Source organism: Theropithecus gelada, chromosome 3 (genome assembly GCF_003255815.1).
Source record: "Theropithecus gelada isolate Dixy chromosome 3, Tgel_1.0, whole genome shotgun sequence".
In the NCBI taxonomy this organism is placed as follows: Eukaryota; Metazoa; Chordata; class Mammalia; order Primates; family Cercopithecidae; genus Theropithecus; species Theropithecus gelada.
This window is the reverse complement of record NC_037670.1, coordinates 168,626,224-168,698,312: the sequence shown is the minus strand read 5'-3', so window position 1 is coordinate 168,698,312 and position 72,089 is coordinate 168,626,224. Positions and strand designations below refer to the sequence as shown.

Sequence of the window (72,089 nt, the reverse complement as noted above, 5' to 3'; positions counted from 1 at the left end):
CCTCTTCTGGAGGGTTGAGAAATCTGTAATTTGGAGGTAGGAGTGTCATTGAAGGAAAGCTAGAGAATTTCAGATCTGGAGGACAGAGGTGGAAATACCATAGCACAAGATGAAACTGAAGATGTGAGCAGAGACCAGGGATCACGTGGGCCTGGTAGACCATATTAAGGAATTTGATCTTTATTTTGAGGGCAAGGTAATCCATTGAAGGATCTAAGGGAGAGTGACAGGGCCAGATTTGCATCTCAAAAAGATCACTTAAAGGTGCAGCAAGTTGTATCAATTCTTTCCCTTCTTTCTCTTTTTGAGATAGGGTCTCATTCTGTCACCCAGGCTGGAGTGCAGTGACCTGATCACGGCCTACTGCTGCCTCAACCTCCTGGGCTAAAGCTATCCTTCCACCTTGGCCTCCCAAATAGCTGGGACTACGGGCATGCACCACCACACCTGGCTCATTTTAAAATTTTTTGTAGACCTGGAGTCTCACTGTGTTGCACAGACTGCTCTCAAACTCCAGGGCTCAAGTGATCCTCCCACCTCAGCCTCCCAAGGTGCTGGGATGTAGGTATGAGCCACTACACCCAGCCTATTCTCTCCTTTCTTATCTTTTGCTTGTATTTAGAAACCTTTGCTTTTACAGTTGCCCTCAGATTACATTCCCCTTTTCCCTACTTTCTATAAACTCTAACAAGTCCTCCAAGATCCATCTCTGTTGTCACCTTCTTGGTGAAGCCTTTTCTTATTCTCTTCTCCAAACATCCACACCCTTTAGAGCTAAACTAATCTATTTATATGCGTGTGTGTGTGTGTGTGTGTGTATAAATTTATGTGGTATATGTGCTGCTGAAGCGAGCACTAGAGCTAATCTCTATAAAGGCACTTTGTAGGTTTTATTACAACTTACCTATTTTGGTAAATTGGGGGAGGGCAGATGCAGAAAATAGAATTACTTGAAGTCTTCATGCACACTATCGTTTGGTTTCTTTGGTTTGTTCAAGGCCTCTGCCTTATTTTACTTATTCCTTTCTTTTTGTAACAAATTCTGTACTGTTTGTATGTGTTTTTAATTTACATAAATACTGTCTTCTATCGACTTTGCATTTTTTACTTTTTAAAATTAGGATGAGTTTTAAACATCTACTCATTTTCCTTTGTGTATCTATAGTCTTTTACTTCTAACCAGTGCTTGGTGTTCCACAGTCTGAATTCATCATATTTTACCTATCCTCACTTTCAGTGGTGGCCGCCCAAATCCTTTCACCTTCCCTGTATCAGAAGCAATGCTGTGATGAGCAGCCTTGTATACATCCTTTACGGACCTGTGTGAGAATTTCTTTGGGATATGAACATCCAGGATTGGAATTCTGGGGTTGGAAAGCGATGGTGTGCTTATTTAGCCAAATCCTGGCTATTGCTCACTAGACTGGCTGCACGAACTGTGTGTTCATTATGGTGCAAAAGTCTCGGTAGCCCCATGTCCCCACCAACACTGGGCATATTTTGATCAGTTGAGTAGCTTCAAAGCAGTATTTCATTGCTGTTTAATTTTCATGTCTCTAGTTACTAGTGGGTTGAGGATCTCAGTAAATTTGTTGTCATGTTGTTGTTCACATTGCCTATCATGCCTTTGTCTACTTTTGTGTTGAGTTACTCTCATTTTCTTGTTACCTTGCAAAACTTTCTTGTATCCTTGCAAAACTTTCTTTTGCCTTGCAGAAGCTGAGGTGGAAGGATGGCTTGAGCTGAGGAGGTTGAGGCTGCCGTGAGCCATGATCATGTCATGATCAATGCACTCATGTCATGGTGAATTCATGTACTCCAGCCTGGGTGACAGAATGAGACCCTATCTCAAAAAGAAAAAGAAAAAGAAGAGAAAGAGTAGACACAATTTGCTGCACCCTTAGGTGATCTTTTTGAGATGCAGATCTGGCCCTGTCGCTTGTATAATCTCAATCTTGGTTGTCTGGGAGTTTTAGATATTGAAAACACTGTCTCCTAGTAAGCTGAACAGAAACGTGTAACAATTTTGCCACACACTAATTCTTCTATATTATCTTAACAGCTTTATTTTCCATCCTGAGTCTATTTAGTCTAATGATATTGAGTAGATACTTAATTATGTCAGTTTATTATTATGTCAGTTTTTAAACTCCAATTTTCATCTTTTCTTGATTTATGCTACCAACTTTATTACGTATTACATACTTAGAAGTAGATCAGTCTATTTCTGTCGCTTGCTCTCTGTTCTGTTCTACTTGTCCGTTTAAATGTTCTTGCTTGAAATTGTTTCTAGGACAGTGGCTTTGTAGTACATCTATGGATTTGGTTGGGACATTCCCTCCCCTACCTCTACTTTACTTCTCTTTCTTGACATTTATTTAGTTATTTGTGGACCTTTATTGTTCCATGTAGATTATAGAGGTTTTCAGAGATCCTCAGAAAACCCAGCTGAAATCTTACTTGAGGTTAATTTGGGGGAGAATTGAGATTTTATGATAATAAACCATCCTTCCCAAAAGTATAGAGTGTCTCCCCAATTATTCTTCTAATCTTATATGTTCTTTAGACTAATTTAAAACTTTTTATGTTTTTTATTAAATAAGGTTATCAGTACTTTATATTATGCTATTGTGAATTAAATCTTATTTTTCAATTCTGTTTTTCTAGTGAGTTTTCCTTGTCTAGAGAAATGTTCTTGATTTTAATTTATTCACTATGCTGTGTTTCTCAAGAGCAGAGGTGGCCGGGCGCGGTGGCTCAAGCCTGTAATCCCAGCACTTTGGGAGGCCGAGACGGGTGGATCACGAGGTCAGGAGATCGAGACCATCCTGGCTAATACGGTGAAACCCTGTCTCTACTAAAAATACAAAAAACTAGCCGGGCGAGGTGGCGGGCGCCTGTAGTCCCAGCTACTCGGGAGGCTGAGGCAGGAGAATGGCGTAAACCCGGGAGGCGGAGCTTGCAGTGCGCTGAGATCCGGCCACTGCACTCCAGTCTGGGCGACAGAGCGAGACTCCATCTCAAAAAAAAAAAAAAAAAAAAAAAGAGCAGAGGCTGTATCTTTTGTCTCTGTATTCCCAGTGTTTAAAACATCGCATGGTAACTGATCAATGAATGCTTGTTGAATGAATGAATGAATGAGCAGGATACATAAAGCAGAATGGGCTGCTCTGATATTTGGGTCCATACAGACTTCATGGCAACATCCACGACGGTTCCAGTAGACACCCCACCACAAGGACGAAGGGAAGGGGCAGTCTGTTCCTTTACATGACTATCTTCCTGGGTGTGATCCATTAATTCCCCAAAGTGGTTCAATTAGCCTTAGTTGGTACCCTCCCCAGTTTTCCTCATACCACATAGATGTTTTTGAACATAGCTTTTTGCTATTTACTATGGCTTCTTCTGGACACCCACTCTTAGCTCAAATTTACACATCCATTTTGGAAGCCTTCATTGCCAGACTGGTGGTCAGACTAAAAAGCTTGACTTGGCTCTCCTAGCCATAGTTACGAAGTACCATAGGACTGGTTGTCTTCCTGGTACTTTCTTCTCCTCAGAAATGAAGCAAGCACTTAGACCTGCTAACTGCTGATGAGCCCAGCTTGGATCCCTAAAAGCGGAAAAGAGAATTTGAATACCAAGACCCAGCTACCCTTAGGACTGGAGCAAGATGGGACACATAGGTATAGGTGCTCTTGGTAATGTTAGACAAAGGCAAAGGCAACACACAAAGGAAAGTTAGGCTTTTAAAATGAGAGTTCATTTATTTTACAAAAATTGTACTGAGTACAATATAAAGGCCTTTCACAGTCTAACTCCTGCCTTCATTCCCAGGCTCCCCTTTGGTCACTATCTTTTTCTGTCTCTACCGTACATGCTTTGTGCTCAAGCCATACCTGATTGTTTGTCACACCATTATATGCCAATTCTTTTTTTATTCCTGGATCTTGCTAGACAGTATTCTCTGTGTCTAAAATGCTCTTCCTACCTTTCTCTGTCTATTTATCAAACCTCTTAATTCTTTTCAATGATGAATTCATGTTACCTTGTCTCTGAAACCTTTCCTGACTTGTCCAAATAGAATGGTTATCTTTCATTCTGTGGCACCTTAACATATTCAATATAGCCTTCTGTTAGTACATTTTTAATGCTGTGATATTGTAACATTTATTTTTATTTTCTTATCTGCTTATTTTCCATTGCAAGCTTCTTAGGATTTGGTACCGTATATTCTCTATCTTTGTGACTCAAAGCTGAGCATAGCTTCTAGCATGGAGTAGGCGATCAGTTAGCAAATAATTGACTAAGTTGAACAAATAATTGAGTAAGTTCACCATGAAGAGAATGAGATTTTGATCCTATACTGGTCATGTGGTTCTAGAAAAGGAAATAATATTTCTATTCATCTGTAAATTTATATATGTATTTGCTCAGTTGTAAAGTTGTTATATTAGTCATCTTGGGTTGCTGTAACCAAATCCCATAGGCTGGTTGGCTCAAACAACAGACACTTATTTCTCACGGTTCTGGAGGCTAGTAAGTCCAAGATCAAGATACCAATAGATTTGACTCATGATGGGAGCTCTCTTCCTGGCTTGCAGATGGCTGCCTTCTCATATTCTGCAGAGAGGAAGGTCTAGTGTCTCTTCCTCTAATTATAAGGGCACTAATCTATCAAGGGAGATCTACCCTTCTGACCTCATCTAAGCACAGTTATTTTCCAAAGGCCCCACCTCCCAATACCATTGCATTGAGGTTAGAGCTTCCTATATGAATGGGAGGGTGGAGGAAAGGACACAAACATTCAGTTTATAACATGTCTTATAAAATATTATGAATCTGGTTAAAGTATTTTCAAAGAAGTGTTGTAACTATGGAGACCAGATGAGTGAACAATGAATCTTGCCATAAATATGAGAGCAGAGAAACAATGACTGTCCCTGATATGATTTGGCTGTGTCCTCACCCAAATCTCAACTTGAATTGTATCTCCCAGAATTCCCATGTGTCATAGGAGGGACCCACAGGGAGGTAATTGAATCTGATATGCTCTCCCTATCTTTCTCTGCTTATTTACCAAACCTCTACCAAATCATTCTTTTCAATGATTGATTCAATGATGAATTCCCATGTTATTCTCATGATAGTGAATTAAGCTCACAAGATCTGATGGGTTTATCAGCAGTTTCTGCTTTTGCTTCTCTTTCATTTTCTCTTGCCGTCACCATGTAAGAAGTGCCTTTTGCCTCCCACCATGATTCTGAGGCCTCCCCAGCCATGTGCAACTGTAAGTCCAATTAAACCTCTTTTTCTTCCCAGTGTCGGATATGTCATTATCAGCAGTATGAAAACGGACTAATACAGTAAATTGGTACACGTAGAGTGGGACACTGCTAAAAAGATACCTGAAAATGTGGAAGCAACTTTGGAACTGGCTAACAAGTAGAGGTTGAAACAGTTTGGAGGGCTCAGAAGAAGACAAGAAAGTGTGGAAAAGTTTGGAACTTCCTAAAGACTTGTTGAATGGCTTTGACAAAAATGCTGATAATGATAAGGACAGTAAGGTCCAGGCTGATGTAGTCTCAGATGGAGATGAGGAACTTGTAGGGAACTAGAGCAAAGATGACTGTTGTTATGTTTTAGCAAAGAGACTGGTGGCATTTTGCCCCACCATAGAAATTTGTGGAACTTCGAACTTGAGAGAGATGATTTAGTGTATCTGGCGGAAGAAATTTCTAAGCAGCAAAGCATTCAAGAGGTGACTTCGGTGCTGTTAAAAGCATTTTGTTTTAAAAGGGAAACAGCATAAAAGTTTGGAAAATTTGCAGCCAGTTAATGCAGCAGAAGAGACAAACCTATTTTTTTGAGGAGAAATTCAAGCTGGCTGCAGAAATTTGCATAAGTAACTGGGAGCTGAATGTTAATCTCCAAGACATTGGGGAAAATGTCTCCAGGGCATGTCATAGGTCTTCATGGCAGCCCCTCCCATCACAGACCCTGAAGACCAGGAGGTAAAAATGGCTTTGTGGGCCAGGCCCAGAGTCCCCATGCTGTGTGCAGCCTAGGGACTTGGTGCCCTGCATCCCAGCTGCTCCAGCCATTGCTAAAAGGGGCCAAGGTACAGCTCTGCCCATGGTTTCAGAAGGTGCAAGCACCAAACCTTGGCAGCTTCCGTGTGGTGTTGAGCCTGCAGGTGCATGGAAGTCAAGAATTGAGGTTTGGGAACCTCCATCTAGAGTTCAGAAGATATATGGAATCACCTGGATGCCCAGGCAAAAGTTTGCTTCAGGGGCAGGGCCCTCATGGAGAATCTCTGCTAGGGTACTGTGAAGGGAAATGTGGGCTCAGAGCCCCCACACAGAATCCCTACTAGGGCACCGCCTAGTGGAGCTGTGCGAAGAGGGCCACCATTCTCTAGACCCCAGAATGGTAGATCCACCGACAGCTTGTGCCGTGCACCTGGAAAAGCCACAGATCCTCAACAGCAGCCTGTGAGAGCAGCCAGGACAGGGGGCTGTACCCTGTGAAGCCACAGGGGCAGAGCTGCCCAAGATTATGGGAACCTACCTCTTGCATCAGTGTGACCTGGATGTGAGACATGGAGTCGGAGGAGATCATCTTGGAACGTTATAATTTGACGGCCCTGCTGGATTTTGGATTGGCATGGGGCCTCTAACCCCTTTGTTTTGGCCAGCTTCTCCCATTTGCAACGGCTGTATTTACCCAATACCTGTACCCCCATTGTATGTAGGAAGTAACTAGCTTGCTTTTGATTTTACAGGATCATGGGTAGAAGGGACTTGCCTTGTCTCAGATGAGACTTTGGACTATGGACTTTTGGGTTAATGCTGAGATGAGTTAAGACTTTGGGGGACTGTTTGGAAGGCATGGTTGGTTTTGAAATGTGAGAACATGAGATTTGGAGGGGCCAGGGACAGAATGATATGATTTGGCTGTGCCCCCACCCACATCTCAACTTGAATCGTTATCTCCCAGAATTCCCAGGTGTTGTGGGAGGGACCCAGGGGGAGATAATTGAATCATGGGGGCCGGCCTTTCCCATGCTATTCTTGTGATAGTGAATAAGTCTTAGGAGATCTGATGGGTTTATCAGGGGTTTCTGCTTTTGCTTCTCTCTCATTTTCTCTTGCCGCTGCCATGTAAGAAGTGCCTTTTGCCTCCCACCGTGATTCTGAGTCCTCCCCAGCCACATGCAACTGTAAGTCCAATCAAACCTCTTTTTCTCTCCAGTCTCGGGTATGTCTTTTTCAGCAGTGCGAAAATGGACTAATACAATCACCCTCGTCTTTGTTCTCCTTTCTATTTCATCTCTAACTTTTTATGGCATTTGGGGGGTGCTATTCATTGCAAAAGTTAGGGACTCACTAATTCCACTACTCACTGCATATCAAGGTAATCTGTCAAGGTTTGGTTTTATATAAGAAACAAATGAGTCCCCAGAATATCCAAGTTAAGATTATTCAATAAAGGGAGGCAGTCATTACCCTTTAACCTCTGAAAGAAAAGTGCAGGTAGGCATCAAACTAACCCTGAGATAGGAGAGAGTAGAAATTCCCACACCCAGTGAATTGTAGGACATTAGGTAATTATTGGTGGGAAGTATATTTGAGTGGGAAACTGAATTTCAACTGACTTTTATCCTTGAAGATGGTGCTTCTGTTTTCTCAAGTTAGAAGGTTATGAAAATTGCATCTGAACAACAAGTTGTATTAGCATAAGTTCTAGAATAAACTGAGAAAGCAAGGCTAGTCTGAGGAAAATTTATACCGCTCACACTTCCCTTCTGAATTGGAGAATAGAATTGAATAGCAAAATTGTAACCTACCTTTCAAAGATGTATTGTAAAGTATATTTTGTGAACTTTTATACCTTCTGTTCTTATTTTTCTATTGCCCTATTTTAAAATCTGTCTTGAATTTATTTTATTAAATGTATGTGTCTCTGTGTATATATTTATGAGTAATATTGTACTCTTTTTGGTATCAGATGAGAACCCAAAACACACAAATACATACTGACACATATGAAGATGTTTATACTGCCTCTTACATTGGTCGGAAGAGAGAAAGTTCCAAGAATTCCTGTGATGAGGGCTTAAAGCCAAATATTTTTAAAAAATCATTTTATACATATATATTTTATTTTTTTTCTATTTGGGAGAAGCTAGAAAATACACGTTGCTTTTTTTTGTATCTTATCTATTTTAGACTAAAATCTGCTGCTATTCAAAGAATAAATTGTATCTTTGTGTATTCTTTTGATAGACATAGTAGGTAAGTTGTATAAGTAAGTTATAAGTATGTATAAGTAAGTAAGTTGTATCTTTGTGTATTCTTCTTCTGATAGACATAATAATATAAGACAAACCCAATAACAGCATGCTATTTATTTTGAACACAGAAATGTCCTTAGTTCGGCCTAATTCTGTCCTTCCTTTTTGCTGATAGAAAGTCTTTGGCCTCATCCCTCATCTCACATCCTTGACGCCTATTTCTTGAGGTGTTCCATCCACTGTAAAAGTCCCCAGTCAGTGATTGTTCTTAGGTATGAGTATTCTCTTCCATCCTAATCCATGTTATCCACTCATCTTCCAAAAGGCAGCCTCTACTCCTAGAGCAGCTCAACAGGTTTCCTCCTCTACTCTTGATGGTGAGCCCAGAGTACCCTGTTGTCTCCGTGGCCCTAGGCTTCCACTTACCCTGCCCTTACCTCTGTGACAGTGGAGAGGATATGGTAGCAAAAGAGAGCAGGAGTGATCCCCCATGTCCAGTCATCCTAGGAGATTGATTCCAAGGACCCTTCCCACCCCCCACAGATACCAAAATCCCCAGATGCTCAAGTCTCTGACATAAAATGGCTTAGTCTTTGCCTATAACCTATGCACATCCTCCTGTATACTTTAAGACATCTCTAGATTAATACCTACTACAATGTAAATCCTATGAAAATAGTCATTATACTGTGTTGTTTCGGGAACAATAACAAGAAAAAAAGCCTGTACATTTTCAGTACAGACACAACCATCCATTTTTTTTTCCTGAATATTTTTGATCCATTGTTGGTTGAAGCTATGATGTGGATCCTGTGGATGAGGAGGACTGACTGTATAGCTATGTCACATTTTTGACCGCCAAGGCACAGAGACACAGAATAGAATAGAGAAAAATGGAGACAAGAATAAAGATGAGGCCAGCGTAGTGGCTCACGCCTGTAATCCCAGCACTTTGGGAGGTGGAGGCCGGAAGGATTGCTTGAACCCAGGAATTCAAGACCAGCTTGGGAAACATAGTGAGACCCCATCTCTATTTAAAAAAAAATTTTTTTTTCTTTTTTTGAGGAGTCTCGCTCTGTCACCCAGGCTGGAGTGCAGTGGTGTGATCTCAGCTCACTGCAACCTCCACCTCCCAGGTTCAAGCAATTCTCCTGTCTCAGCCTCCTGAGTAGCTGGGACTATAGGTGCCCGCCACCACTCCCGGCTAATTTTTGTGATTTTAGTAGAGGTGGTGTTTCACCATGTTGGTCAGACTGATCTCCAACTCCTGATCTCAAATGATCCACCCACCTTGGCCTCCCAAAGTGTTGGGATTACAGGCGTAAGCCACCATGCCCGGCCAAATTTTTTTTTTTTTTTTTAAGAATAAAGATGAATAGGAAGGGAGGTGCCATTCACTTTAGCAGGAACATCCTTCTATTTCCCTTGTGATACAAATGTTCCCACTTCTATGACTCTGTCAGGAGAGGGATACTGAAGCTGTTAAAGTCATTAAAATAAGACATTAAGAAAAATCAGGACAGTTTAATCCTATCCTGTTAGAGATGATCAAACAACTCCAAAGAGGTGATGACTTAGCATATTTCTAGGTCCAAGTAGTGGCCAACTGGGGCCAGCATCCTCCCAGTCACCCGGGCTGCCAACCAAGGTGACTGAATACTTACTCGAGATTGCCAGTGTTTGTGACAGCATCACTGGATAAATTCAAGGTAGGATCCTCATTGCTGTGGGCTGTAAAATGGACTCTGCCCCCCTGCCAAAACTTGGCACACTTAGATGGAAACGGAAAAATGGTATTCTAAAACATTCTGTTGCATTATTACTTGTATCCCTAGGCAGGTGTGATTCACATGGGACAGAGTGGCAAGGAAAGGCTCTATTGAAGGGGCGAGGCTTGATCTCCCCTGGGTGGAAGTGTGGGTGGCCATGGGAGCTGCATTTCTATGGTGGTGGGAGCTCTGGGCCACTCCTCAATCCCATGTCTGACACACACACACACACACACACACACACACACACACACACACACACACCTGATAGTAGGAGGAGCAGCATTTTGGACAAAGAGGAAGCTGAAGGCTGCATGAAGCCTTGAGACATCAACTCAGGTATGTGTGGAGGTGGTGGAAGGTATTATTACCTGGAACCATCTTCACCCTTTAGGCCCAAATCAACCTCCACCTCCACCGGGACGTTTTTGCACAATGTGTTTCTTTAACAGACTTGCCAGAGCGCATGCAGATTTGGTTCTCAATTAGAAATGTATTTTGTATTTCTAGTTCCTAAAGGAAATGTGAGTTTTGTACTTAGCAGAAGCTATAGCACCATCTTGTGGAAATAAGTGCATCAGATCACAAGCTTGCTCTGAAAATTTTAGTCATCTTAAAAAAAAGTAAATCTTGATATGCCTTCGTAGCTCTAAATCACTCTTGGAATGCACAATCTATTAGTAGCAAAAGACTTCTCATATATTCTAATTGTATGAGGGTGGAGTTAGCATTCTCCACCAGCTGCAGCTTTCTTTCTGTTTGGCTTTTGAGGTAGGGTCTTACTCTGTCACCCAGGCTGGAGTGCAGTGGTGTGATCATAGCTCACTACAGTCTCGAAGTCCCAGGCTTAAGTAATTCTCCTGCATCAGCCTCCCAAGTAGCATAGTGTGCCACTATACCCAGCTAATTTTTTGTAGAGGTGGGGTCTCTCTATGTTGCCCAGGCTGGCAGTGGCAACTTTCTTCTTTTTAGAATAATTACCATACTTAGGATCCAATATTCTTCCCATCTCAGACTCATTTCTTTTAGAATGTGTGTCCTCAGGTTTGGATTTTAACCATGTCCCAAGGGATCTTGCCTTCTAAATAAAGGAACACTCACTGGGTACCAATGTTCTTTTCTGTCTCCTCTGGCGAATCAGACACCTCTCTTCTTGATAGAGTTCATTGATACAGGGCTTGGGAAAAGGAGGTCCCTTCATTATTGAGAATCTAAGAATCTAAAGCATTGGATAGGGAGCTCACAGAAGAACTGGAACAGAGGCTAAGGCAGGAGGATCACTTTAGCCCAGGCGTTTGAGGTTGTAATGAACTATAATCGCACCACTACACTCCAGACTGGGTGACAGAGTGAGACCCCATCTCAAAAAAAAAAAAAAAAAAAAAAAGTCCCTGGAAAAGGTTTTATTTAGAATCATGAAATCATTGAATCATTTAATAAATAATCCGTCTTTTTAATGTAAGTAGTATACCCTCCAGTGGAGGGGAAAAAATGCCCAATGTTCTCAACCTTTCTTATCCCTAGTTTGATCTGCATCAAACGTGGAATTGATGTGAAGGTTTAGGGCTTCACTAGGCACCCCTCTGAACAGTCTCAGGCTTGATTAGAATTTAGGGCTGGTGTGAATTTTGCAAATATTAAAGATCTGTGTTTATCTTCAAAACATATTTTGAAAAAGTTACATATTGACATCCTTCAAAAGCTAAAAGCACAGAAGTAAATGTCTCCCTCCACACGTTTCCCAGCTATCCGATTATCTTCTCTCAAGGCCCCAGTATTATGAATTGTTTGTGAAATGCTTCCAAAAATATTTTGCACTTGCTGGAAATATATTACATCAACGATAGTCCACAGAATATTTCAAAACTTGCATTTTTCACTTAAAAATATAGGTTGAAGATTGTTCTATATGAGCACATGAAGAGCTTCCTTATTTATTTTTCAGCTGTACAAGATTTTATTGAGTGGGTGTAGTCTCCTATTGACATTTTTTCCCAGTAGTTTGGCAGTACAAACAATGCTGCAGTGAATAACCTTTACATCTGTTGCGTAGCACACATGCTAGTCTACCTGTGGAATGTATTCCTGGAGGTAGAATTGCTGTGTCAAATGGTGCATTTGTAATTGTGGGAGACTTTGGCAAACTGTTCTCCATGGAGGTCATTTATACCAAATTACAGCAATGTATGACACTCCATGCCCTCACTAACTGTGCGTTTTTAAAACTTTTTTTTTTTTTTTTTCCTGAGACGGAGTCTCACTTTGTTGCCCAGGGTGGAGGGCAATGGCGTGATTACAGCTCACTGCAGCCTCGACTTCCCAGGCTCAAGTAATCCTCCCGTCTCAGCCTCCCACAGGAATTCACCACTATGCATGGCTGATTTTTTACTTTTTGTAGACGGTTTCCTCATGTTGCCCAAGGTAGTCTTGAACTCCTGGGCTCAGGTGATCCTCCCACCTCAGCCTCCCAAAGTGCTGAGATTACAGGCATGAGCCACCACACCCAGCCTTTAAAACTTTTTAACTTTCCTAATGCAATTGGTGAAATGTTATATTTCAGTGGTTACTGTTGTCATTTTTGCAATGTTCCTTTTATGAATTTGGTTATAGGAACCCACATTTTTCATGAGGCCTGGTCACCTAGTCAGTTCTCTTTCTCCAGAGCTATTTTGGCAAATACATTGATTTTTTTAAAATTAAGTTTTATGAATAGATATAAATGACTCAGATTTCAATCAGCTTTCAAAATTTTTTTTTTAATATTCTCCCTTTCCTACTTGTCCCCAGTAGTGGATTTACCATGAAGCTAGCAAACCTTAAGCTTAGAACCCCTTCCAAGAGTCCCTTCCAAAGCTCTGAACTAATATTGTACTCATACCTTCACATTCTTTTTCTTAAAGAAGCTGCCCTAAATTGTATAAGCTTCAGGGCTAGATATGTCCCTGCTTGTCACCATCTTCTCTGTTTTCAACCTCTCTCTTCTTAGTTTCTTCTGTATTCCTCTTAATGCATACGTAAGCACCTCCAGATAGAGTTTATCCACCCCCTTCCTTTTTTCTTGCTTTTCTGAATGGGTCTTGGAGATTTTTCGATGTAAGATCTAGAGACCATCCATACTATGTACTGTTTGTTGATAATTTTATGGTATTCCATTGTATGAAGATACTGGTCTTTACTTAAGTCAGTCCTGTATTGGTGGAACTTAGTGGATATTTATTTATTTATTTATTTATTTGCATTAAGAAAAGCTCCTGTCAGGTTTCAGAGACTTAAATGACAACTAAAAATCTGGTATGATTACAGGTTTCAGAAGCGATAAGGCTTAAAATAGATGAAATTGTTGGGGGAGCCCTAGCCTCCCTTCCTCCACACCCTCTTTAGGTATCTAGGACTCGAAGTCTTATCAAAACAGGACCCTTATTACCTGCTAGTCACAACCTATCCATATGAACATATACATCGGCATGGGAAGTTTATCTGATTGTGAAACAAGATTGTTTTGCTAAAGACATTCTGAGTATCTGAAGGCAGGAGGGAGAGATAATTGTAAGACTTTGAGTGCCTCCAAAATCCTGCTAGACAGTTGTTGGCTTCAGAAAAGGGCACATAGCTTCTGAGGTCATATTATTCTATCAGTGGCATTGCTACAGCCTGCTAACTGATTTCACTGCCCACACGCTAACGTTTTGTTCTGCCATATCTGATGGGGATGGGTTGAGCCACCCAGGCATGGAGTGCTAGATGTCTTCTGCATGCCAGAAGAGTTCATTACTTAGTATTTTAACCCTTCATTTACCTAATTTGATTTATTTATTTATTTTTGAGACCGGGTCTCCTCTGCCACCCAGGCTGGAGTGCAGTGGTGCTATCTTGGCTCACTGCAACCTCTGCCTCCCGGGTTCAAGCGATTCTTCTGCCTCAGCCTCCCGAGTAGCTGGTATTACAGGCATGCACCATGATGCCCGCTAATTTTTGTATTTTTAGTAGAGATGGGGTTTCACCATGTTGGCAAGGCTGGTCTCAAAGTCCTGCCCTCAAGTGATCCACCCGCCTCAGCCTCCCAAAGTGCTGGGATTGCAGGCATGAGCCACAGCACCTGGCCTTTCATCCACCTTAGTCATCACTTCCTTTCTTCTCTTCCAGTTCAATGCAAGCACCATGGGAACCACATTTTGGATAGCTGGAAATTCAGCCTTTTTGTTCTCTCTACCCCGTTAAAGCATGGAATGGCTGATCTATCACAACCTACTTTTTGAGACGAAAGGATCATACACCTGTCTGATTTGGTTACCTCAAATCTAATCCTGTTGCCCAGTATTACCTTTTGTTCATATGTCCTTGTTTGGCTCTTCCCTAGAACTCTCTTCCCTGGGACTAAGTTGTAGTGGGTTTTAGTTTAAGATACCACATTAAAAATTTTAAAATATTTTAAGTATTTGTGAGTGCATAGTAGGTGTATATTATTTACCTCTTTTATAAGAGATCAGGTAAATAATACATAGAGGAAGTAAGGAAGGAGAAAACAAAGATGAGAGAAGAGAATAGATGGATCTCAATGCTTTATGATTAAGAATAACTTTTAGTACTCCTTTTCAGTTTACAAAGTGCTGTGTATATTACCTTTTGTGAAGCTCACATTTCCTTGAAATAGATGAGGTGGTGTCTTATCACCATTTTATAGACAGGGAGGCAAAATAAGGATAAGGCTGATCATGGCACACCTGAATCCAGGTTTACAGGATTTCCCGACATCTTGAGACTTGATGGTTCACGGTTGACTTTGTCTGGGTCCCTCAGAAGGTAATCAGGGCAGTAACAGTTTCAGAATTTTTGTACTGAAATGGGGGCTAGGGATTTGTCTTGAAGCTCTATTTGGATTGTATTTCAGATAAAATTGAAAAAAGAAATCTATTGTCTGATAAAATTTTAAAAAATTCAGACAAAATTGAATTCAGATAAAATGGAAATATTCAGAGAAAAATGAAAAAAAATTCTATGGAGGTGCTGATGTTGGAGATCTGTGGAGAAGGCTCAAGTCTCTTGGTCCCTCCACTTCTTTTGAGTTTTACTATTGTCCTGAAGAGGCAGAGAGCTAGAAACTCAGAACCTCTGATTCCCTGTGGCACAGGTTGCTAGATGTTTATCAGAATTGTTCCTCCTATGTCTGGGTACATGGACCACATTTCTCAGAATCACTTGCATTTTTTATGGCCATGGTGACCAAGTGTTAGCCAATGGGAAGTGAGCAGAAATGAAGAGTCCACTTTTGGGCCAGGTCACTGAAACTTTAATGCTTTTTCTTCCAACACACATGACGATCATGGGAACCATGTGGAAATGATGGTAGATCCATGAGGTGTAAGGACCCTGGGTCCTGGAATCACCAATTAATGGCATGATGTCTGCTGGTCAGGAAAACCTCCTCTGAACAAGAATGAGCATTGGTTTACTGTAAAATTTTCAAATAATGCAATATTCTTTCCCATGGTTCAGTCTACATTTTGAGAGGTCTCTTCTTTAACTCTTTAATGTGTATTATTTTAAACATTTTCCCATGCTTTAGTATATTTCTCTCTTTGTATACATTCTCGTACATACACGTATCTATAGGTTTTTAAGTGAATGAGAAAGCACAGTATCGATATACTATTTCCTCACTTCACATTTTATGAAAATTTTGCTTATGGTAATATTAGTTTATATGTTAACTGTACATTAATATCTAATTGGATGTTAATATACTAATAAAACTTATATTAAGAGTTGCGGCCGGGCGCGGTGGCTCAAGCCTGTAATCCCGGCGCTTTGGGAGGCCGAGGCGGGTGGATCACAAGGTCAGGAGATCGAGACTATCCTGGCTAACATGGTGAAACCCCGTCTCTACTAAAAATACAAAAAACTAGCCGGGCGCGGTAGCGGGCGCCTGTAGTCCCAGCTACTTGGGAGGCTGAGGCGGGAGAATGGCGTGAACCCGGGGGGCGGAGCTTGCAGTGAGCCGAGATCGCGCCACTGCACTCCAGCCTGGGAGCACAGTGAGACTCCGTCTCAAAAAAAAAAAAAAAAAAAAAAAAGAGTTGCATAATATTTCATTGTATATATTTGCAATGTTTTATTTAATAACCTCACTACTGATATTAGGTTATTTATCAATATTACAAATATTGCTTCTGCGTAAAATATATTTACATGTATATATTTATGCATATGGGAATATTTCTGTAGGATATGTTCTTAGAATTGGAATTGCTGCATCAAAAGACATGCACATTTTATTTTTTGAGGCCAGACACAGTGGCTCATGCCTGTAATCCCAGTACTTTGGGAGACTGAGGAGGGAGGATCGCTTTAGCCCAGGAATTCAACACCAGCCTGAGCAATATAGTGAGACCCCATCTTTACTAAACAACCACAACAAAATTAGCCAGGCATGATGGCTTGCAGCTGTAGTTCCAGCTACTCGGGAGGCTGAGGTCGGAGGATACTTTGAGCTCACTGTACTCCAGCCTGGGCAACAGAGTGAAACCCTGTCTCTGAAAAATCAAAACAAACAATTCAGTTTTTGAAGAGACATGACCACATTTCCCCCAAATCTATTAAGACTGTGGGGAAATATCCCCTTGCCTGCATGCTTAGTGATGCTAGAAAATATCCGTCTTTTAATTTTTGTCCATCTAGTGGGCGAAAAATGGTATCTTGTGCTTTAAAATTTATTACTTACTAGAGGAGCTATACATCTTTCATTATATTTATTATTGTCTGTCACTTGTTCTACTGTAAATAGTTTGTCTCTACTTGCATCTATGTATTTTTTCCAATAAAAAACTAGTTTGTATATTACTATTTTGCTTATCATATACATTGGGGACTACATTAACTATGTTTTTATCATTTTCTTAAAGCTGATTTTCTTTTCTTTGTGTGTGGTAAAGATGGTGGACTTTTTAAACATTTTATTTTTTTTTGGCCGGGTGCAGTGGCTCATGCCTATAATCCCAGCACTTTGGGAGGCTGAGGCGGGTAGATCACCTGAGGTCAGGCATTCAAGACCAGCCTGGCCAACATGGTGAAACCCTGACTCTATTAAAAATGCAAAAAATTAGCCGGGCGTAGCGGTGGCCACCCGTAATTCCAGCTGCTCAGGAGCCTGAGGCAGGAGAATCGCTTGAATCGGGAGGTGGATGTTGCAGTGAGCCGAGATTGTGCCATTGCACTCCAGCCTGGGCGACAAGAGCAAAACTCCATCTCAAAAATAACTAAATAAATAAAATTAAGTAAAATGAAAGTTTTATTTTTTTAATTGACAAAATGGTATAGATTTACCATGTATAAAATGATGTTTCGAAAGGTATGTACATTGTGAAATGGCTAAATTGGGCAAATTACCATATGAATTATCTAACATACTTGTCATTTTTGTGGTGAGAACACTTAAAATCTACTCTCTCAACATTTTTCACAATACAATATATGTTATTTACTATCCTCACCAAGTTGTACGATAGGTCTCAAGGCTGATTTTCTTGATCCTTACTTAACTGTTCACAGATATACATTCTCTAAGTCCAGGATAGAGGGAGGCCTATGGCCCAGTGGTTATGGAGTCAGGCTGACCTGGATTAGGGTCCAGGTTATGTCAGATACTTGCCGTGTGACCGTAGAAAAGTTTCTTACCATCTCTGTACCTCTATCTCTTCTTTTGTAAAAATAATAATAATAAAAGTACTAACTCACAGAATTGTTATGAAGTTGAGACAGGATAATGATGCATGTACCTTAGCACAATGCCTGGCATTTAATAAGCTCTCAACAAATACTAGCTCTTAAAAGTATATCTACAATGTGGGTAATATGGGTACAACACTAGACATTTATGTTTTAGTCTAGTTCCTAGAACCATTCCCAATAAAAGTTACTCTTAGTAATATTCTTTCCTTAAGGTGGGCATTTCATTAACTTTTAGCCAGTCTTACGAAATTTCTATTTCCCAGTGCACTAAAATCATCAACTAATTAATTAATTCCGTATATACTATCTTTTTTTTTTTCCTTTTTTGAGACTGAGTCTCCCTCTGTCGCCCAGGCTGGAGTGCAGTGGCATGGTCTCGGCTCACTGCAACCTCTTCCTTCCAGGATCAAGCGATTCTCATGCCCCAGCCTCCCAAGTAGCTGGAATTACAAGCACATGCCACCATGCCTGGCTGATTTTTGTATTTTTAGTAGAGAAAAGGTTCATCATATTCACCATGCTGGTCTCAAACTCCTGGCCTCAAGTGATCCTCCCACCTCGGCCTCCCAAAATGCTGGGATTACAGGCACAAGCCATTGTGCCTGGCCAGTACGTATTTTTGGGGTTCTATTATATTTAAGGTCTGAGAGATTCAGTTAGCCTCAGAAGTGCATTTCATTTTCTGTGTATGGAATTTGTTTTATACTCCTTTGACAAAAATGAAAATCCAAATCAATATGAAATGTGAAGAAACTAATAAAGACAGGGAATTAGAAAGCAAAAGGGGACCTTAAAGTTTGTCTAGTTCAGTTCTTTATTTTATAGGTGTGGAAATTGAAGCCCAGAGGAGTTAAGGTCACACAGTAAGTGGGGGAATTGCCGTGAGAGCCCAGACATTCTCATGCCTAGCCAGTATTCTGTTGACCAAATCATACTGTGTTCAAGGGCTCACTTCTTCTTTTGGCACAACATGATTTCAAAAATTAAAAACATAGAAACACAGGTTTGAAAAACACAGATAAAAATGAGCCAACGCTATTTAAAATTTATGAAGAAAGCAAGGGATGTAAGACACTTCTCTGCTGGTTGTGAAAACATCAGAACTGTGAAGTCCAGTGAGACAGGATTCCAAATGTCTTTCCTTTTTGTCTATTCTCACGAACCTGTGTTTAACAATGATACTCCACACTCACAGCAGACAGCAAACACCAGTCCTACAGGTCGGCAGTTGGCAATCCCTGGTCCACATGCCAAAGATGCCGCAGGTGCCAATTTCAGGAGGCAAGGAAACTGACTACAACACACAAATTCCCATCCCTATCATTCCCAGTAGTTATTGCCTACAGTTGTCTCCACCCTCTTGCTAGAGTTTTCAAGAGCAGCACTCTAACATGACTTCCTGTGTAGCACCAGTACCATCCTGGCCTTCTGGAATCACAGGTTCAGTCATTTGGCACACTTGTGATAAGACAATGGCCATGGACTCCTATGATAAAACATAAATAGAATTCCCATCATTTTTAATAGTAAGTGCTAAATTTCAACCCTAAATTGTTTCTTCTCTGTGATCCTAGAGCAATAGGACGTTCTCGATTATTAATATCTACTGCATAAGAATATGCTAAAAGGATGAATTGGACAAATCAAATGCACAAGAGATTCAACTTTAAAAAAATAGGCCGGGCGCAGTGGCTCACGCCTGTAATCCCAGCACTTTGGGAGGCCGAGGTGGGTGGATCACCTGAGGTCAGGAGTTTGAGACCAGCCTGACCAACATGGTGAAATGCCCTCTCCACTAAAAATACAAAATTGGCTGGTGTGGTGGCGCATGCCTGTAGTCCCAACTACTCGGGAGGCTGAGGCAGGAGAACCACTTAAACCTGGGAGACAGAAATTGCAGTGAGCCGAGATCGTGCCACTGCACTCCAGACTGGGCGACAGAGCAAGACTCCATCTCAAATAAATAAATAAATAAAAAGAATAAAAGGTAACTCATCCCTAGGCCTATATGATGTGAGTAGAAATTTGAACACAATGACCACTCATTTGTTCATTTAGTCAGTTTATTGAGTGTCTACTATGAACAGGCCTGTTGCCAACCATTCAGCAGATGAGTATCAGGAGGTCCTCTACAAGAGAGTGGTTCACAGTTTATTTGCAGCCAGACTGCCTGGTCTTGAGTCATGTTTCTACCACTGAATGATTTGGCAACCTTGCATACATTAATTAATTTCACTAAACTTTATTTTCCCCATGTAATGTTAGGATAGTATTAGTACCTACTCCACAGATTTGATGTAAGAATTATACTAAAGCATTTTATGCGGTGCTGACCACATAGTAAGTGCTCAGTAATCATCAGGTACAATTAAATTTCTACTGTACTATAACCTAAAATGAGAGGGATTTAAAGAAGGTTAGAAATCAGAAGATGGCTCAACACTGAAAATTTGGAAATGGGGTCAACGGACATAGTCAACAGATAGCTAAAGTGTCCTCTATGTATTCCTTATGCTTTTTGTGAGTACTCACTCTGTGCTAGGAATGTACAGATGTAAAGAGATGAACCAATGCTTGTCCTTCCCTTTGTGAAGAGATGAATGAAACATAATCAAGACATATACTGTAAATCCCAGGTTGAGGATTACAAAAAGTTGGAAACCAAAACCAAAATCTGAATTCCTTGACTTTGGGAGAAGTCTCCTGTTTTTTCCAAGTGAATGGGCTGGGACCAGATTCAAAGAGAGAGAGGCTCCCCGGGAGTCTTTGCCAGCTGACTCACAGAGGTTCCCTGAGTCTGGGCCGCAGCTCCTGCTCCTGGTCTGGCTGTGCCCTCCAAGACCAAGTGGCCTTCTGTGCCTCTAGGGGAGACATGGGGAAGCCAGGCATAGGTGACCTACCAGCACCAATGCTCTTCCTGTTTAAAGAGAAATTTTGGTTCCAGATCAGAAAGTTTAGCAACCCTGACAGGATTAAAATAACTTCTGACAGCATGGTAATAATAACAGTTTATCTTATGTTCACATAGCACTTTTAAGACTTCAAAAAAAAAAATGTGTCCATTTGCATCTTGCTTTTGGTTTTCAGTGGCACTCTGGGGTGTCCTAAACAGCTTCCATATGCATAATTTTCAGATGAAGGACTGAAGCTCAGGCAGTTTAAGGGAGTTCTCTGCAAAAAAACACAGCTAGCAAATGATACACCTGGAACTAGAACCAGGGCCTCTGGTACGCACTTTGTGTATTTAAGGGGTAGGCAGTATTGTGGGCTTCCTGGATGCCTGGGCCAATCCTAAGAGAGGACTGCACACACAGAATTTAGGGTCCGCACAGGCAACTGCCTGAGCATGGTTTCTGCACATCGTGATTTCCTGCCGTTCCTCTGTTACCAGGGGAGCATTCATCCCTTGAAACCTATCCCTGGTATTAGAGCTCTTCATCTTCGTCCTGCCACTTGAATGTATCCCTTCCCAGTATTGGTTCCATCACAATACGCAACATCTGCCATGAAACTAAACAACTGTTTAAAAACTGTTCGGCAGCAGTGGAATTACAAATGGTATATCCAGTTTGGGTAATTTTTAAAAAATTAATTATTTTATTATTATTATTATTATTATTATTATTATTGGAGACAAGGTCTCACTCTGTCACCCAGGTTGGAATGCAGTGGTGCGATTGTGACTCACTGAAGCCTCAAAATCCTGGGCTCAAGTGATCCTCTTACCTCAGCCTCCCAAATAGCTGGGGCTACAGGCACATGTTGCCATGCCCGGCTAGATAATTTACAAAAACACTTTCTAATGTTCTTCAATTGATGAGCTGTCAACTTAAAACTGCAATGTCAGCCTCATTTATCCATTGTTTTTGGTTTCACCATCCTGACCGTCAACAGGCTCCTCCTCCATCTCTGACCCTTGGAGTCACAGTCCCTTCTTGCTACCTCATCTCGTTTCATGCACCAGTATAAAAAAAGCTGGTGTGTTTGTTTGTTTGTTTGTTTGTTTTTTCCAGCTTTAAGTACTTTCCTGTCTGGAACCTAATGCCTATCTTTGGCTAGAGATTGAAAATTGCTTTTCATCTCTCCTCCTCTTCATCTTTGGAAATTTCATGATCTCTTTGATTTGTGCGGTGGTACTTACTAACTTCCTCTAAGTGAAGAGCATTTGCTTATTCAGAGAGAATCATAGACAGTCCCCTGGAGGAGGTGAGAAGTGTAGAAACAAATGACCATCACAATCTCAGGGCAGGTTGGAAAGTGGATTTTGTTGTGTAATTGCTTATATAATGGTTATGATTATGGGTTCAGCAGTCATATTGCCTAAGTTTGATTCTGGACTAGGTACTTATTAGCTGGGAGCATTGGTTAGATTATATAATCTCTCTGTAGCTCTGTTTTCTCACCTAAAAACAGTAGTAATAGTCTCTACCTCAGGGTTTTTATGAGGACGTAAAGAGCTCTTACTTGTAAGGTTCTTGGAATAGTGCTTCACCAAGCACTCAGTGTGTGTGTGTGTGTATGTGTGTGTGTGTGTGTGTATGTGTGTGTGCGTGTGCATTTGCGTGAGCATGTGAGTGTTGTATGTGAACTAGAGATGTCTTTGTTCTGGATCTCACCACCCAGAACCAAGTACAGTTCTAAACTAACTCTAATCTCATTGAGAACAGCCTCCACTCCCAACCACTCTGTGTTCTGTGTTCCTCTGAATCTCTTAACCTCTTTTGCAGCCATGGCCATAGGACTCGTCAAACAGGATAAGAAGACTTCCATAAATAATCTCTGACTCTCCTGGCCTCATCATGGCACATTCTAGACGGAGAAGAAACCCACATTCACCTAACATATCCTACATTAGGTATGTTGCTAATAAAGTCCTACATTGTCCTGGTTAAGTAGAGAAGGCTTGGGAGCCAGATTGTTTGGGTTTGAGTCTAACATTTTCCATCTGCTTAAAGTTTGCATCTATAAAATGGGACAATAATGGGAAATGGATTGACTATAATGATAAACTGAGGTTATCTCTATAAAGTACCTATCAAATGTGCAGTGGAAGGCACAGAGTAGTTTATAATAATGCTAAATATTAATGTTATTATTAAAACCCTTTTTTCCATTGAATTGTCTCTGTGTGGGGCTTTCCATTCATCCCCAGCAGTGAAAAGTTGTGTGGTGGTACTTACTAACTTCCTCTAAGTGAAGAGCATTTGCTTATTCAGAGAGAATCATAGACAGTCCCCTGGAGGAGGTGAGAAGAGTAGAAACAAATGACCATCACAATCTCAGGGCAGGTTGGAAAGTGGATTTTGTTGTGTAATTGCTTCATATTGCCAGCTGAATGTTTATGGATTCACTCTCTCTGACAACAAAAATTGTCAGACACTTTGTAGGATTTTATAAAAATCAATTTCCTTCCAAGCTGAAGTAGGCTTTTAGGTACATTTACTACTTAGAGAGGAAGTACAATTGAGGGGAAACATCCAAATAAAGATGAAAATGGACAGAGGTATCAGTGGGTTCTGGAGTCTCTGCCTGTGGCTGTATTTTAAAAAACTTTTTATAGGTATGACTCTGTCTGGTAATAACTGCTATTCCACTACTACGGAGCGTACCTGACTAAGTCATGGGTGGGGTGTCTGTTTTAAACTTCTGGACTCATAGCAGTGTACAAAATAAATCTTTCCCCAACATTCTCAACTCAATAAGCAGTTAAATTAAAAAATGTTAAGTATAACAAATGCATCAAAAACTAAATACTTCCCAGGCAGGAAAAAGGAATGCTTTGTAGAGTCGCTTGGTTCATTCAGTTTCAGATATAAAGAGTAGTGAACTTAGGTGGTATTTGGTACCAATATTCCAGGAGATGACTGAGGCTGGAGATTCAAATGTCACACCAGTTGGGAATGACTTTCCTTGCACAATGCTCTCCTCAGGGCGCCCTTGACCTCTGCGTTCCTCAGGCTGTAAATCAGGGGATTCAGTGTTGGGTTGAAAAAACTGTAAAATAGAAAAAGTACCTTCTGCAGCTCCTCAGGGTGGCGGGACTTGGGGGCCATGTACATGATGATGGCGCTGCCAAAGAAGAGCCCCACCACGCAGAGGTGGGAGGAGCAGGTAGAGAAGGCCTTTCTGCGGCCCTCCCCAGACTGGATCCTCAGGATGGCCGTCAGGATGCGCAAGTAGGAGACCAGCACCAGGCAGAGTGGCCCCACCAGGAAGAACACACAGGCTGCAAAGATGACCACCTGATTGAGCCAGGTGTCAGCACAGGCCAGCCTGAGGACAGACAGGATTTCACAGAAGAAGTGGTTGATTTCATAAGGCCCACAGAAGGGCAGTCTTAGGATGAGAACCACATGGACCAGAGCCAGAAGGGAGCCACATGTCCAAGAAGTGATGGCCAGGGTGATGCAGACTCTCCAGGTCACGATGATGGAATATCGGAGAGGGTGGCAGATGGCCACATAACGATCGTAGGACATCACCACCAGCAGGAGACATTCGCTATGTCCACAAGTCAAACAGAGAAAGGTCTGCATCATGCAGCCCGCAAAGGAGATGGGCTTGGCTGGATGCAGGAGGTTCACCAGCATCTGGGGCACCATGTTGCAAGCATAAGCGATGTCGACAACAGCCAGGTGTGAGAGGAAGAAGTACATGGGGGTGTGGAGTCTGGAGTCCAGTGAGATGAGCCCCAGGATGGCCCCGTTCCCCAGCAGGGTGAAGACATGGAACAGGGACAAGAGGCCAAAGAGGAGCATCTGAATCCTTGGGCCCAGGAGAAATCCCAGTAGGAGGAACTCTGTGACCATTGTCTGATTTTCCCCCATTTCCCTGTGAAAAAGAAAAAGATCGCTTAGGACCAGATTGTCAAAAACACCTAGAGATTATTTTATGAATTTAGTCATTTTTAAAAGATAAACTTTTAACATGAGTGATTTAGCTACACGTTAAGTTAATTACCGATTGTAAATATCCAGCGTTATGGAAGGCATTGTGTCACAAATGATAGGATACATAGAGCCATTGACACATCATGGGAAGAAAGAGTGTCGTCGCAAAAGTGGAAGTAAAATGACCATGTAATAAGGATTGTCTTGAAGCTGCACATATAAAAATTACTAAGAGAATTCCTGAAGTGTAGAAATAATCAGTAATGGAAGAACTCCAAATATGGAAATTAGAGTGGTCCTAGAAAAAAAGATGATGTAATCCCAATTTCTCAGTAGAAATATCAACTGTTTTGCTTTCAACATCTGAAATCCACCTTTGTACTCTGGAGCAGTTTATATAATAACAGAAGAAGCAGAAAGATAAAAAGCAACTTTAATGACATTGTGATTGTTTGGGTTCCTGAGAAGGAACTAATGGATGTGCTACAAATGTGTTCTAATTGCAATCTTTATTTTACAATGAGTCATAAATAGGAACCGATAATTGGCGATTTGGCAGTTAATCTACTGATTGATGCACAGTTACTGATTTACCGAAAACTGGTTTTGAATAACAACTCATACAATTTGTAGATATTAGATTTTTCAGGGCTAGTTTGTACAAACATATCATTTAAAACATTCACAATGCCTGAATGTTATGTTTGCCACTGGGTTATATATCATTTCTTTTTTGGTCTCTCCTTTCAGTTTTGCCAACCCTTTGGTACATTTAATCCATTTGAGTTTAAGTAAGATGTTCTTTTTACCATGTAGAATAAAAGAAACTATGGAGAAAAAATTAAAATGAAGTGTCTTTCAAAAACACCAGAAATGACCATTCATAAAAAATTAGCTGTGTTTCAGCAACGTAAGAATTGCTAAATACTTTACAGGTGTCTGATTAAAACTACTTTTTTGCAAAGAGCTAATTTAGTGACTTCATTATTTTGCAGATTATTATAGCAATAAAATTGTCAGTCAGGTAATTGGTATTTGTGAATTGGTGATGTGCCAAATAACATTTGGGGTTTTATCCTTAAGTCCTAGATAACATTTTCCTCAGTATACCTTGTAGAAATCTAGTATTTTGTGGGTGCAAATTTTTTTTTAGTGCCTTTGCTAGGCAAAAGTAACCTGAGGCTGAGCCATTGAACCTGTACCTGCTTATCTCCGAAGAAAAAACTTCTCCGGATTAATGTAAGGAAATGTGCTGCTTTGGATGAGACCCTGGTCCAGCTGTCATTGGAGCAAAGACATGGAATCAACCTACATGTCCACCAACGATGGACTGGATAAAGAAAATGTGGTACATATACACCATGGCATACTATGCAGCCATAAAAAGGAATGAGCTTTTGTCCTTTGATGGACATAGATGGACCTGGAGACCATTATCCTTAGCAAACTAATGCAGGAACAGAAAACCAAATACCTAATGTTCTCACATATAAGCAGGAGCTAAATGATGAGAACACATGGACACATAGAGGGGAACAACACACACTGCGGCCTATCGGAGGGCAAAGGGTGGCAGGAGGAAGAAGACCAGGAAAAATAACTAATGGGTACTAGGCTTAATATCTGGGTGATGAGATAATTTGTACAACAAGCCCCCCAAGACACAAATTTACCTATGTAACAAACTGCATTTGTACCCCTGAACTTAAAAGTTAAAGAAAGTTTAAAAAATCATCTAATTGGAACACTGCAGAACGTCCCCACTGGATTCTTTTCCAGTGGTAACAAATGATTGTATACTTATAAGCATTATCAATAAATCATTGATTATTATCAGCAAGGCACAAATAAATTCTAGTGAATATTGTAATTTCATAGCACATGACCAAGGCTTATATATTTTTTTCAGGATTCTATTAAAAAAAAATACTCCGCTAGGCCAACCTTCTACATTTAATTGGAAAATATGCAAAGCATATGAAAATATTTGGTTGTGAAATGCATTTGAATTTACACCTCATAAAAATCTTTATTTATTTATTTATTTATAAATAAATGTCACCTGCCCTGGAATGCAGTGGTCTGATTACGGCTCACTGGAGTTTTGACATCTCAGGCTCAAGCAATCCTCCCACCTCAGCCTCCCAAGTAGCTGAGATTACGGGTGCATGCCACCATACCTAGCTCATTTTTTTAAATAAATATTTTTTTAGAGACAATGTATTATTATGTTGCCCAGGCTGGTCTCAAACTGTTGGGTTCAAGTGCTACTCCCATCTTGGCCTCCCAAAGTGCTGGGATTGTAGGCATGAACCATGTACCCAGTCTACATCTTATAAAAATCTTAATTTCTGTATTAAGTCTTTCATTATTTCCTTTTGTAACTTCCCAAATGATTATACAAAGAAAAAAGTCCGCTATGCACAAGTATGAATTTCTTTGAAAGCTGGATGGAGAGTCAAGAAGAAAGGAGAGCTTAGTGAAGACCCTCAGCTTCTTTAAGGATAGTTGCCACGTGGGTTGAAACCCTGATTTCTTTTACAGGGACTGGGTTGTTAACACACTCCTCGTGAACAAGGACAAGGTGCTCTCACTTTTGTAATCTGACAGTAAATACTTATTGTGTGAACAAATTAATCAATAAATACAAATGAATAAATGAATGAATGCATAAATAGCTTTTTTAACCATCCTTAGACTGAATCTGGAATGTCTACTATAATCTGAATACTTGAAAGACACTTATTTTCTTTTCCTCCCCCATAGTTTCTTTCATTCTGCATGATACAAAGAACATCTTACTTAAACTCAAATGGATTAAATTTACCAAAGGGTTGGCAAAAGTGAAAGGAGAGGCTAAAAAAAATAAACAAATATAACCCAGTTGCAAACATAACATTCAGGCATTGTGTATACTTTCAGCGGTGTCCAATCTTTTGGCTTCCCTGGGCCACGTTGAAAGAAGAATTGTCTTGAGTCACACATAAAATACACTGACACTAATGATGGCTGGCGAACTTAAATTATATAATGTTTTAAGAAAATTTATGAATTTGTGTTGGGCCACATTCAAAGCTGCCTATGGGCCACAGGTTGGAAAAGCTTGCTTTAAATGATATATGTACAAGTTAGCCATTTAAAAGCTTGGCAAATTATTTGATGACTAATAAATTAACCAATGTCTCCATGGTTTCTAAATGTAAGACTGAAATCATTTCTTTACACATGACCAAACCTGTCTACTTCAAAAGGTAAAACTTAAGATCTGATGAGCTGACAAACTCCTTTCTAATGAGTCACACAACATTCTTAAAATGAAAACTACTTTTAAATCTTCAGGTCAGGCAAAGTATCAGATGGTTTATTTCCAAGCATCAGAAATATTTGAGGCCAGGTGCGGTGGCTTATGCCTGTAATCCCAGCACTTTGGGAGGCTGAGGCAGGAGGATTGCTTGAAGCCAGTGGTTTAATACCAGCCTGGGCAACGTAGTGAAACTCTGTCTCTAAAAACAAAAAAAAAGTAAAACAGAAACAAAAAAAGTAGCTGGGTATTGTGGCAAAAGCCTGTAGTTCTAGCTGCTTGGGAGACTGAGGCGGGAGGTTGCTTGAGCTCAGGAGTTTGAGGTTGCAGTGAGCTATGTTAGAGCCATTGCTCTTCAGCCTGGGCAATAGAGTGAGACCCTGTCTCAAAAAAAAGAAAAAGAAAAAGAAAAAAAAAAATATTTGTTACAACTAATACACTCATAACCCCCCTTTGTCATTGTCATTTTTTTTTGCGACAGGGTCTCGTCCTGTCACTTAGGCTGGAGTGCAGTGGCGCAATCATGGTTCATTGCAACCTCAACGTCCCTAGGCTCAGGTGATCCTCCCACCTAGCCTCCCCAGTAGCTGGGATTACAGGTGTGCTGTACCATGTCTGGCTACCTTTTTTAAAAAAACATTTTTTTTAGAGATAGGGTCTCACTGTGTTGTCCAGGCTGGTCTCAAACTACTGGCCTCAAGCAGTCCTCCTGCCTTAGCCTCCCAAAGTGCTGGGATTACAGACATGAGCCACCGCACCTGGCCTCAAATATTCTTATTACTTGGAAGTAAACCATCTAATACTTTGTTTGACCTGAGGATTTAAAAATAGCTTTCATTTAAAGAATATGATGTGACTCATTAGGAGCGTGTCGGCTCATCAGATCTTAAGTTTTACTTTTTGAAGTAGACAGGTTTGGTCATGTGCAAAGAAATGATTTCAGTCTTACATATTTACATAGAAATCATGGCGATGTTGGATAATTTGTTAGTCATAAAATAATTTGCCAAATGTTTAAATGGCTAACTTGTACATATATATCATTTAAAACATATACAATGCCTGAATGTTATGTTTGCAACTGGGTTATATTTAATTTTATTTTTAGTATATTCTTTCACTTTTTCCACAAATGAGATTTTCTTTGTATCACATAGAATGAAAGAAACGATGGGATGGGGGAAGGGGTGGAGAAATAGAAGTGTCTTTCAAGTATGCCAATTATAGTAGGCAAGATTTAAGCAAGCCAGAAATTCCAGATTCAGTCCAAGGATGGTAACAAACAAACAACAAAAAAACCCAAAAAATGATATTTAGGCATTCATTCATTCATTTGATTTATTGATCTAGTAAGTAACTAAAAAGGTGAAATACATTTGACTCTATATTGTGCCTGGAATATGGTAGGTGTTCAATAATTATTTATTGACTAACTAGATATCAATTTGATTAAATATGAGAAAGCAAAACATTAATGAGCTCTCCACATTCTGCTGTGAATCAGGTTCTCAGGCAGAGTAAACACTGAAAGAAACAAACAAACAAAAAAAGCAATTAAAGAGCCATGGGCTTAGATGCACATTTATTAGTTATATGACCTTGAGTGTATATCTTAGCCTCTCCAAGCTTGTTTCCTTTTTTTAAAAAAGGAGAAAAGTGATAGTAACGATTTTATGAGGTGGTTGTGAGGATTAATTGAGATGATATGAGTTATACATTGAACACATTCCTGGTGTGCAGTGAACACTCAATAGCTGAGATCAATTATCATCAGTCTTTAACAATTTCTTGAGTAGCCTGAAGATTGTATGAACCTGACAAGCATTGCCTCTTCAAGGTTCACAATAGTCCCTTAAAACCATGATCCTCTAAAGCTTTCATAGTCTTGATTATAGCAGTGGAAATCAACATGTTAATTTTATGAGTGATGTATTCTTTTTTTATTTAAATCTGGCATCAATGTTTATAGCTTTGTTGCTTTCATGCAGTTACTTCTCCATCATATAAAACAAAATTAGCTTAATTCTCTATATACTTACATTATTTGTGATAATATGTTCAAAGAAGTTAGCATGAACTTTCCCTCAAACTATCCCCATTACAGAAAAATAATCAGCACATATTTAGAGAGGAGTGAATTTCCTTACCAATGTTTGTAGTGGATGTGAGAGTTAACCAAGAGTAGGAGTTAGACAACATGTCTAGGAGGAATTCATGGTAAAGTAAAGAAAGGCAGCCTGGTTAGCTCCCACATTTGGACTCAAGGATCTCAGAAGAGTGAAGCACCTGAAGGTTTCTGTGGGAGCTGCAGAATCTTTGCTTCTGTTTCTGATTGAAAATATATGAGAATCCTCAGAAAAGGAGGTGTTATTCTCTGATGGGTTCAGCCTGGTTGACAGCTGAGGGATCACTGGAGGAGCTGGGCCATGAAATCTTGTGCATGCTCACCTCCTTGGGGAAGGAGAGATAAGACAATTGTCTTTTTCTATTTCTGTTCTTAACCCCAGCAGGATGCACAATTAAGAAACACAGACAGCCACAGAGCACACCTCTGAGACAACATCTCTCATTACAGTCCCGGAATGCTTGGATTTCATGAATCCTAGCACTGCCCTTGTTCCCCAATCTCCAGATGGTTCAAGTGAACCTGTCAGGAAGCAGGAACAGTGTGACAATGAATAAGCTCCTGGCGGGAACCTCTGGAGCTCAGCCTCTCCCTGATGTAATCTGGGTTCCTTGTGTTGCAGCAGAACTGGGAAGAAAGGAGCCTGAAAAGTTAGCTGATTCCAAGTGACCCTCTGAGGTGTGGAGATGCTTTGGGGAGCTGGTGAGGGAGACACGGAGCAGATTGGGGAGTCCACGGAGGGGCCAAGGTGTCCCAGTGGGGCTTATTAGAACCTTCTTGAAGGGAGGGTCTCCTAAAACACAAACCACCACTGTAGGTCATATATTAGAATTATTCTCTAATCTTTATTCTGAAGGGGGAAGAGTGCTGGATTCAGAGCCCATCTCAGGGGAAGACGGGACCCTCTCCACGGTGGCTTGCCTAGAAACTACTACCTCTCCCTGGAGGGTGGAGATATTTGCTGGTCAAAGGTATTCTCATGTTTATTTCTGTTTCTTTATTCTACTGGACATAGGAGGATTATGAATTTTACATTAAGCAATTATGCAATTTACAAACTAATGACTTTATTACAATGTGGTCTTTGACCTGCTGGGGTTATGGAATAAACTCAAGGAAAATCTTGCACAGGTAATCACGGTGTGAGAACATGCTCACCTGTGTTCCAGCTGTATATGTCCACAGTGAATTGCTTTGGGGACACACAAAAATGCTCCTGATCATATGAAAAGTCTAGTGCCTAGTGGGCCATCCATAAACATTAGTCTTTTCTTCTTTAGTTTTGTTTCCATACCCTGGTGAAATGCAACTGATATAAATGACAGCAAGCCTATGAAAACAATAATTTTAGAACTTTTTGCTGTATTCCTCATCATGTGAACATCAGTTAGAAAAAGTCATTTTAAGGTAGAAAACAGAAAATGTGAACTAAAACAAGTTAAATATAAGGTTTTTATGATGCCAAACAAATTTAGGAAACGCATCACCTCAAATTACATGTTTTATCACATATCAAGTTGAAGCAGCTTTAACTTCTAAAAATGGTCAGAGTAAACATATACAAAATAAAAGTATACAAATGAAAATAACACAGACAGAACAGTCCCATCTTAGTAGAAATGGATATGCTTACAGATGTTTGCATGATACACCAGTATGCAGAAATCAGGAAACTGCCTTTTGGGAGCAAGTAGTCAACTGAAAGTTTTGTGAATAATAGCTTTAGAGAATTCATTTCTATATAACCAAAACCTTAGGAACATTGGTTATGAACACACATTTGAGGGTATAAAAATTAAAAAGATAGAAAATAATTAGTAAGTATAACATTTGGGAATGTCACACAAACAAAAACTTAGCAAAACCCTTTAGGAACATGAATATCAATCGCTATAACTCAAAATTGTCCATATTCTGTTAAAATTGAACTGAAATAGCTTATCTTGAAGAGAGTAAAAATGACACAAAAGTGTATGAAAGAACTCAGCACACGAATGGAAACATTTACGTGATCTGCCAGCATTGGGCATTTGATTTCACTGGACATTTATAACTTCTATGCTTAAAGTACTTGCAGAATTTGACCACAGAGTTCATTTGAGACTAATGCAGACAAAAGCTAACATAAGATGGGTGAATTTAGCCACCTTGCAGAGTAAATTATCATAAGAGATATTTTATAAAAGAGCAGCTAATAATGTTGGGAGAAACAGCCAAGACATAGGTAAATATGTCTTCAGGATGGCATGACAGAAATGGAATGAGGAGAGAGTGAAAATGCTAATGTTCTCAATTATATGTCATGAATAATTGTGAGTTAAAAGGGCAGAAGTTCATTTGAAATCCTTAGAAACAGGGAACAAAAGAGAAATAATTGTAAGGACTTACTTTTAGGGTTTATTTGTTTCAGCTGCTAGTGTTACCTTAACTAAGACAAATTCCTTAAAAGATGTGGGGTCTTCTTCCCTTGCACGATTGTCTCTGGACTTAACTGCCAGTATGGGACTGCATTTCCCAACCCTTTTACATTTAGGTGGGGTCATGTTCTTATCAAAGGTATACAAACAGAAGAGACCTGTGCAGCTTCCCGGGCTGCAGTGGGAGGAGGGCATGCATGGAGGAAGAGGGTATGCCTCCTCCATGTTTGACCTTCCCATCACTGGCTGGAAGTGAAGACCCACAAGGCCCTAGGATGGTGGTACCATGCGATAGAAGGTGCCTGGGTCCCTGCATCACTACGTGGAAGGCTGTCTCTCATACCTGCCTAGCACTTGTTAAATCACTGTGATTTGGGAGTTTACCTGTTACTGTTTATCCTACCTAATACATATTTAACATTATTATGACAATGAGAGGAATGAGGAAGGGCCGGTAACTCTGAAGCTAAAGTATTAGGAGCTCTCGAGATCAATTCATATTATAAAAAGCATCCACATATGGCATGAAATATTGACTTTTTGCTTATGTCATGCAGTTATCTTAGAGTCTGAGGAATCATGGTTTATTTTGTGTGCTATTTGGTTTCTCATGCAAATTATTTTAATTAATAATATATGTTAACTTACTTAAACATAGCCTAATATTGAATAATAATATAAGTGATAAAAAATGACATTTTTGAGGAAACACTTTGATACAATTTAGCACAATCCAGCAAAATTCTAAACTGCTTTTAATAATGGCTTAATTTTGGCTTTTTCTAAAATATATGAGAAATGTGCACTGTTTTGAGCACTTAAGGGCCAGAAGTTTTTTGAGAAAAGGCTTTTTAAAAATTCTAACAGTAATACATGTTTCGTGTAATATTATTGAAAAAACATAGAAGTGTTTATTTCTCATAGCTCATTCCTCTTCCTAAAGCAACTTCTGCTGACTGCTTAACGTGCATCATTCCTGATCATGAAATTAAATACAGATATGTGTAAACACACGTGCGTACATGTGCACTCACATGCACATATACAGGTGTATGAATTTATGTATAGCTAGGAGACTTCCCTGCACAAATCAGACAGTGTGATAAACATGTTACTTGCTTTCTTCATTTAGCTATATTTGATGAACTATTTTCATTGCAGCTCATTTTAGATAATACTTGTTCTACTTAATAGCTGTGTAACATATTTTTCATAATTTAGTAATTTCAAAATTAATTAACACTTGATCTTTTGAATTTTTGAAATCAGTTTAATACCAAATCCATGTACACATTTCTTTGTGCAGTTACATATGTAAGTATTTTGGTAGAATGGATTCTTAGAATTAGTATGCGTGTTTTAAATGTTGGGTAAATAATTTCAGTTTTTTAAATCCAAAATGTGTGCCAATTTATACCTCTACCAACAATGTGTTTAGTGTCGTCAACATCACATGTAACACCTTTTTCCCCTCACAATCTGTTGGGTAAAAAAATGATATCTCATTTTAAAGTAGACTTCCTGATTGAGGTAGATGACATTGTCATATTTATTGGTATGTTGTGTTTATTCTGTTGTCTGTATCTACATATTTTTGTCCATTTTTCTCATGGATTTGTGTATTACCCTTTTGGCTTTTTCATATATGTTAAAATATATTAGCTGCATTACTATCCTCTTTCTTAGGATGAAATTTCAGGCCAGTCAAAAATTCAGGCTCATTTTACTCAAGCATTAGTTAATCATGGGTAGAAAAGACTCCATAGGTCCAGGCTGGAGGAGACTGGTATAACTTAGTATAATAGTTACAGACATAGTCTCTGGCCTTTGGAACACCTAGAGAAAAGTCCTCCTGTGCTACCTACTAGCTGTGTGAGGTGTACTTAACATCTATGTGCCTTGATTTTTTTCATGTAAAAATTGCATATGGTAGTAATACTTCCCTCTGGCAATTGTTATGAAGATTATATTAGACATGAATGCATATGTGTAAAACACTGTTTGTTATGAAACAAGTACTCAATAAATGCCAGGAATTAATCTTATTATATCATTTGTGCAGTGCCACCACAAATGTACAGATCTGGGAAACTTTGTAAGTAAAAGTTATTCTTAATCTTTTTCAAATAGGGTAATGAAACTGTTTTTACTTCCTTAGAGAGGACAGTTAATGTGAAACTTCTTTTGCCTTATTCTCCAAGTCTTATGCCATTCACAGTTCTTACAGCATAAGTATATTGAAATCATTAATTAATTTTGTGGTTACTCTTGAATTCCTACTATTTGTGAGGCTCAGGAGTTCGTTATATTCAATTATTCTCAAAAATTCCATTGAACTTTGTCTCCTATGTAAAAGAAAAACAACATACATTCTAGGAAGTTAATAAAAAGACATAGCATTTGAGAACTAAAAGAAACTTAACAATCGTCTAGTCCAACATTTCATTTTATATGTGGGGAAACCAATGTGCAGAGGAATTAAGTGACTTCTCTGAGGTCATGCAGTGAGTAAGTTGTAAATTGGGAGAGAAACCCATAATTTTGTGAAGTATATATTTGGTCTTTGTCCCCATTTCCTGGCATACAGTTTCTAAAACTCGAGGAATCCCCAGAGTGATAAGAGTATCTTTTGTATGTCCTGTGGTTTGAATGTGTTCCCCAAAGTTCATGAGCTGGAAACTTAATCCCAAGTGTGACAGTGTTGAAAGGTGGGATCTCTAAGAGGTGATTAGGTCATGAAAGCTCTGACTTAACGAATGGGTTAATGGTGTTGTCTCAGGAGTGGATTTGTTATGTGGAGATTGGGTTAGTTACAAAAGCAAGTTTGTCCCTCTCTCCTCCTCTCACCTTTCACCATGCAGCAAGAAAGCCCTCTGCAGATGCTGACACCTTGATATTGGACTTCCCAGATTCCATAACTCTGAGAAATAGATTTCGATTTTAAATAAATTACCCAGTCTGTGACATTCTGTTATAGCAACGCAAAATGGACTTAGACGGTATGCTAATGAGATGACTGCTGGCAGGGAGCTCCGAAATAACTTGAGGATAGGGGCTGGTTACCACAAAAACAAAGGCGTGTTTAGTGGGTTGGGACTTTCAGCCTATACCCCAACCTCTAGGGAGGGGAGAGGGCCTGAAGTTTGAGTTGATCACTAATGGCCAATGATGTAATCAATCATGCCTGTGTGATGGAGGCTTTACAGAAAACCAAACAGGGTTTGCAGACTTTCTGGACTGCTGAACACATGGAGGTTCCTGGAGGGTGGTGTGCCCAGAGAGGACACAGAGCCCCATGCCCCCCTCCCATACCTCACCAGATGCATCTCTCTCGTCTGGATGTTCATCTCTATCCTTTTTAATATCTTTGTAGTAAACGGTCAAACATAAGTAAAGTGTTTCCCTGAGTTCTATAAGCCACCTTAGCAAATTCATTGAACCTAAGGAGGCGGGGGCACGAGAATCCCATTGTATAGCCAGTTGATCAGAAGCACAGGTCGCAACCTGAGGCTTGCAATTGCCGTCTGAAGTGTTGGGTAGGGGAACAGGCTTGTGGGATCTGACACTGTCTTCCAGTAGATAGTGTCAGAATTGAACTGATTTTTAGGGCATGCAGTCGGTGTCCACTGCAGATTGCTAGGTGTGTGGGGAAAGACCTCAACACATCTGTTGTTAGAAGTAAATTGTTGAGTGACTATGTGAGTATAAGCAAAAGAGTAGGAAAAACACCTTTGGTTTTTTTCAATATTTTAGAGAATCCAGATGTCCTGGCTCTGAGCCAGTCATCTGAGGACCAAACCAGGCTGTGCCTAGTAGTGAACCGCTTCTCTTGACCCAACAGGATTACAAAACTTAAAAACAAAGAAATAAACAGAGACAGGTAAAAAAGGAAACAAAAACCAAAACAGCAAATCAAATGGAAGCAGGGCTCTTAATCAAAGTTCATCGAGAAGGCAAGAAAAATAGATATGGTCCGGGAAAACATCAGAACTCTGAGACAGCATTCCAAGTCTTGTTTTTCTCCAACTTTTTTCTTTTTTCTTTTCTTTCTTCCTTTTTTTTCCCCCCTGTTGAGACAGGGTCTTACTCTGTCACCTAGGGTGGAGTACAGTGGCGCAACCATGGCTCACTGCAAACTCAACCTCCTAGGCTCAAGCAATTTTCCCATCTCAGCTTTTGAAAAGCAACTGGAACCACAGGCGTGTGCCACCTCACCTGGCTAATTTTTTTTTATGTTTGAAGTTTTTTGTAGAGACAGAGTTTCACTATGTTGCCCAGGCTGGTCTCAAACTCCTGGGCTCAAGCAGTCCTCCTGCCTCAGCCTCCCGAAGTGCTGGACTACAGATGTAAGCCATTGTGCCTGACCTTCACTTTTTCTTAGGAACCATAGATTTAACAATGAGTCTCTATATGATTAATATTCAAAGTGTGGTCTGTGGATCCGCAGCATCAGCAAGGTATGAGAGATGATAAGAAATGCAAATCTCCGCCTATTTCATTTGGACCTATTGAATCAGAACCTGTACTTTTGCAAGATCCCTGAATGATTAACATATACATTGACATGTGAGAAACACTGGTCTACATTTTCTAGCAAAGAGTAAAGAATAGTCCTACAGGTCAGTGATGGCAGTGCTCACTCTGCATACCAAGGACTCCATGAGGGCCAATTTAAGGTGGCGCATGAACTGACTTCCACTCCCAGAGTGTCATCTGTATCATTTTCAGTAATTACAGCATCTAATACTTACTCTTTTGCAAGAGAGAGAGGAGGGGAACACTCTCTCCATGGCTACTGTGTCAGCATAATCACGTTGTGTCATACTGTAACCATAGGGTTTGGCAATTTGGGACACTCTTTTTGAAAGACCTATAACCTTTGTTCTATATAATAGGAACAAATATTTATCATCCTAGTTTTATATTAGCCTCAAAATATCCTCTCTGAATGTGTTTACAGTTTCTCTGTGGCCACTGACAGATGAGATGTAGTTTAAATATTCATCTCAGAAGAAACTTTTGCAAAAGCTGAATATATCTGGAGCTAAAAGTGATTACATTGACTGCCACTGTATTTAATTACATATTTTATGGAGATCTTTTTTTAAAAATATAGAAGTGTGGACTATATGATTACTCATTTATTTATTTAGTCAACATTTATTGAGTAACTACTATGAAACTGGCCTGGTCTAGCCACTGAAGATACAAATATCAATAGGCCCTTTCCAAAAGAATGATTATCAGTTAATGTAGAGTAGATTGACTGGACTACAGTTCTGTTTCTACCACTTGATATTTCTGTGACATTGAGTAAATTAATTAATTCTCTAAACCTGAATTTCCCCTCTATAAATTATAGAGAATATCATTAGTACTGAATTCACAGTGTTGATGTGAGGATTATATAAAAAATATGTAACATATTGTCTCATATGCAACTGCTAAATAATTTTTAAGCTACAATTACTTTCTACAATTCTGTGTTCTTCAAATAAAATTATTTTTATTTCTATTTCTATTTTATTTAATTTTATTTTATTCTTTTCCGAAATGGAATCTTGCTCTGTTGCCCAGGCTGGAGTGCAGTGGTGTGATCTCGGCTCACTGCAACCTTCGCCTCCTGGGTTCAAGCAATTCTTCTGCCTCAGGCTCCTGAGTAGCTGGGATTACAGGTACATGCTACCATGCCTGGCTAATTTTTGTATTCCTAGTAGAGATGGGGTTTCTCCATGTTGGTCAGGCTGGTCTCGAACTCTTGACCTCATGATCCGCCTGCCTCGGCCTTCCAAAGTGCTGGGATTACAGGCGTGAGCCACCGCACCCTGCCTAAGAATTTTTAAAATATAGAAATCAGAAGACAGTTTAACACTGATGATTGTATCTAAGTACTCAGCAGATAGTTAAAGGTGCATGAATTGGTACAACTAGTGCTTAGTGAGTGTCTACTAGTGCTAGGCAAAATGCTTGTGTTACTGATAAATGAATGAACAGATTCCATTTCCTACTGTTACAGAGCTCCCCATCTTAGGTGTGAAATTTGATACCTACCTGAGCAATGTTGTCAGGTAAACTTTCAGGTAAATACTACCCAAAAGATTATAACCATTTTAATATCAATAATGAAACTGAATTCCTTTGTCTTGGGGCTGTTTTTAGATAAAATACTATAAAACATCCATTTTAATTCTCATCAGTTGGTAAGGCACTGTTGTAACACTGCAGTGTCCATCTTCTCTTTCAGTGTTGTCTGTTTCACTCTCCAGCTCAACCCCAGAGTCCTCCCGCCATGCATCCCTGACCCTTGGAGTCACAGTTCTTTCTTGTGACCACTCTCCCACTTTTTTCACATCTCTGTTTAGAGTCAAGCTGCTTCCTTTAGAAGATGTATACCCCTTTCTATCCAAAGCTGAATATCCATAGTTTAGTCTTAATTATGTGTTTTGTTTCACCGTCACAAGTTCTCTGATCTTTATCCTCAGATATGCTCTATAGAGTCCATGCTGTATAGTGGTTATGGCTGTAGGGTCAGGGATCAGATTGTCTTAGTTCAATCCTGGACTGGGTACTTGTTAGCTGTGAGGTACTGGGTAAGTTGCTTAATCTCTCTGTGCCTCAGTTTCTTTATATGTAAGGTGGTGTATTGATTATCTTCTGACTCAAAGTGTTATTTTGAGGATTAATTGAGGTAATACATGTAAAATTCTTAGAGCAGTGACTGGCACAAAGTAAATAAGCTCTCAGTGTGTGTGTGTGTGTGTGAGAGAGAGAGAGAGAGAGAGAGAGAGACTGACTATGGGTGTCTTGATTCTGGGTTTTAGCTGAACTAAATAGTCAGTCTCAGTGAGACCAACCTTTAATCTCATCTTCTTCATGTTCTGCATTTGTCTAGAAGTCCAATGCTTTCATGTGACTCAGCACATAGGAGTCACCATCCAGGACAAGCAGCCTCTCCTGCATGATCTCTGGTCCTCCATGCCTTAGAGAGAACAGATCAGCTCCCTGTGGCATACATCAGATTGTACAGAAACCTTCCTTCTTTTAACACTTCTGCCTTGGGATACATTTACCTTATCCTTTATTTGATAACATAGATATTAAAATTCTACATTGATGTGCTATGTACAGAGGCTGGGAGCCAGACTGTCTCGGGAAAAGTCTGACACTTGCTGCTTTCTGGTTTGTGCAGACATAAAATAGTGACAATAGGACCTTCTTCCTGGATTTGTTATGACTAAATGAAGTGACCCATGTAAGTGCTCTTAATATGTAGCATATGCCATTGAGTGGTGAGTCAAAATGTTAGCTATTATTATGAAAACTCATTTTGTTTTTTCGTTTAATAAGTTCTACCTGGGTATCTTCAGTCACAGGGAATAATGAAGAGTTGGGTGGAGTACTTGTTAACCCCTAAGTGAAAGGCATACACTTATTTTTCTGAAAAATTTTACAGACTGTCATATAGTAAAATTGAGAAAGACCCTGGACGCAAGTGGCATCCTAATCTTAGGGAAGGTTAGAAAGTAGAATTTACAGGTGACACTTTGGGAAGCCACCTAAAATGCATGGGGACCCATCTCTAACCATTAGATTTGTAGTGAAGATTTGTTAAAGAAAATTAAAATGGAAACCAGACATGGAGAATCACTTAGATGATTCAGGCTGGGTTAGGTCACTTATGGAATCACTTTTCCTGGAGCAGGGAAAGCCAGTTAGGCCTCATAAGTGACCTAACCCAGATTGATTTGCAAACACAAGTGAAAATTAACTTGAACTATTTCTTATAAATACTTGTATTAAAGCAAAATGAAATTTAAGATTAACCTATCAGAAGCTGCCAACTAAATTACATAACTAGAGACTTTCCAGCAGTATAGGCCAATTAAGGCAATTGTATAAAGGTAACCAATCGAATATTTGCTTTAGTTCTGTGGTTGCCCTGTGAAAGCCCTCCCCTTGTATTCCCTTGGTGGAGCCCACGGACCACTTACAGTTTGGAGCTGTCTGATTCATGAATTGCTATTTGCTCAAGTAAACGCTTTAAAATTTTATTGTACCTCAGTTTACCTTTTAACAGGACAATAGATTGGATCAGCAAAAATAACTTTACCACCATGGTTGAAGAGCTAGCTAGATACCTACACTGTCTGGTGAAATTTCCTTTTTCAGGGGTAAGACATTCTAATGAGGGAAATGATCCGCAACTGGACTAACCAAGGTGGAAGAGCTGATGAAAAGACACTGGAGAATCATACTTAGAGATAGATGTGCATATGTACAATACACAGCTGAACACTCAGTATTTTCTGAAGAAGCCATAAACAACCTAAATAGTTTTCTTGGTTGCTCATTTTCAGCCTTTTCAACAGGAATGCCCAGTTTTGCCTCTTTGCCAGCTATTAGCTACTGAGTTTACCCTGAACTTTGTAAACACTGTTCACTGTTCCCACACGATCTGTAGGGTTCTTTTGCTTCTCTTCTCTCTTTTACCCTATATAGCTTCTTTTTCTTTTCCTTTTTTGTTTTCTTTTTTGAGACAGTGTCTCCCCCAGTCCCCCAGGCTGGAGTGCAGTGGCGCAGTCTTGGCGCACTGCAACCTCTGCCTCCCAGGTTCAAGCAATTCTCATTCTTCAGCCACCAGAATAGTTGGGATTATAGGCATGCACCACCGTGCCCAGCTAATTTTTGTATTTTTAGTAGAGATCCAGTTTTGCCATGTAGGCCAGGCTGGTCTCAAACTCCTGGCCTCAAGTGATCTAACCACCTCAGCCTCCCAAAGTGCTGGGGTTATAGACATGAGCCACCGTGCCTGACTTATCTCTTCTTTTACGTTTGTTACTTCACTCGGCCTACTAGTTAACTCCTGTACGTGAGTTAATAATTTTTACACAAAATTTCTCGGTGCATGCGTCACAACTAACTAAGTACCTCTGAATTGTTATTTAACAGGGAAAGTGCAATTGTGTGAGAATGGACAAGTGTGCTGCTGGGTTTTGGGAATCACTTCTTTAGCTGAACCTTTTTATTTTCTTTTAAATCTTATGACATATGCTATTAGTAAGTTTATATAGTTCGGTGTATTAGTCCACTTTCACACTGCCATAAAGAACTACCCGAGACTGGATAATTTATAAAGAAAAGAGGTGTGATTGACTCACAGTTCCACATGGCTGGAGAGGCCTCAGGAAACTTACAATCATGGTGGAAGCCAAAGGGGAAGCAAGGCACGTCTTACCATGGCAGCAGGAGAGAGAGAGAGAGAGCAAAGAGGGGAGTGCTGCACTTTTAAACCATCAGATTTTGTGAGAACTCATTCACTATAAGGACAACAGCAAGGGGGAAATCCCTCCCCATGATCCAATCACCTCTCACCAGGCCCCTCCCCTGACATGTGGGGATTACAGGGATTACAATTTGACATGAGATTTGGGTGGGGACACAGAGCCAAACTGTATCATTTGGTTAAAGAAGTAAGTGGCCTGCATTTAACTTTTGGGACTGGGATAATGAATTAAAATAATTTTTTAGTTTACAGATATTAAAGTAATTGTGAAATAAAAGAAAAAATCATCTGATAAAACCACGTCTCATAGAAACCCAATGAATGCAACATATCTAAAATTTTATCTGCAAAAAAAGAGAAAAGGCTTGCCCTTTTGTCAGTAAAGCACAGATAAAAAGAAAGTAATAAACTTTTCTGGATCGATGCAATAATTGGGCATCAAGAGTGCAGGTGACAACGGAGGCTGGCAGTTCAAATGTCACACCCTGTTAGGAATGACTTTCCTTGCACAGTGCTCTTCTCAGGGCACCCTTGACCTCTATGTTCCTCAGGCTGTAAATCAGGGGATTCAGCATTGGGTTGAAAAAACTGTAAAATAGAAAAAGTACCTTCTGCAGCTCCTCAGGATGGCGGGACTTGGGGGCCATGTACATGACGATGGCACTGCCAAAGAAGAGTCTCACCACACAGAGGTGGGAAGAGCAGGTGGAGAAGGCCTTTCTGCGGCCTTCCCCAGACTGGATCCTCAGGATGGCCACCAGAGTGCACGAGTAGGAGACCAGCACCAGGCAGAGCGGCCCCACCAGGATGAACACACAGGCTGCAAAGATGACCACTTGGTTGAGCCAGGTGTCAGCACAGGCCAGCCTGAGGACAGACAGGATTTCACAGAAGAAGTGGTTGATTTCATAAGGCCCACAGAAGGGCAGTCTTAGGATGAGAACCACATGGACCAGAGCCAGGAGGGAGCCACATGTCCAAGAAGTGATGGCCAGGGTGATGCAGACTCTCCAGGTCATGATGACGGAATATTGGAGAGGGTGGCAAATGGCCACATAACGATCGTAGGACATCACCACCAGCAGGAGACATTCGCTATGTCCAAAACTCAAAAAGAGAAAGGTCTGCATCATGCAGCCAGCAAAAGAGATGGGCTTGGCTGGATGCAGGAGGTTCACCAGCATCTGAGGCACCGTGTTGCAGGCATAGGTGATGTTGACGACAGCCAGGTGTGAGAGGAAGAAGTACATGGGGGTGTGGAGTCTGGAGTCCAGTGAGATGAGCCCCAGGATAGTCCCATTCCCCAGAAGGGTGAAGACATAAAACAGGGAGAAGAGCCCAAAGAGGAGCATCTGAATCCTTGGGTCCAGGGGAAATCCCAGCAGGAGGAGCTCTGTGACCATTGTCTGATTTTTCACCATTTCACTAGTGAAAAAACCAAACAAACACACAAACAAACAAACAAAAAAACAAGCAACTATGTGACACACTTTTTAAAAAGTCTATTTTATTTATTGTTTTATAAATTTTTAGTTTGTGGAAAATTGTTAGTAAATGTCTTCAATAACTCATTCAGTTATACATAAGTAAAGTTTTACTTGAAAACTTGCTGTTAATTCAGTCCTTCATATTTGTAACAATCGCTATACCTGAAATCCCAAATGCAAGAAATTATTTTTCGAATAGAAAAAGGGTAGCTAACTTCAGCAACAAGAATTGCAATATACTGTGTAAGTAACCAACAGAAAGAAATTATTGACAAATCAGTAATTCAGTTTGGCACTTGACAAATGGCAGCATCAACGAATTCACAGTAAGATGCTTAGCCTGTGAATTGGTGGTGTGCTGAATTGATGAATTTGTCTTCTTCACCTTGAATCTTGGATCAGTTTCCTTAATGAACTTCAATATGGTTTTTGGTGCAAACATTTGTCAGTGCCATTGCAATAACAAAATAACTCGAGGCTTATCTACTTTACTGAGATTAAAGTGAGGAAAGGCACTGTTTTTGGCCAGTGCCTAGTTTAATTGTTGTCAATACCAGTTGGGATATTAAGCAGTGTTTCCCAAGGATGTAAGAGACAGACCTGCACTCTGAGAAATAAATTTGTGAAACTCACATGTAACTGATGAGAATAACAATCTAGAGGTGAGAAACACTACACTTGCAGGAAACATGTGAGTGGAGAGTTTGAGGAGCTTCCAGAAGGCCACTGCCGGTGCTTTGATGAAATCTCTGGGAGGCAGAGCGGAAGAATGTGATTCATTCAGTGAGCCCAAGTGTAGTCAGTTGTATGGTGTGCCTGTCTGGAGAAAGACTGTAGGAAAAAGAAGGCAGGTAACCAATACGGAGTGTAGTCATCAGGCCAGAGGGGCAGCATTTGGCAATGCATCCTTAATGACATTCAGGGTAAGGAAAAAGGGGAACCAGCTGCCCCAGGATCCTAGTCACCTGGTGATTCTATGTCTACAGTCTGGATAGATGGTTTGGGTAAATAGCCCTAGCTAGTAAAATCTCTAATTAGCCCCTCTTGCTCTGATTTCATATTCATCAATTAACTGTTAGGTAATAATTTATCTTCTTGAGCAGTTATTTCTACAAAGAAGAAATGTGTTGAGTAGTAAAGTTCTTGGCTCCTTTTGCAGTCACATTTTGAAGTTTAAATAAACGAATGTTTAGGTATTCTGGCTTATGCATTTTCCTCTTTTGATTTTGGGTAGTGTGATGCAGTTCCTGAACAAAATTCCTAAAGCTGAATCTAAAATGTGAGGACCAGACTCTGGGTCAAGGAAACCTCATTGAAGCAAGAATTGCAGAAAGAGACAGATCCTTTCTGACAGCAACAGATGAGATATCTATTTTCTTATAAGCATTATTGATAGTTGATAAAGTTACCTTGACACAAAAATAATCTAAATAATATATTAAACATTCCTCACATGTGACCAGAACTTACTAAATTTTAGGTTGATAGTAAAAATTTCTCAGTAGGCGCCGTCACATGCACCTGTAGTTCCAGCTACTTGGGAGGCTGAAGCAGGAGGATAGCTTGAGCCCAGGAGTTCCAGGACAGCCTGGATAACATAGCAAGCCCTTGTCTCATAAAATAACATAAAATAAAAAATTCACGTGTTTATCAAACTTTCTAAATTTATTTTTTAAACTCATAAGGCATAGAAAAATATTTGACTGTGAAAGATGTATACAAACCTACCCACTTATAAAATAATAATTTCCTTTCTCAATTTTTCATTTCCCTCAAAAGAAAGACATAAAGGGAAAAAGAAACACAGTAAAAACCATGATTTTTTGAAGCCAACTGAAAGACAGGTGTAAAAGAAGGAAAATAAGGTACCTGATAGTCTGCGTATTCTTTCAGAACAGCAGTCCTGTTTGATTCAGTCTTGATTTCTTTTAAAGAAATGGAGGGGGCATGTTCATTTTTATATCCCTTTAATTGTGTATATTAATACACATTTGTCAAATGACATATACATAAATATAAGCAAATGAATTAATAACTAAGTATTGATGTCCTTATATTAGATCTGGTTTCTTTTATAGTATAGTCTCATATAATTATGCCAAGTTTAGCCCCTTCCTCCCAAAAGAAATAAAATGCTACAGTTCAGAAGAATTTCATCCCTAATGATCTGAATTAAAATGAAATTTTAAAAATATGTCAAGAACAACGGGAGGATTCATAAAGTGTTTAAACACTTGAATTTTGAATCACCTCTCTTTTATCTTTTTTAAATTTGATTTGATACCTATGTGATATACTTAATGTTAATTAAAGACCATCAAGAGGAAACCAAACAGAGTAGATTTCTAGGGAGTTGGAAGGAAGGGACTGGGTGATTTTGCTCTACCTTGACACACCTTCTAATTCCAAATGTAGCTTTCAGGCACAGAGATGTACATTATATATGTACAATTTCAGAATTTAAAAAATGACAGATTATCTGGTTAATACATGGTAAGGAAACTAGAATTTTAAAGTAAGTATCTAAGAAGGCATTTGCTTCTTTATATATAAGCAAAACAACATAACTTTATGGAACCTGCATTTTAAAAAGCAAATCTCAAAATTTAATGATCTGTCAGGTTCTTTTCTAACATTTTGGGCATGGGTAAAGCAGAATCGCTAAAGTGATTACCTATAGTTAATCTGTAGCTCATCTGAGCTGCAGGGCTATTTACTTGTAAGTAACAAGCGAGAAATGAAAACTGACTTATCTTATTGCTTACATAGTTATGAGCCAAGACTTCGCAAAGTTGTCTTATGGAGTCATAGTTGATAATCTAAGTAAGTTTTCTGGATATAAGAACTATCGTGGGCCATGAAGAACTGAGTGTCAGTTTCATGTAACTACTGTCTATTCAATAATCTGGTAAAGGCTGATAACAATTGATCCTGCTCTTGAGTGCTTCCTGTGAACTGGGCACTGGAGGAGCACAGTGTAGCAAGTTGATGGTTCTGAGCTTGTGAAGATTTCATTGTGAAGATGTGCCTTGGGAGGAAAAGCAGAAATACATAAAAAAGTATACATTAAACAAAAATCCTATAAAAAGAAAACTTAAGGTATTATTAATTATTACATCATTTTCCTACTTTATTACACCACCCTTCTCACCTCAGTTCTTTTTCTGTACTCTTTCCGTGTGCACCACAAAAACTTATCCTCCAGTCTATGGAAAATCTAATATTTATACATATTTATTTAGTACATTCCAGGTGCCTTATGCCCTCTTTAGTGCCATGCTCAATTTAAGATAAGACACTGATTTAGCATCATTTGGGTTTATATTCATTGCACTAAATACATTCTCATAGATTAGCATGTATTGTGACTGTACTGACAATAATTAAATGCATAAAACAGCTGACATGTATTAATTTTCCTGAGATGTAACATCCCTCCATAATATACTATGCTATACTTTCCTTTGGCTGGGAAAATTATTTCGTACATTTTAGCGAAATGTAGGAAACAGCAATTTCTGACTTCTTTTGTGAGTGTCATCTTTCCCAAATAAATCTCTATCACATAGATATTTCTTCACCAAAGAAACATATATAGCCAAGTCCTAAACACTTTTACATAATTTGCACATCAAATGTGCATCTATTTTTTCCCTGGAACCATTAATATATAATATGAATGATGACCATATATGTTTAGCCGTAAAAGAAATAATTTACTTCCCTTCTCAATACTTAATAAAAAGTGAGAGTTAACCAAAGCCTAGGAGCTACAACATGTCTAAGAGGAATTCATGGTAAAGCAAAGAAAGGCAATCTGATTAGCTCCCACATTTGGACTCAAGGATCTCAGAAGGGTGAAGCACCTGAAGGTTTCTGGGAGTTTCAGTGGGAGCTGCAGAATCTTTGCTTCTGTTTCTGATTGAAAATGTATGAGAATCCTCAGCACAGGAGGTGTTATTCTCTGATGGGCTCAGTCTGGTTGGCAGTTCAGGGCTCTCTGTAGGGACTGGCCTATGAAACCTCCTGCATGCTCACCTCCTGAGGGAAGGAGAGGCAAGACAATTGTCATTTTCTATTTCTGTTCTTAACCCCAGCAGGATGCACAATTAAGAAACCCAGACAGCCACAGAGCACACCTCTGAGACAACATCTCTCATTACCATCCCGGAATGCTTGGCATTATTTGAATTTCATGAATACCCAGATTGCCCTTGTTCCCCAATCTCCAGATGGTTCAAGTGAACCTGTCAGGAAGCAGGAACAGCGTGGCAATGAGTAAGCTCCTGGTGTGAACCTCTGGAGCTCAGCTTCTCTCTGATGTAATCTGGGTTCCTTGTGTGGCAGCAGAAATGGGAAGAGAGGACCTGAAATATGAGTTGATTCCAAGTGACCCTCTAAGGTTAGAGAGGCAGAGAGCAGACAAGGAAATCCAAAGTGTCCCAATGGGGCTTATTAGAACCTACCCGAAGGAAACGTTTTTCTAGGGGACAAAACACCAGTGCAAATCCACTGCTGGAAATGTTTCCTGTAATGTCTATTATGAAATGGAGAGATTTTGAGTTTAGCTTCTCTCGGGAGGGGAGGAAAGAATCCTCTCCAAGGTAGCTTCCTCTAGCAGTTTCCTGCCTCTTGTGGGATGAGAAGATTTCCTGTCTAAGATATTGTCATATTTATTTGTATTTTGCTGAGTTCTTTTCCTGGATGTGAGGCAGTCAAAATGTTATTTGGAAATCTCCTATCAGTCAGTCATGCAATTTAGAAAGAAGTTAGTTCCATAGTGTGGTCTCTGACTTCCTAAGGTTTAGAATAAACTCAGAGGACAATCTGGCACAGTTATTAAGGTTTGGGAGTATGCCCATCTGTGCTCTGACTACACATCCACCGCGAGAAGAAACATACATGTAAGGACACCAAAAATACTATATGGAAATCTTGTTGCACAGTAGGCCACCCATCATTATTACAACTTTTCTTTTTCTTTTTATGTTGGAGGTGACCTGCAGAAAATATAGAAATCAGGAAACTCACATACAAAAGAAAAAGTTAGTAGCAAATGGAAACAACAGTTATAAAAATATAATATGGTATATAGTATAAAAATTATACTATAGTCTACTTTTAACCTATTTTATGAAAAGTATGCCATAGTATAGTTTTTAAACTATTTTTATACTATATAAATAGTATAAAAAGTATAAAATAGGCCAGACAGGATGGCTCATGTCTGTAATCCCAGCATTTTGGGAAGCCGAGGCGGGTGAATCAGCTGAGGTCAGGAGTTTGAGACCAGCCTGGCCAACATGGTGAAACCCTGTCTCTATTAAAAATACAAAAATTAGCTATGCATGGTTTCACGCCCCTGTAGTCCCAGCTTCTCAGGAGGCTGATGCAGGAGAATTGCTTGAACCTGGGAGACAGAGGTTGCAGTGAGCCGAGATCGTACCACTGCACTCCAGCCTGGGCGATAGAGCAAGACTCCGTCTCAAACAAAACCAAACAAAACCAAACAAACAAACAAACAAAAAAACCAGTATACAATAGTTTTGGGACATAGTTTTATATCTAACATGATATGACACTCACTTATTGTGTAAAAATCGATTTTACGATATAAAAGTAAATTCATCGAACTAAGACAATAAGAAATTAAATATAAATGTTTAAGACCAAACTTAAACCTAGAAAAAACATCATCTCAAAATGACATGTTTCCCATGGCACAGGAAGCTGCTACGACTTTTAAGTGTGTAGGTGGTGGATTTTGAAATCTTTCTACATTTTTCTTTTTTGAGAAATTTGGGTTTATCTTGAAAACCCTGAGTTAGAAAAATTAGATTGATTTCATTCAGTGGCAAATACAGGAAGATGTATACTGACTTATATTTTTTAAAAATTTCAAACTTAGAAGATTGTGAGGTTGAATGAGGTCACCTCCTGAAGCTTCTATACTAGGAACGCTGATCCATGATGGACAGGGTTCGATTTATTTTTTTTAGATGATCCACCGTTGAACAGTAGAGACAGGGTCCCTCACGGTCTGTATCCAAACAGAGCCCAGATTTTTACAGACTGATCGAGGCATAATGCTCAGACCTACATCTCTTTAGAGGCTCACTTTGCAAGGAAAAAAAAATCATTCTGCACTGGAAGGCGGCTGTAGGAAGTATTCACAACGAGTCCATGAATATCAGCATCTCCTGTTCCAGGAAACTCTTACTAAGTATTACAAAGGAAATTTTGTGTGCTCACATAAGTTTAGAAAACACTGGCTTAAAGCTGGAATAGAATTAGTCTTTCCTAGAGAAGTTTTTACAGCGTTCACTGTGCTAATATGAATTGTGATCCCTAGACAGAGGCATCTGTTGGGAAGTAAGTCTCAAACTTCTTTGACCACAGAACTTATTTTTAAAGTTCTCTGAAGGGACCAGTGTTTTGAGGAAAACATTCTGGGGGCTATGGGACTGGATCAAAAGCTAATGAGGATATTGTAAGGGGTATTGTCCTGGTGTGGAGAAGCTGCAGCACGATCTGAAGAGATAAATTTCTAGAATTCATCCCACATCTGCTGAATCAGTCATTCAAAGATAGGGCAGGAGATAGCTCTGTTTTAAATGAATGTCTCAGATAATTCTCATGTCCACTGAGGGCAGAGGTCACACCAGTACAGAGTTGGGTCAAGAACTGCCCAACGATGTAACTAACTTCCTAGGTCACTGTCAATCACAATGCCATAATCCTCTTCATAAAGCCCTTTCTACTCCCAGCAGTCTCTTCAAAGTATTCTTCACTTCTGAGTTCCTAAGACTATAGATAAGGGGATTGAGCATGGGATTGAAGAGGCTGTGAAACAGCAGGAGATATTTCTTCTGCTCCTTGGGGTTCCCATATCTGGGTCCAACATACATGATAATGGCTGTGCCATAAAAGAGTCCAACTACACAGAGGTGGGAGAAGCAGGTGGAGAAGGCTTTCCTCTGACCTTCCCTTGATTGGATCTGAAGGATAGCACAGAGGATGCACATATATGAAACTACAATTGTGGACAAGGGTCCCACCAGCCCAGAAATTGCTCCGGCCAAGACCATGTTCTCATTGATGTGGGTATCGGCACAGGCAAGTTTGAGAACAGCCAAGATTTCACAAAAAAAGTGATTAATTTTCTGGGGCCTACAGAAGGGTAAAGGTAGAAGTAACACAAGATGAATCAAGGATAAAACGACTCCAGTGGCCCAGGAAGTGGCCGCTAGGGTGATACAGACTCTCCAGGTCATGATGGCCAAATATCGGAGGGGGTGGCAGATGGCCACGTACCGATCATAGGACATAACCACCAGGAGGAGACATTCTGTGACAGCAAAAGTGGAAAAGAGAAAGGTCTGCGTCATGCAGCCCACAAAGGAGATGGGCTTGGCTGGATGCAGCAGGTTCACCAGCATCTGGGGCACTGTGTTGCAGGCGTAGGCGATGTCGACGACCGCCAGGTGTGAGAGGAAGAAGTACATGGGGGTGTGCAGTCTGGAGTCCAGTGAGATGAGCCCCAGAATGGTCCCGTTCCCCAGCAGGGTGAAGACATAGAACGGGGAGAAGAGCCCAAAGAGGAGCATCTGAATCCTTGGGCCAACGGGAAATCCCAGCAGGAGGAACTCTGTGATGGATGTTAGATTGTCTCCCATATCCCTGTGACAGAGGAAATCAAGTTGATGCTCATGGTTTAGGAGAAGTGTTTAAAAACAGATTCATTTTAACTTGTTTGGCACTCTTTGGTGAATTAGAAAAGGGTTCACAGGCAGCCGCAGTGAGTTTTTGTGTTTTTAAATGAATGCTTAAAGACCATTTGGTAATGCTAATAGAAATGTTTAAAAAATATATGCAGGCCGGGTGCAGTGGCTCACACTTGTAATCCCAGCACTTTGGGAGGCCCAGGCGGGCGTATTGCCTGAGCTCAGGAATTCAAGACCACCATTGACAAGACGGTGAAACCCCATTTCTACTAAAAATACAAAAAATTAGCTGGGCGCGGCGGTTGCACCTGTAGTCCCAGCTACTCGGGAGGCTGAGGCAGGAGAATTGCTTTATCCCGGGAGGTGGGGCTTGCAGTGAGCCAAGATCGCACCACTGCATTCCAGCCTGGGCGACAGAGCGAGACTCCGGCTCCAAAAAAAAAAAAAAAAGAAAAGAAAAACAAATGCACGCACACACATACATAGGTTTCTTTTTTATTATTTTAACTTTTTAATAAAGTCTAAAATTTCAAAATAAACATGTCACATATTAATATATTCTTTTGTTCTTATTATTATTTTTTTTAATGGCTCAGTCCTCTCAGGGATGAATATCACATGTTAATCTAATACACAGTTTTTGTTGGATCTAGTGAACTATCTCATATCCTTCAAATAAATTCTTCTTTTCCTTGGTCCTATTATTCAGAGTTTTTCTCTACTGTGTTTCAGAAACAATGAACACTGACTGATACACATGTCAAAGTCTTCAAACCGCATTAAGTTTAATCTTAAATTGGAAGGTTTAATTAAGGGCAGGCTGTACTAAGGTTAGACAACCATCAGCCAAATACACCAGTGGTCATTCACCTCTTACACTTTCCACTCTTGCACTGATCGTCACCTCCACAGCAAATATCTCACAAAATCTTTTCATATCCAAGTGTTAAGACTTATTTTTTAGCCCAGAATCTAATTTTTTGTTATTTGGTTTTCCACAATATTTAGATGAGCTTTTATGTGAATGACTGAATAGATTTGCACTGTGTCATTATCTAAACACGAAAACAGAATCACTACGTTTTGTTGGATTTGGGCTTACTATTGATAAACCCTCTGGCATACATAGTTTTAAGCATTGTCTATGCAGGCGATAGGCAATAGTTAGATGAATTTATGAGGAATACTGCAGAAACAGTCTCTGAATTCTCTGATTGAACTTAGGCTTCCTTGATCCCACAATTAAAATGTTAGCATAAGCATGCTATTGTCATTTTTGCTTAAATTTTATTCTCATTTTTAATGTAAAATTATATCGTCTTGGAGATAGCAAGGATGAACAATAATCCTCCATTTAAGTGTCCATAAGATTATAAATTTAATCCTGCAAAACCAACTAAAAAGTATTTCATTTGCATTGGACTTTTCCTACCACCATTCCAAGGATAAGTGTCATGCTTATGCTGAAGAAAATAAAATAATTTGCAGTTATTTATTGATTTCTTCTCATTTATTTCATGTTATCCTGAGATTGGATCTAAACTTTGAGCTCCTAATCATTGCTCAGATTGTGCGGCCTCATAAGATTATGTATAATAAGTAAACAAGCATCTGTACACTTGTTAACCTGATGAGCTTCTGTATGTGACACTTTAAGCCTTTTTAAAAATAAATTGCTGGGCTATGCTTGGTGGCTCATGCCTGTAATCTAAGCACTTTGGGAGGCTGAGGCAGGAGGTTTGCTGAAACCCAGAAGGTCGAAATCAGCCTGGGAAACATAGAGACCTCATCTCTTTCAAAAAATTGAAGAAATAGTAATTATACGAAAAAACAATTTTTAAAGAAAGAAAGTGCTCGTCTTTTTTGTTAATGTGAAACATTTACCAGAGTCACTTGCACACAGATATTTCTTCAACTTTAAAAAAAGCTACCAGTCAAAATACTGTGAACATATTGGTTGCTTTAATGTATTAATATACTGATGGATAATATGCTGATATCTATTAACATATTTTACTCATAGTATCCTATTATCTAAAACTGTTGGTGAGCAAAATTTGAGCACTAAGAGAGTAGAAATGTACTTTTGCATGATATTAAAGTGTGACGGTAAAAGCAAACAAACAATGTAAATGACATTAAATTATATTTGACCAGAACTCACAAAGGCAGTTAGGAAATCCAGGTGTCTAGAGATGATTGCTGTGTAAGAACGTAGATAATCTTCATACAGAAAAGGCAACCATTTCTACAATGTGGCTGAGTTTACTGATGGTGCTGGGAACTTTGCTGCCCATCTGAGAACTGCCAAGGAAGGCTCCTGCCTCTTCAAGTGCTTTTGAGAAGGGAAGGTTTTATTAATCATCACCTCCACAGAGTACCTTCCAATTGTCATGAGAGCTTTGTGTAACACATGAGAAAACAGGCTTCACTTACACCAGCATGATTTCCATAGAGACATGAAGAACCCGACCACTGTTATTCTTCTAGGGGCAGAGAACTGAGCCTCTGTCTCACTCTGTCTCTGAGGAAGCCACAGTGATAAAGAGATTGAGATTAAGGCAAGAACAGAAAATGTCTTCGTAACTGAAAGGATACATATGTTATCTAAAGTAATATCGTGGGACCATGTGGCTATCACAGCTACCACAATACGTGAATTTCTTAGAGTTTCATGAATATTTATGCTATTCCGTCCCCAAACATTCAGAAAGCACTTGCGAGATGCAAAGATCCATGCCTAGGTTTGTTTGGTGGTAAAATAAAATCTTGCCATGAATTCCTGCAGTCGTTTCTTTTAGTGTAGTCTGCTTTCCCAAATACCCAGAAGCTGGTGGGAGAATAAACTTGAATTCCAGGGTTTTAATCATTAGATCTTTTTAGATAGAAACTCAGACCCTTTATTTTTGAGCACCAATCTGTAGATGTTGGAGATTCGTTTTAAATAATCTCTGGGGCTCATTGACCTGTCTAGAAGAAGAATGGATAAGGCATAAGGATTGAGCAAAATTTACTTTTCAAAATTTTCCTTTTTTTTTTTTTTTTTTTTTTAACAATGTCTGATCCTGCCCTTATGGGAAGGATAAAGCTCTGTAAAATCACAGGGCCAGCTCCTGTTTTCTGAACCCTTTCTATGGATGGGGATGAATCTATGTATTCCACTTATCAGAGTAGGTTTACCCTCATGGATTACATTTGAGGTCCCGCATCTGAGTGGTTGACAAATTGTGCCAATATAGCTAGCCGAAGTGTCCTTGTATTAGGCCTGGCTTGTTTACAAAGTTATCAGCTGGTTGGAAGGACCTAGGAGACTGTATATATCAGCTGAGAGAGAGGCATCAGTGATACAGGGATCTGTGCGAACTGTTCATTCAGCCTACTTTTGTCTTTTGCATTTTCTCTTGCCCTAAAACATATTGCATCCATTATAGGATAGATGGTTGCTGTGACCATTCAGTCTTACGACTTGGTAGGTCCAATAGCACTTCAGCTCAAGCTGGACAACTCTGGATTTATACTTACTTGACATGCCTTTCTCACTAAGCTTAATAATTTCTAGGTTTCATTTAATGACTTTCGCTTGAATGTTTAGAGGACACTGTACAGTGTTTAATTGGCTTAATTTCAATTTTGTTGTGTGTCAGGGACTAGGGAGGCCAGAAGAGGAAGAGAGAGAGGGAAATGACCTGTCGGTGGAGCAATGAGAACACACGCAACATTTATCAATTAAGTTTGCTGTCTTATGTGGACGTGCTCATGCTGCCCTAAAACAATTACAATAGTAACATCAAAGATCACTGATCACAGATCACCATAACAGACATAATAATAACAAACCAATTTTAAATACTGTACAAATCATTAAAATTTGACCTAGGACACAAAATGAGAACATGGTGTTGGAAAAATGGTGCAGATAGACTTGCTTGAGGCAGGTTAGCCACAAAATTTTAGCCCAATGGAAATGCAGTATCTATGAAGCACAATAAATTGCAGAACGATAAAATGAGTTATGTCTGTATATAGAAATAGAATTAATTTGATTGTGTTTATGTTAAATTCTGTGACCTTAATGGACTCACTGCTTAATTTTAGGAGGTTTCTAAAATAGATTTGTTTGGATTTCTATGTAGACAGTCATGTCTGTTGTAAGTAGGAACTGTTCTGTTTTTTCCATCCTGACCTGTATGTCCTTTATTTTCTTGTCTTATTGCACAGTGTGTAACTTCCAGCACTGTTTTGCATAAGGGTGATAAAAGCAGATATAGTTCCTTTATTCTTGATTTTAGAGAGAAACCATTCAGTTTTTCACCACTAAATATGATGTTAGTATAGCTATGTCCTCCATAACACTTTGGTCAGTGATGGACTGCATATATGACAGGGTCCCACAAGATTATAATGGGGGTGTAAAACTCATATTGCCAAGTGATGTCTTAGCCATGATAATGTTGTAGCACAATGCATTACTTACATGTTTGTGGGATTGCTGCTGTAAACAATCCTACTGCACTCCCAGTGTGATACAAAAGCAAACAACTATGCGTTTTACTATGCATTTACAACATTCTACTAAACTTTTTGTCATTATTTTATTTTATTTTATTTTATTTTGGAGATGGAGTCTTGCTGTGTTGCCCAGGCTGGAGTGCAGTGGTGCAATCTCAGCTCACTGCAACCTCTGCCTCCTGGGTTCAAGTGATTCTTGTGTCTCAGCCTCACAAGTAGCTGAGATTACAGGTGTGCAGCACCATGCTTGGCCAATTTTTTATATTTTTGGTAGAGATGGGGTTTCACCAGTTTGGTCAGGCTTTTCTTGAACTCCTGACTGCAAATGATGTGCCTACCTCAGCCTCCCAAAGTACTGAGATTACAGGTGTGAGACACTGTGCCTGACCTTTGTCATTATTTTAGAGTGTACTCCTTTTGCTTATAAAAATGTTAAGTTCTGGCCGGGCGCGGTGGCTCAAGCCTGTAACCCCAGCACTTTGGGAGGCCGAGACGGGCGGATCACGAGGTCAGGAGATCGAGACCATCCTGGGTAACCTGGTGAAACCCCGTCTGTACTAGAAAATACAAAAAACTAGCCATGCGATTTGGCGGGCGCCTGTAGTCCCAGCTACTGGGGAGGCTGAGGCAGGAGAATGGCATAAACCCGGGAGGCGGAGCTTGCAGTGAGCTGGGATCTGGCCACTACACTCCAGCCTGGGCGACAGAGCGAGACTCCGTCTCAAAAAAAAAAAAAAAAAAAAAGAAGTTAAGTCCTAAACAGTCTCAGGCAAGTGCATCAAGGGGTATTCTAGAAGAAGGCATTACTATCAGAGGAGACGACATCTTCATGCTTGCTCTTACCTGTGAAGACCTTTCAGTGGGACAAGATGTGCAGGTGGAAGACTGATATAGATGATCTAGATACTAGGTAGACTTAGGCTGATGTGTGTATTTGTGTCTTAGTTTTCAATAACAAATTTTTAAAAAGTAAATAATTAAAATAAACAGTTTCACAAGTAGAAAAATGTTTGTAGAATAAAGATATAAAAAAAGAAAACCTTTTGTGCAGCTTCCTAATATTTGTGTTTTAAGTGGTGTTATTACAAAGTAGAATCAAATTATTATTAAAAATTAAAAAGTTTATAAAGTAAAAGTTATAGTAAGCTAAGGTTAATTTATTGTTGAAGAAAGAAAAATGTTTTAATGAATTCAGTGTAGCCTAAGTGTACAGTGTTTATAAAGTCTACAGTATCGTACGGTAATGTCCTAGGGCTTCATATTCACTCACTACTCACTCATTCACTCACCCAGGCAACTTCCAGTCCTGTAAGCTCCATTTATGGTAAATGCCGTATACAGATGTACCATTTAAAAAATCTTTCATGTTATATTTTTTTTACTGTGCATTTTATGTATTTAGATATGCTTAGATACATAAATACCATAGTTGGTGAGTTTTACCAAATTGTTACCATAAATGTAACACTTAACTGTATTATAATAGCCTATAGTATTCAGTACTGTAATACATTGTATAGGTTTGTCACCTAGGAGTGATGGGCTATTCCATATAGCCTAGGTGTATAGTGGCTACTATATACCCCATCTAGATCTGTGTAAGAACACTCTAGGACGTTCCCACAGTGACAAAATCACTTGACAGCACATTTTTCAGAATGTATCCGCATCGTTAAACAACACATGACTCTGTAATGTTAGGTTTTTGTAGATGCTTTCTATCAAGTGGATAAAGTTTCCTCTATTCTTGCTTTATAGAGTGTTTTTATCATGAATGGATGTCGAAATGTGTTAAATATTTATTATGTATCAGCTGATATAATGTAACTTTCCTTCTTTTGTTTGTTAACATGGTGGATTATTTTGATTGACTTTGTGAGATTTAATCAGGCTTGTTTTTCTGGAAACAATCCCCCACTGGACGTGGGTCAATTTTGAAAAATATAGTGTAGAAGTCTATTTGTTAAGTAAATTGAACACATCTTTTTATATATATATATGTATCTAGGTGTGTATGTATATATACACACACACTCTCTCCTGGTTTTGGTATCAGTGTAATAATAGCTTCAAAATATAAATTGGGAAATGTTCTTTTACTGTTTTCTGGAAAAGGTAGTGTAGAATTGGTGTTTACTTTTTTTAAAACACGTCAGAATTCTCCAATGAAACCATCTAAACACAGAGATTTCTTTTTTGGTAGTTTTAAAATTATGAATTCTATTTTCTTAATGGTTATAGAGTTCTTCAAATGGTCTATTCCTGCATGGTGAGTTGAGTTAGTTTGTGTTGCAGCAGGAACACTGCATTTTGTCTCTTTTGTCTAAGTTGTCTAATTTATGTGTGTGGAGTGGTTTGTAATATTCCTTGATTGTCCTTTGTGATGTGTGATGTCTGTAATGATATCGCCTGTTTCATTATGATATTTAAAATTTGTGTCTTTTCCTTTTAATTTCTGCTTGAGTTTGCTAAATTTTATTAATCTCTTAACGGAGCTATCTCTTTGTTTCATTGATTTAACTATTGTTTTTCTCTTTTAAATGTAAGTGTTTTCTGTTCTTATCTTCATTAATCCCCACCCTCTACTTGCTTTCAGTTTATTCTGCTCTTCTCTTTGTAAGTTCCTGAGGCGGAAATCTATTGCTCACTTGAGACTTTTCCTCTTTCCTAATGCATGCATTTATTACTATAAGTTTGCTTCTCAGCACTTTGATATGTCACAGTTTCATGTTTATCCAGTCCAATGTATTTTTAAAATTTTCCTTGAGACTTCTTCTTTGACCAATAGATTATTTAGAAGTGTGTTTTTACATTTCCAAGTGTTTGAGACTTTTCATATCTCTCTTATGCTGATTTCCAATTGGATTCCCTACAATGATTTCTGGTTTTCACCTGGTCTGGATGATTACTATCTCTTAAATTTGCTGTGGCGAGTTTTAGGGCCTGGGATATCTGTATCTTGCCATGTGTTTTGTCAGCACTCGCAAAAATACGTGTATTCTGCTGTTGTGTGGCATATTCTGTAAATGCCAAATAGATTCTTTTGGTTAATGGTATTTTGAGTTGTTTTATATTCTTGCTGATTTTTCCCCTCTTTTTACAAATATGAAATGCCTCGCAAAATTTTGTGTAATCTATATGCAGGAGCCGTGTTAATCTTGTCCGCATCATTCTAATTTTAGAAAGTGCTGCCAAAGCCAACACTCCTTGCTGATTTTCTGTCTAGTTCTATCAATTATTGAAAAAGGCATGAGGAAGTTTCTAACTATAATTGTGGATTCGTCTGTATCTCCTTTCAGTTCTGGCAGTTTTCTTTTATAAAAAAATCAACTAAAATGTATTAAATTAAGCATAAAGTTACTTTCTCATTTATCTACAAGCACAGTGAATACAGTTCTTGGCATGAAGACACAGCCTTTAGAATTTAAAGCCTCCCCACCTGCGAGATTACATATATAAAACTCCCACTGTTGTTTCTATAGTAATGGATTAGTTCCCGAGATTAAAATTTATACGATTAGAAATAATAAAATGGAAATGATTTACTCATAGATTTGTATTTAAATCATCTTTATTTACAAACTACTATACTAAGAACTATAATTCCTTAAACTTCAATTTGAGAAAAGTGTAATCACTTAAGTAACAGCCGTTACTTAAACTGAAAATGAGATCAGTCTAAATTACTTTTGAAGAGAGCAAAAATATTGTCGGGTTTCTTGCTGTGGTTCTGGTTGTTCAGTAGCAGGCTCCTTGGAAGGCAGAATCAACCCTGAAGGGAACTCGCTTCTACCTTCAGAATGTGGGGTTGGGGTAAAATCCAGGTCTTGGGTGAAGGTAAGGAGGAAAACCCCTCGGTGGATAGATGTTTCTCACTGCAAATGGAGCACGTGGTGGACCTGGGAAATCCCTTGGTGGACAGTAACCTCGAGAAGCTCCAAACATGGTTCCTGGAGGAGGTGGGGGGAAAGGAGGTCCTCTTCTCATGAACGGTCCCCTCATATTCACAGGAAACAATGGACCTCTGATTGGAGCCAGAGGTGGAGGAACAAAGCCGGTACCAGTTGCTTCATTTTCAGCAGGGAGAGATGAATCAGGCACATTTAAATTACCAGGATGATCTTTGGCATCATTTCTACTGGATTCCATTTCTGAAGGCATTGACCCATCCATTTTATCCAAAGAAGGCACATTAAAACTTCTGAGTTCTGCTGGCCCAGACAGTCCATCAGAATTAGAATAAAATCTGTCTTCCCTTTGTGGAGGAAGCGCTGAATCAGGATGTGATTGTCCTGGTGGAGGAAATGTCATCCTACGGTCCTGTTCCCACGGAGATGACAGGGACCCAGTGTCAGGAGGAGCCCTGTGAGGATCGGTTAACGTATCGCAGGCTGGTTCTCCTCTTTCCTTGGTAATCTGATGGTCCAGAGGATTCCCTGGGCCTCTTGGGCCTCTTCCTCCTCCCTCCGGAAGCACAGGAGAGGGTCTTGGTGGACCCTCCAACACAGTTTGAGGAGAGAGAAAAGCTCTCGTTTCAGATGAAGGCTGACCCAATGGTGAGGGACCACATGGGGAATGCTCTCTGCCAAATGCTGTATTTGAAACATCAGGTGCACAAGGATCTTTTTGTAAAAGTTCAAATTTAAACTCTGTTTCAGTTAATTTTTGTCTGTTGTGAGCATTTTCTTTCTTTAAATCATTGAGGTTTCTTTCAGCAGTCTGAGCTGCCAACCAGTTATCATGTCCTTTTTTCTCATAGGAAATAACCTGCCTTTGATAAAAATTAATAGTTCTCTTCAATTCTTCTTCAAGATCTTTGGCTAGCTTTCCATAGGTCTCCAGCCCTTCAGTGGTGTGGCTGATCTTTTTTTCCACTTTAGAAAGTTTCTCTTCTTCCTGTATCCGGGAATTTTCCTCTACTGTCAATTTCCTGTGGAGTTTCCTTTCATTTTCTTGATAGAATTCAGTCATTATTTTAAGTTTCTGTTGAAGCTTCTGATTCTCACTTTCAAAATACATGTTTTCTGACTGCAAAGATGCTTGTTGAGTCTGAAGATTTTTAATATGCTCCGTAAGCCCTTCCTTTGTTTTGTCAACTTCAGATAACTCAATAACAATGTGGTTTCTTTCTCCTTCTAAGGTTTTTAAAGAAATATTTAACTCAGCAGCGTGAATCAGTTTCTTCAAAGCTCCTGTTGGAGGATCATCTAAGTAAGCACCATTTTCCGATTCACTGTTCACTTCTAATTCCAAGTTATCATCATCCGTTATGTCCTCTCCAAGCACAGCAGCCCGATCTTTCATCTTTAGCAAGCGTCCAGTCAGAGTCTTGATGTGATTTTCTTTATCATTTAGCACTTGTTCTGCGTGTGCTTTGGAGTCTTCAAATGTTATTTTCTGTTTATTAAGTTCACTCACTTGTTCTTTCCATACTTCAGCTTCTTGCAAAAGCCGCTTCTGGCTTTCCAGAAGTTGAGAATTTTCATTCAAAGCATCTTTTATTGCTATCTCGCGTCGTTCTTCACTCATGTTAAAGATCTTGCAGATCATTTTGGCTTCAGCTATTTGCGATTTCAGGGATTTTGACTCATCTTCTAGAGCCTGTATCCTTTTTGAAATATCCGCCATCAATTCATCTTGTTGAGAATGTTTAGATTTCTCTTCTTTGAACTCTTTTTCTAGACAGAGGATTTCATCCTCAAGTTCAGAATTGGACCTGTTCAGCTTTTCACAGGTTGCCTCCAAACTTCGCGCTTCTGCTGCCGCCTTCTCAAAGCTGGCATCCTCTAAAGACGTCTCTGCTTCATAGGCTTCGTACTCTTTTTGAATAAGGCTAAATTTTTCAAGTAGTTTACATTTTTCTTCAATTAGTCCAGAAAGCGTTGCACCAAGTTGTTTTTCTCTTCCCACATAAAGCCGACTCCTAAAGGATCTAAAAGCTCTCCACAGAAAAAGGGGAACAGCAAAAAATCCAACAACGGCTGCACATACCACCAGTTCCCATGGAAAACCATGAGGATTCGAATATGGTCTCCTACTTTCAGGCAGTGCTGCCACAACCCTGCGTAGCTCCTCCAGGACCAGCCCCAGATAGGGCTGAGGGGTAGCGCCGGGCTCCTCCATAGCGCCGAGGCTGCTCTGGGGTCTCCGCAGTAACACTGGCCACAACAAGCGGTGGAGAACACGCAGCCTGAGGTCTGGAATCCGAATCCGCACGCGGCCACCAAGCGGAGCGGACCACTGCGGAGCCAGCTGCGGGGGGAGCTTGGGAACGCGGGCACCGCACAGGCCTCACAGGCCCATGCTGCTGTCCCCTTATACCCCCTGCCCCCTAGTTACACTTTACATCCTAAGGCAGCGCAGGTCCCAGCCTGACCCGCCTTACTTCTGGCAGTTTTCACATCACATATTTTGCAGCTCTGTTAAGTTTGGTGAGTACCCTTTTAAAATCGCCGTTTTCTTCATGGATTAAACCTTTGATCATTATATAATCTCTCTGTTTCTGGTAATTTTCTTTGCTTTATCTGATATACATACAGGCACTCTTGCTTTCCTTGCATTAATGTTTGTGTAATATATCTTTTTTCATCCTTTTAATTTGGCCTGCCCTGTATTGGTAAATTTCAAGTGAGTTTCTTGTACACAGCATACAAGAAATATATACGAAAGATTCATTCTTTTAAATACACTCTTCTATTATCTGTGTCTTGGTAGACCATTCATAATTAATCTAATTATGGATATTTTAGCGCATAAGCCTGACTTTTTTTTTCCTGTATCAATTCTTGTTTGTCTGTTTATTTTTGATGACTTCCTGTAGGTTATTTGAATATTTGTTTTAGAATTCCATTTTGTTATTCATAGTATTTATAGCATGTCTTCTTTTTAATAGTTGTTTAGGTTGCATTTTATAGCTTAGTATATATTCCTTTATATATACATTATCACACTAAATGGGTGTCATCTGTATTCCAGTTTGAGTGAAGTATAGCAACCCTCTGTCATATTATGCCTCTTTGCCCTCTCAAATTTGTAGTATAATTGTCTTACATACATTTAGAATAACACTAGGCAATGCTATGATTTTTGCTTGAAACATCAAACATAATTTAGGAAATTAGATTCTGTGAAAATAAAGTGAGCATTTCAGAGCTGCCAGAAAGAAATCTGACACAACCTGTTTTGTCTTTCATTTTTTCTTTCTTTCCTTTATATTGATCATAGATAATATGAGGCTCTATCTATTAACTCCAATATCTGGATTCTCTATGAATTTGTTTTTAATAACTGATTTATTTCTCATCAGTCTTCTTTTCTTGCTTTTTTGTATATTTGGTATTTTTTTTAAAGTATGCTGAATTTATGGCTAATATAATATTGAAATACTCAAGAATTTTGAATTTTTTATCTGGGCAGAAGTTGTAATTACTTGTAGATCATCTTGCTGCTCTCAAGACATAGTTTTAAGCTGTATTATGGTAATGATATTTTATTTTCCTCTTAGAACATATGCCTCACTCCTAGGATACTGCACCTCTCCTAAGATAATTCTTAGAGTCCAAGTGAGTTTCTCAGTTGTTTACCAACATTTCCCCATCTGGCTGGATCTGAACTCCAGTAGCTTTCCAGTAAATTTTCAGTCCCTGATGATCTCTTCTGCTTTCTGTATGCCAGCCGTTGTTTTCTACTAGGACTCCTCTCTTCTTAACCAGCTGTCACATAGCTAAGAAGTCACAGAAGGACCAAAACGGCATCTACACACCCATTTCTAGGTTCTTTATCTCTCCCATATGGTACATTGACCCCCAATTCCAAACCAATTTAGCAGCTTTGAACTCTATTCATTGCTTCTTTTGGTTCCCAAGACCACTAACCCCTGGTTGGGTGCATTTTCCTATACCAACGTCAGGAAGGTGCCTTTCTGGAAAATCCTGGCAAATGTGGTACAAATCTCATGTGCTTCACCTTTCTTAAAGATCTCATACCTGACTTGCTGCAACAATGTTCTTCAGTGCCTGCTGATATGGTTTGGCTGTGACCCTACCCAGATCCCATCTTGAATTGTGGCTCCTATAATTCCCACATGTAGCCTGCCCACCTGAACCATGCTTAGGACCTGGTGAGAGGTAATTGAATCATGGGGGCGGGTCTTTCCCATGCTGTTCTTGTGGTAGTGAATAAGTCTCACGAGATCTGATGGTTTTACAAAGGGGAGCTCCCCTGCACGTGCCCTCTCTCTGGTCTGCCATGTAAGATGTGCCTTTGCTTTTCCTTTGCCTTCCATCATAATTGTGAGGTCTCCCCGGCCATGTGGAACTGTGAGTCCACTAAACTTCTTTCTTTTATAAATTACCCAGTCTTGGGTATGTCTTTATTAGCAGCATGAGAACAGACTAATGCACCTGCCAAGAATTTTTTTCTATATTTTGTCCAGATTGTATAGTTTTTTATGGTGGGAGGGTGAATCTGACACAAGCTAGTTGGTGTCAAGTAGCCAAGTCACATAATAATTTATTTTTAATGTAAAGCTATACAATCTTCTTTCTATACCTAAATTTTTAATTAAAATATAATAATTAAAATGTTACTAAAAATTTCTTAATGATTTTATTTCATGGGGAAGAGACTCAGTCAGGTATGTGAAGTATGGCCTACAAGTATTTCTCATTTTGCAGGACACTGCCTGGGTGTCCCTCTCCCATGGATGATCATTAGTGTGGTTTATCTTTATGTTTTGAGGAAACAAGTCTGTAGTATGTTACTATATTCTACTATATAAAGATACTCTTCAACTTATGATAGAATTATGTTCCAATAAACCCATCAGAAGTTGATAATATTGTAAGCTGATGCTTTTTTAAAAAAAATATAGACTCTTGTCATGTTGCCCAGGCTGGAGTGCAGTGGCTATTCTCAGGTGTGCTCGTAGTGCACTATATTCTCAAACTCCTTGAGCTCAAACAATCCTCCTGCCTCAGTTTCCTGAGCAGCTGGGTCTTTAGGCACACACCCCTATACCTGACTTGAACATACGTTTAATAAACCTAACCTACCAAACATCATAGCTTATCCTAGCCCACCTTAACCATGCTCAGAACACTAACATTAGCCTACAGTTGGGCAGAATAATCTTACACAAAGCCTATATTATAGAAAACTGTTGAATATTTTATGTAATTTACTGAATACTGTACTGAAAATGAAAAGATAATGGTTGCATGAATATTTGAAATATGGTTTCTACTGAATACATATCACTTTCCCACTATTGTACAGTTGAAAATCTTAAGTGAAACCACTGTAAGTTGGTGACTCTCTACATTTGTTTATTTTACTACTTTCCCTTTTTCTTTTAATAATTGAAAGGCATAATAAGGTAAAATATTATTGCCTAAAAATACTCTGCTGCTCTGGAAAATAAAAAAAGCAGAAGTTTCAAAGAAATCTTTCAAGAGATATAAAACTCATATGAAAATGAGATAATTAAAGAATAAATCTGTAATTATGCATGTTGTAAAATACAAATGGGAGGCCGGAAGAGAGACTGTAGATGCGCCGTGAAAATGAAAGCAGAAATAAAGTAGGAATGGAAACATTTATATAGGAGTTGTGAGATATAGTATCCTATTTTTGTTCAACACTAAATAGTTTTCATGTCTAGCAGAGGACTTCGAAATTATAAGCTACTCAACAGTGAATCTGAGTTTTCTTCATTCATCTCACAGTTAGTGTTATATACATATACAGCTCTGTAATGATTATATGTATCAATTTTTTTTCCAGTCAAGGAGTTTTCTTCCTCATGTTCATTTTTTCTGAAAAAATACCACTTGGTACTACATGATGTGAATGGCTATGATTGAACTGGTTACTTACAGTAATAGGCTAACATGTTGTTTTGGCAATTAAACAATAAAAAAGATGTTCTTTATTAAGATATGAATCTATTTCTTAAAGAAATGGGTTCCATAGATTTCTATAGCATTAACCATGTTGGTAATTCAAATGACTCATCACTGAACAAAAGTGCTCAACCTCAGAGACTATCCTTGCACATAAAAATTTTTCTTTTTCTTTTTCTTTTTTTTTTTTTTTTGAGACGGAGTCTTGCTCTGTCACCCAGGCTGGAGTGCAGTGGCCGGATCTCGGCTCACTGCAAGCTCCGCCTCCCGGGTTCACGCCATTCTCCTGCCTCAGCCTCCCGAGTAGCTGGGACTACAGGCACCCGCCACCTCGCCCGGCTAGTTTTTTGTAATTTTTAGTAGAGACGGGGTTTCACCGTGTTAGCCAGGATGGTCTCGATCTCCTGACCTCGTGATCCGCCCGTCTCGGCCTCCCAAAGTGCTGGGATTACAGAAAAATTTTTCTTATTTTCAATTGAGTATTGGCCAACTCATATCAAACATTGTTGATAGATTTGTTTTTTCAAGATGGCAATTAGAGGCTTTTAACATGCCACAGTCGCTTGGAAATAGCAAGGCAGTGCATAAAGATAAATTCTGTGAGCTTTAATTCAAGAAGGAAAACGGAGATCCACTGGAATTGTGAAGAACACTGCAGATCCGGAGGAGGAGAATGCTGGCAAACAGCCACCATAATGCTGTCCAGCTGATAAAAGTGAATGAAGTCCCAGCACATGAGAGGTAGAAGCTTCCCTCTGTGACTCACGTTTCCACTGAGGATCTGAGCAACCCAGGCTGAGAGAGAGCACTTTGTTTCTCTCAAATCCTGGAGCTAACTTCGCGAGAGGCTTGGAGACACTGACAGAGACGGATACTGGAAAAAGCTACAGGTGTTTTCCCAGCCCCAGGACAGAGAACAGGACACCATTTTTAATTTGTGTGCATCTAAAGTCAGCCGTTCTTTGGCAACCCAGCAGCGTGGCCATGCAGGCATTTTAGTATTGGGACAGAGACTGGAGCACCTGCTCTGGATCAGGGTAGGGTCCTCCACAGACAGAATTGTGGAAAACATCTCAACAGTAGGCACTGGAATTGTGCTTTCCCCAGTCACAGACCTTGGGCAGGAGGAGAGCTGCTACGGCTGTGGTTTCTCCTGGGCAATGAGACTTTCAGGCAGGGCCAGCTTGATAAACTAGAACTGGTCTGTGTGTGTTATTGCTGGGTGTCCCAGCCTACTTTCCTGAGACTGTGGTGTAGCAGGGCCTTCTTCATTCTACACATAAGCAGATTGCCAAGCATTTAAAGCACTTGCTCGCATGGGCTAGCAGCCTGGGTTGCCCCATCCTTCCTGTGCAGAGATCCTTGTGCAAGGGGGCCATCTCCACTCCATGCCCAGGCAGATATCCAGGGATTCAGAGTGCCATTAGCATGAATCAGCAGTCGGAGCTGCTCCATTCTTCTGGTGCAGAGAAGAATTGCAGTGCAGTGGGACCCTCTCTGCTCCACAGATTTCCAGGTATTTGGAGCACCTCCTCGCCTGGAGCAGTAGCCTGAGCCACCCCATCCTTCCTGTGCAGGGATATTTGTGCAAGGAGACCCTCTCCACTCCACAATGAGGCAGATCTCCAGGCATTTGGAGCAGCCACTCTCCTGGATTAAGAGATTAGGCTGCCTCTGGCACCCCTATGCAGAGAACTTGGGCCAAGTTCCATGCTAAGGCATGCCTCTGGATACTTGGTGGCTGCCCACTGGACTCTCCCTCAGAGCTGGTGCTAGTGCCTATCACTGGGGCACCTGTAGATGGACTTGCTGGGTCTAACCCCACACAGTGTTTTCCTGGTAAACAAGAATCAAGTGTATACCCAGCCCCATTGGCTGCAACCTGCTGTTACCCATAAGTGCTATCTACTGTCTTGTAGGTCAAAGTACCCAGCCCAATATAAAACTTGAGGACAGAAGTGCATATGGTTGTGGAAGCAAAGCCAAAAGACCCTACCCAGCATTATCCTCAGTCACATCCTCTAGGGAGAGGAGGAAAAGGAAAGGGAAAGAAAAAGAAAAATATATATAGGGAAAAGAAGAAAAATAAAAAATCCTACCTACACAAAAATAATTATAAAAATTAGAAGTGTTAGTATCTTCAGATAAGAATGAATCAGTGTAGGAATGCTGGCACCATGAAAGATCTGAATCTACATTCACATCATGCTGACTCTCCATCAATGGTCCTTAACCAAAATGGAAACTCGTAATTGACAGATAAGGAATTCAAGGCATGAACTGCAAAGAAGTTCAATGAGATCCAAGAAAAGGTTGGAAATCGATGCAAAGAAACTTCTAAAGCAATCTAGAAAATGAAGAAGCAGATAATAATGTTAAAAAGACATCAATCAGAGTTTCTGAAATTGAAAAACTCAAGGAATTTCAAAATACAATTGAAAGCATTATTAATAGCTGGGCCAAGCAGGAGAAAGAATTTCAGAGCTTGAATTTAAGTCTTTTGAACTAACCCAGTCAGAGAAAAATAAATCTAAAATAATTTTTAAAAATGAACAAAGTTTTTGAGAAATATGACATTATGTAAAGTGACCAAAACTATGAATTATTGACATTCTTTAGAGAGAGGGAGAAAGGTAAACAACCTGAAACACTTATTTGATAGAATAATTCAAGAAAATTTTCCTAATCTTGCCAGAAACTTAGACAGCAAGATAGAAAAAATCCAGAAAACACCTGCGAGATACTATACAAAGTGAACATTACCAACACATATAGTCATCAGAGTGTCCAAGGTCAAAGCTAAACAAAAAAAATCTTAAAGGCAACTACAGAAAAAGGTCAGATTACACACAAAGGCAACCGCATCAGGCTGACAGAGAACTTCTCAGCACAAACTCTACAAGCCAGAAAGATTAGATAACTATTTTCAGCATTCTTAAAGCAATTCCAACCAAGAATTTCATATCCTGTCAAACTAAGCTTCATAAATGAAGGAAAGATAAAATCTTTCCCAGACAAGCAAGTGCTAAGGGAATGTGTTACCACTAGACCAGGGTTACAAGAGACCCTTGAGGGAGCTCTAAACATGGAAACAAAAGAATGATGTATTCTACTACAAAAACACACTTAAGTACATAGCCCACGGATTCTATAAAGCAACCATACAATAGAAATCACAAAGCAACCAGTTAACATCTTCATGATAGGATCAAATCCTCACATACCAATATTACCTGTGGATGTAAATAGTCTAAATGCCTGCTTAAATGGCACAGAGTGGTAAGTTGGATTTAAAAAATAGGACCCGTCTGTCTACCATCTTCAGGAGACTCATCTCACACATAACAACACCCATAGGCTCAAAGTAAAGGGTTGGAGAAGGATCTAGCAGATTGCCATTTATCTATTACAGGACATCATTGCCTAAATTAGGCACTCTGTGTGAGCAAAAGCCAAGTACGAAAATATCTGCTTTATCCATAGAACAAAGTTTTGTTTTGTTTTGTTTTGTTTTTCTGGTTCATTTGGTTCACCTGCCTCTTTGGAACATTGTTGGAAGCATAATACATGTGATTGATGGCCAGGTGTGAGAGGAAAATGTATATGGGAGTGTATAGTCTGTCATCTCTGTCATCCAGATAGGTGAGCCCCATGTTCATGCCATTCCTCAGTAGACGGAAGGCATAAAATCGCGAGAAGATGCAAGAGAGAAACATCTCCATCTCTGCACAGAGCTGGAATCCCATCAGGATGAATTCCGTGACCCAGGGCTGGTTGCATCCCATTCCTTAATAACAGTTCGTCAAGGACTGAAGTATGAATGAAAAGGTCACAACTGGAGAATCAATAAAAATGGAAGTTATTTAATTCAAAATAATTTAGAGGAAACATATGGTAGTCTATGGTAGTCTCTACTATGTTTAAGTTATTTTCAGTCCTAATCTGGCAATTATTTAAAAACCACATTTAGAGAGGATGGTCATCCTATTTAGCATAGAATTAAAATAGTGTCATGGGATAATGGATTCCTAAAATCAATTTTATTCTAGAGTACCTATATTGATTTCTGACTCTTCTAAAGACTCTAATAGATTTCACTAATTTAACAGTATTTACATTATCTGGTGGTTTATTTTTAGGGTAAACAACTTATAATTCCTAGACCTTTATGTTAGTTATTAATTTAATACATTTATTTACTTTTCTTTGCATATGAGGAATTTTCTGACACCTGACAATTTTAGATCACAGGTCAAAGTTTCAAAAAGCTGATTCATAGTGGGACTAAAAAGGTTCATGTCTTACTTGAGAATATGACATTCATTTTCCTACTTCTTTTTGAAAATTAAAAAAATGAAACATCATGTAAATGACTAAGAAATTAAAAGCTAAAGGTAAGCATTTTAATTATGTTAATATGTGAATATCTAGCCATTTTCATGTTCATATGTTGACCTACAATATATTAGAAATAAAAAGTGATAAGAAGTAAACATTATACCTACCCATGGTTTTCATCTGGCAATAATAGTCATGAATATTTCCCATGTCAAAAATCTTCTTCTAAGACGTTTATTTGACCATTGAGTGTTTTTTTCACTGTATAGTTGTATTTAAACCTAGTAAATCTCATTTTCTGACAATTGGATTATAGATCGTATCCATTTTATTTACTATAGTGTATTGTGGGGCTGTATATCTACTTTCATGTGTGTAATATGTATGTAATTATATATCTATATAAGTACATATACATTATGTATATAAAATACACACAGACACACACCTAAAATCAGATATTTTAAATTAAAAGCTTAGGATACATTCCTAGGAGTGGAATTTCTAAGTGAAAGAGCACTCTTCATTTGCTTGTTAAATAAGAAATAAAGTCACATAAAAGCAGTTGATCTTTTTTCTTTTTCTTTTTCCCCCAGAGAGAGTCTTACTCTGTCACCCAGGCTGGAGTGCAATAGTGTGACCTCAGCCCACTGCAACCTCTGCCTCCCAGGTTCAAGTGATTCTCGTGCCTCAGCCTCCCGAGTAGCTGGGATTACAGGTGCGTGCCACCACGCTTGGCTAATTTTTGTATTTTTAGTAGAGATAGGGTTTCACCATGTTGGCCAGGCTGATCTCAAACTGCTGCAATTACAGGTGTGAGCCACCGCATCTGGCCCAGTTGATTTTTTGTTGTTGTTGTTGTTGTTTTGAGACGGAGTCCCACTTTTGTTGTCCAGGCTGGAGTGCAGTGGCGCGATTTTGGCTCACCGAAACCTCTGCCCCTCAGGTTCAAGTGATTCTCATGCCTCAGCCTCACAAGTAGCTGGGATTACAGGCGCCTTCCACCACACCTGGCTAATTTTTATACTTTTAGTAGAGACAGGGTTTCGCCATGTTGGCCAGGCTGGTCTCGAACTTCTGACTTCAGGTGATCCGCCAGCCGCAGCCTCCCAAAGTGCTGAGATTACAGGTGTGAGCCACCGCGTCGGGTCCAGTTGATCTTTTAAACCTCACCTTGGGGAAGAAACCTTCAGTGGGAAAGCGTGGCTGACTCAGCAGTTTTGCCCTTGTGAACCTAGATTCCTTTGTATTTGTCCTACCTTGATGGGTACTTCTATTGTTCTGGTTCCTGAGAGGGTTCCTCTTTAAATCTCTGACTCAAATTGGAAATCATCTGCTACCTTTTGCTTCTCCTTACCATTACTTGATAAGTGGTAAATGAGAAAACAACAACAAAAAAGAAAAACACAGGCTACTCAGACTTGAATTCAACCTGTGACTTCAGGAAGCTGTGACTTCAGGGAGGTCTGCTTTGCCCCAGCTGCTCGCAGCCAGCCTCCAGCTATCAGCTCCCTCAGGGTTTGCCTCAGGCCCAGAGAAGCCTCATCCTAGTGCATGTGCTTCTGGTGTGGCCCACGTCCAAAGACTGATTGGGGTGGGGATATAAAGGCCCAGGCATTCTGGCTCAACGTGGGAAAACTGATGGGCCATAGGTGTTTCAGAGCTGCCTGTGGGGTTGAATGAGTCTTTGTTGCAGTTACGTTGTAGGTTTTCTGTCTCCTCCTCCCTTCCACAAGCGTTTATCCCTTATAAACATCCTGCCTGTCAGACTCCACCTTGGTGGCCACTTCTGGAGGATTCAGCCTGGGACAGACTGAGAGACCTTCATCTTTCCCTAATTACCAGCCTGAAGAATTTGCCTCATCCTACCCTCTGGAGATCACATACCTCACTCTTTAGAATCTCTGGTATCCCTGATACTCATCTGCCACAAGAGACACACCCAGGGCCTTAGTGCATTTATACTGCAATGATTTATTTAAATTCACACAAAGTCACATGTGGGACAAGCACCCCTTTCTCATCTTGTAGTTATGTCTTATGAACACAGATTCTTAGTGGATCACAACAGTGAGACTGACACTTATTTCTCACAGTGCTGGAGGCTGGAAGTCCAAGATCAAGGTGCTGGCAGATTCAGTGTGTGATGAGGGCCAACTTTCTGGTTCATAGATGGTACTTTCTAATTGTGTCCTCATGTGGTGTCTTAGTCCGTTTTTGCACTGCTATAAAGAAATAACTAAGACTGCGTAATTTATAAAGGAAAGAGATTTAATTAACTCACAGTTCCCTATGACTGGGGAGGCCTCAGGAAACACAATCA

General features: G+C 39.7%; 4 protein-coding genes and 1 non-coding gene across 8 annotated transcripts; all 5 read right to left on the bottom strand.

Annotated features, from left to right (window-relative positions):
- Positions 1 to 17,483: 17,483 nt before the first annotated feature.
- On the bottom strand, positions 17,484 to 24,879 carry LOC112621095 (olfactory receptor 2A1/2A42; the record flags this gene model as incomplete). The annotated part of the gene is made up of 2 exons (XM_025380285.1): positions 23,677 to 24,879; positions 17,484 to 17,493 (listed from the first exon to the last, which is right to left on the bottom strand). Coding segments are annotated over exons 1-2 (951 nt in total), but the record flags the coding sequence as incomplete, so codon positions are not given.
- Positions 24,880 to 41,653: 16,774 nt separating this feature from the next.
- LOC112620842 (olfactory receptor 2A1/2A42-like) lies at positions 41,654 to 46,320 on the bottom strand. Its single transcript, XM_025379787.1, has 4 exons — positions 46,059 to 46,320; positions 45,163 to 45,218; positions 43,927 to 44,124; positions 41,654 to 43,231 (listed from the first exon to the last, which is right to left on the bottom strand). The coding sequence occupies exon 4, from the start codon at positions 43,225 to 43,227 to the stop codon at positions 42,295 to 42,297; it is 933 nt and encodes a 310-aa protein (XP_025235572.1). The 5' UTR covers positions 43,228 to 43,231; positions 43,927 to 44,124; positions 45,163 to 45,218; positions 46,059 to 46,320; the 3' UTR covers positions 41,654 to 42,294.
- Positions 46,321 to 49,260: 2,940 nt separating this feature from the next.
- On the bottom strand, positions 49,261 to 51,057 carry LOC112621081 (olfactory receptor 2A7). Its single transcript, XM_025380270.1, has one exon. The coding sequence runs from the start codon at positions 50,967 to 50,969 to the stop codon at positions 50,037 to 50,039; it is 933 nt and encodes a 310-aa protein (XP_025236055.1). The 5' UTR covers positions 50,970 to 51,057; the 3' UTR covers positions 49,261 to 50,036.
- Positions 51,058 to 58,625: 7,568 nt separating this feature from the next.
- Positions 58,626 to 58,728, bottom strand: LOC112621899. The gene has a single exon (XR_003118831.1). It is a non-coding gene; the product is annotated as a U6 spliceosomal RNA (small nuclear RNA).
- A 355-nt stretch (positions 58,729 to 59,083) lies between these two features.
- On the bottom strand, positions 59,084 to 61,661 carry LOC112620962 (cTAGE family member 8-like). Of its 4 annotated transcripts, XM_025380061.1 has the most exons (3): positions 61,345 to 61,649; positions 60,113 to 61,272; positions 59,084 to 59,983 (listed from the first exon to the last, which is right to left on the bottom strand). In XM_025380061.1, the coding sequence occupies exons 1-3, from the start codon at positions 61,647 to 61,649 to the stop codon at positions 59,322 to 59,324; spliced, it is 2,127 nt and encodes a 708-aa protein (XP_025235846.1). In that variant the 3' UTR covers positions 59,084 to 59,321. The 4 variants fall into 4 exon arrangements, with proteins under 4 accessions (XP_025235846.1, XP_025235845.1, XP_025235844.1 ...); XM_025380060.1 differs by having other exon boundaries at positions 60,113 to 61,649; XM_025380059.1 differs by having other exon boundaries at positions 59,084 to 61,272.
- Between the last annotated feature and the right edge of the window lie 10,428 nt (positions 61,662 to 72,089).

Coding starts and splice junctions, on each gene's coding strand:
- LOC112620962 (XM_025380063.1), bottom strand. CDS start 61,649: ATGGAGGAGCCCGGCGCTACCCCTCAGCCCTATCTGGGGCTGGTCCTG.
- LOC112621081 (XM_025380270.1), bottom strand. CDS start 50,969: ATGGGAGACAATCTAACATCCATCACAGAGTTCCTCCTGCTGGGATTT.
- LOC112620842 (XM_025379787.1), bottom strand. CDS start 43,227: ATGGTGAAAAATCAGACAATGGTCACAGAGCTCCTCCTGCTGGGATTT.